Here is a 72,089-nt window from a genome sequence, read left to right as displayed (position 1 = left end):
GATGACATCTGTCCGCTAGACTAGTACACCTTACAATCATTCTATACAACAAATAAAGTACACATATTGCATAAAGTATGAGAAAAACAGACCAAAACACAAAATCTTAACTATAACCACTGAACCATGAAAATGAGGTCAAAGTCAGATGACACCTGTCAATTGGACATGTACACCTTACAGTCCTTCCATACACCGAATATACAAGACCTGTTGCTTATAGTATCTAAGATATGGACTTGACCACCAAAACTTAACCTTGTTCACTGATCCATGAAATAAGGTCGAGGTCAAGTGAAAACTGTCTGACGGGCATGAGGACCTTGCAAGGTACGCACATATTAAATATAGTTATCCTATTAATAATATTCAGAGAGAATTTAACATAAAAAAAATCTGAACTTTTTTCAAGTGGTCACTGAACCATGAAAATGAGGTCAAGGACATTGGACATGTGACTGAAAGAAAGTTCGTAACATGAGGCATCTATATACAAAGTATGAAGCGTTCAGGTATTCCACCTTCTAATATATAAAGCTTTTAAGAAGTTAGCTAACGCCGCCGACGGACGCCGCCGTAGCCGTCGCCGCCGGATCATTATCAATATGTCGAGCTTTCTGCAACAAAAGTTGAAGACTCGACAAAAATGCAGAATTTGTAAATATGGAAGAATTTCTAAATGCATTTGATGCAATAAAAGGAAAGAAACTGGTATAAACTACTAATTTATATTATCCATGCATTTTTTAAACTTTTCGTTCTTGATTGAATGTCAGAAATATATAAATAAAGTAATATCTTTAACCCAGGACTAAGATCTTGTTTTAATATATCAAAATGAAATTACAATAGAATAAGATATTGTCGGTTTAATATATCAAAACGATATTACATAACACATTAAGCCGGTTTCTTTCAGAATTAATTTCTTGTCATTCTCATTTTCGATAGCAAAATGAAAATCAAACGTTTTATCTGTTTAAGCTTTCCAAAAAAATGTAGTCTCGATTGTCCCTGATGACGTCATTATTTAGAATCACGTATTGTTGGATTTAAAATATTAAACTCAACTTAACACACGCACCACGTCAATTAATATTGTTTTTAAGTTAGATATCATATACATATGCATATTAATGTGTCTAAAGTTCAACTCGGTTGAAAGTAATATCTCGGTATAATCTGGGACTATTGTTAGTATAATAGTCCCAGGTAAAACCAATAATGCTGGAAATACTTACAATTAACAGTTATCATTGTTGGATCTGATGCTGTGGTTTTATGATCATCATCACTGTCATATTTTACAATACACCTATATGCCTTGTCATCTCTAGATTGAATTGAATTAAATAACATGGATGTGGCATTTTCTGAATTGATGAGGTTCGTTAGAGTTACATGATTTTGGAGATACTGCCCAGCACTGTTTAAATATGGGTCTTTGATAATACTTGGTGGATAAAATGCTGCTATGTTCTCATAATCATCGCTAGCTCTGGCTTGTAAATTAATCCGGGTAATGACGTCATCACCTTCTAACACAAAGTGGCACTTGAGTTCTACTTTGTCGCCAACGTTTGCTGTGATATTCGAATTCATATATACCTCTAATGCATCCAATCCTACAATTTTAAATATTCGAAATGTTACCACCTTTCTTTTCTATATGCGCAGTTTTTGGTTAAAACATATACAAATATTATAGTGCTTTAAACAAAGTCTGTTTATTGATACGTGTTTGATTATGATTGATATTTTTGAAAAGAATCAAACGTCCCTTCTCCTGAAAAGGGAACAAAACAAAACAAATGTGGAAAAAACGGAAGACTAGATTTTCATGTATTTTGTCTATTACAACGTATTGCCTAGATAAATACAAAGTTCGTAAGAATGTTTATTATCTGAAGATAAATCTTTTATAATCCTTTCCACGTGTAGTGGGACGTGTAGTGGGACCACTTTTCGTAGTAAGAACTTGGTTTTTTGAAAACATGCAAATTTATTTGTTTTCAAAATTGTTCGTTTTTTCTTTAAGATAAGGATGACTTAGAGCGAAGATGTCCGGAGACTCCATAATATGGCATTGGCATAAGAAATTTATTTTCCCTTATACATTTGATATAATGGATGTGCATTTGTTACTGGTTATCAATAGGTGATAGAGACCTAGGGTCATTTGATTTTAGGTTCATGGTTAAAAAAATGAAAATGAGATCAAGTTCAGAGGTAAAGGTCTCGTTCACAATTTTGATTTTGGCCTATTACTACTTCTTTTTAAAAACCGTATAAGATAGTGACAAAATATTTATTACATTTTGTTAGTTGCGACGTGTCGTAACAGATAAATTTTGATTGAAAGGATAAGTTGACATTTAATTGGAGTTTTGTCCCCTCTTATATTTAAGAATCTGCATATATTTACGGGGATATATCTCATTAACCATATTTAATAAAGATCTAGGGTCTTTTGATTATTTTTTGAATTATTTGCATGTAAAAAGCAATATAATTTATATTGGGAAACAGGGTGAAGTCGGGCTCAAATGAAAGCGGAAGTAAAATTGTAAACCGGATTTACCTTATTATCGTCCTAATATTTAGCAAAAAGATATAGAAATCATATTTTTAAATAAACCCGTAAATTAATTATTATCAGACACCAAAATTGACATTACTACCAAGTGTTAAGCCCGAGTCCCACTAGATCACGATTGCACCACGCTCACCGCGATCTAAAACAAATTTAGATCGTGCTGAGGTCGCGGTATGAGCGGCATGAAAATGTAAATTTTCGTTGCTTTCACGATGCTACTACGTCCTCATAACGCTTCTACAACGATTCCGCTACGAGTATACCATGTTCTCACCGCACTTATTCTGCGACCTCACTACGCTTATCAAGATCTTTCTATGCTCTTCACGTTCTCAATACGACCCTACCACGAGTTATCCGATTGCAAGAAGATCTCAACACGCTTCTACTGCGATTAGATCACTTCTTACCACGATTATACTACGTTCATACCGCGATCTTTCTATGTTGTCAGCACTAACGTCAACATCGTTTTCATATCAATACAGTTCCATTCTTACTATTTCTGATTAATACGCAGATTTTCTTGGAAACAATACAGTCATGCCACCAAAATCTACTAGAACACGTAGGCGTGGTGTTAGGGTTTGATGTTGAGGCAGAGGGAGCAAAGTAACGAATCGTGACCAAGACGAGATGTCGGACCGACCAATCCAACATTAATTACAACCTATTGCTGGTCCATCAAGCTCAAAAGACGATATTTTAGTGAACGATAGCAGAGATGACACAGATGTGTCAATAGATATAGGAAGATGTGGCATGGCTCACATCGAACAGCATGCCATAAAGGGCCTACAAAATTAAAAGTGTCAAACCATTTAAACGGGAAAACAAACGGTCTATTCAATATAAACACGAGAGGCATGGTTGAGCCGTTAGAGCAAATGAATAATTACATTCAGACAAACAAAATCTAGGGAGCTTTTATATATATTTTATGTGAAAATGACATTGAGAATGATGGTCGTAATGTAAACGTAGTCAGGTCATAAGAAGAGCGTGTTAGGACGACAAGGACGTGCTAGAATCGTACTATGGTCGTGAACGGCGTGGTATAGTCGTGGTGGAAGCGTAGTTGGGTCGCAGTGAGAACGTGATGGTCGTTGTGAGGTTGTGATAACGTCGCTGTGAGATCATAGCGCAATCTTTCCGAATAGAATCACGCTTTCGCCACGATTGTACAGCGACCTTTGCGATCTTACTACAATCTTAGTGAGCTCTCACTACGCTTCTACTACGGCCTGATTTCGCCACGACCGCACCACGATTGTTTTGAACATGTTCAAAGTTGGCCACGCTCTTCACGACCTTGAAGACCTCACCACGACGGTGATACGACCTTACTGCGATCTAAACGATCGTACTACGATCATCAAAATTTGCATTATTTTGATCTGAATATTGTTATTCGTCTTTCCTTTTTTTCGAGGAAAGACCTTTTGCTTTTGTTCTGTGTAGATGTTTTTCTTTCGCCTTAGTTATATCTTATGCAGTATTGATGCTATGGAAAAAATTAAGCTTTTAAACCCGACCCTGTTTAACCAAACACTGTTTTTTTTTTGTTACCAATACTCCTTCGTAACCGTAAAGGATTACAAAACAAATAATTTGATTGACATAAAATGGGATTTTTTCCCCTTTCTAATTTTAAACATCGCGTATGATGACAACAAATCATCAACATACTAAAGCCATTTGTTTTATATCAGGTTCTTATTTTATGACTTTAATCGAAATCAAGATCGAAGTTAATTTAATGTTATAAATTTTGATCTTTGCTGACAAATTTGGATGCAGACATCTGACCTTGAAGATGTTCAACTGGAAGTGAATTTTTGTAAACTGGGAATAGCAATTTTTGCATCATTTTCACGAAAAAGGACTAGTACTTATTTTTTTTAGGATCAGTGTGAAGTCAGCTCCAAACTAAACTGGAAGTATATTTTTTTTTAAAAATCGGCAGTGCCTTTTTATCTAACCTGTTTTAAGCAAATGTATACATAAATCCCATTATTTTTTCATCAGTGTGGATTATTTTATTATTTAACAATTTTTAACTTAAAAGGAACATGTACCTATCAAAACATGTGCATTTGGAGTGAAAAGACACCAAATTGTTTTTTGAACCAACTTGAAGAGAACAATTGTTTTTATTATTATGTTTAACTATGTGTTACCTTATTATGCCATCATGTCCGATAATAATGTACAACACTATTAAAGTGTCTATAATAAAAAATATCATAATAACATACAGCACGGGTTTCGTTCAGTATTTCGAAAAAAATTATCATGTGGAGCAGGATGTGCTTATCCTTCCAGAGCATCTGAGATCACTTATCCTCCCAGACCATCTGAGATCACTTATCCTTCCAGAGCATCTGAGATCACTTATCCTCCCAGACCATCTGAGATCAATTATACTTCCAGAGCATCTGAGATCATTTATCCTCCCAGAGCATCTGAAATCACTTATTCTTCCAGACAATCTGAGATCACTTATCCTTCCAGACCATCTGAGATCACCCCCAGTTTTGGTGCGGTTCTTGTTGCTCAGTCTTTAGTTGTCTATGCTGTTTCTTGTGAACTTTTATTTGTCGGTCTTTTTTAGTTTTAGCCATGGTGTTGTCAGTTATTTTGATTAATGAGTTTGACTGTTCCTCTGGTTTCTTTCATCCTTCTTTTATCGTGAAAGAATTACTAATTAAAATCGTATATTTGATACGTTTCTACATAAGAAAAAGAAGAATTAGGTCTGTCAAAAGGATTAAATTTACAGAGCACTACATGAATTAGCGTACCTATGTCCTTGCACGTGTTATTCTTTATTTACGTGTGACGCAATTTATTTTTACCTTGGGTTTTGACCAATCCACTAAATGAGTAACAATGCATGATGGACTACTAGTAGGGTGCCCAATCAACAAATTTGATCGATTTGCCTTAACGGAATAACACACGGCTATATTTTATATCATTCGAAAGAGGAGAACAAGTCTCATCGAAATAGCGTTGTCGTCGTTGTCTATCGTGTCACGATTTTTTAAAATCAGGGTCAAAGCAAAAAATCCAGAAAAATGCACTGTCACATTTAGATAGCTTGGTTCTCCTACAATTATGCATTTGGAGCAAGATAGAAACAAATAATTTGTAGAAAAATGTCTTTTGTATCTACATTTAGAACTTATTTCATATTTTTATCGCCAAAAATGACTTTAAATTGACTTTTTTGCATATAGGGTGCAAATTTGAAATTTTCAAACAGCTGTTAAATAACAGTGACCTTGACCTATTTCAATTTCTAAATTTCAAATTTTTGTATTCAATTCGTTACAAGTAAGATCTAAAGATGTTTTCTAGATCTTAACTTTAATCGTTTGTCGCAAACAAAATGTGTTTTTCACGTCTTTTGATAGTAAGGTGTTCGTCAATTTCTAAGTCAATATCAGATTTCTGTGTGGGTGTGAAAGAGTATATATAAATGTTTTGTTTTGAAATTAATGTCGAACTTGGTTGAATATAAAGCTCTGTGTATAGCTTTGGTTTACAAAAGCAAAATCTTCTGCAAACAGAGAAAAGGGGGGGGGGTAAAGTTATGAAAACAAAACGTCTATTAGAAACAGGTAAAACACCCAATCCTACATATATATAGATGACTAAATGAGCAACAATTTGCTTTAATGTCTACAAGTATTCCAAAAATATAATAAGGGAGAAGGTTACGTACAGCACCAATGTATTTTAAAAACAATTGCAAACAAAAAAGGCCTGAAAAACCAAAGGATCATTAAAAACTTATAAAATGAAGACAAGCTGACAACAGCATGACAAAAACACGAAAAAAAACAACAACAAATGCAAATAGAAAATTATGATCGAGGCTAGTATTACCTACTACGTTCTATGGTCTCCTGTAGTTTAAGCCCACCAACCACGCCAAGGTCAGAGAACATATCGCAGGGTCTTTTTTTTTTATTTATTTTATCTTTCGGAATCCCCAGTAGATAGATTAAAACTATAATTCCCACGATTTGAAAAATGAGTAATTGTTTTAATTTTTTTTTTATTGTTTCGGACTGCTTAATTTTCACTTTCATTCGATAGCTAAAGGTACATACAGAAAAATTAATTATTATACATCCTCATCTCCGTTGTCATCAATGTTTCTAACTGCAACCAGACGAGTATTTACACAGGTCGAGAACTCTAGATTTTATGACGTCAGAATATATTTGCATAGTAATTTCCAAAACACAAGGCCAATATGGCCTTGAAAAACTGACCAATCGACTCAATGAACTACAATGCATTGTGGGCTACTACGAGTAAACTACTACTTAAAACACGTGGAATTAGTGGGAAAACAGTCAATTAATATATTGTCTGGGACTCTCATTACCAAAGTTTTTATTCTGCAAATATATTTAATGTAAAATATATAACGTAATCTTCAATTTGCATGCTCAGATTAAAAAAATATTGTTTATTGGCTTCACGATTCGACTTTCTTTTTCGCCTTGCAAAAGTAGTTGAACCGGTTTTGTGCATTGTTATGAATTGAACCTGCATTAATTTCACGACATGACACAGTGAAATATCCAATGAAGTGACCACTGTCCAGTGAGAAAATCATTTGAGCTCTTTTAAACCTGTATAATGTCATTGCAAAATCATTTCTGCCTAGAAAAACACGAAACTTTCATTGAAACACTTCTTTCTGTACTGAATGTGTATTTTTTTTTATCAGGACCTGAACTATTAGTAAGAACATCATAATATTCAGTATGCTAAAAAGAAGTGTTATGAAAGCGGCAGGGGCGGGTCCAGCCATTTTAAAAAGGGAGGTCCTAACTCTGGACAAAAGGGGAGGGGGTTCCAACTACATGTCCCCATCCAAATGCACTGATCGTCCAAAAAAGGGGGTCCATCCCCCGGAACACCCGCCCTCCTGGATCCGCCACTGAGTGGGTACGGTATATAGATCAATACATTTTTTATAGTTTCATCCATCGATAATATCCGTTTGTTGCTAATTTTATCACAAAAAATACCTCAGAGGTTCTTTTATCGTTCGGCTGCTGTCCTGTCAAGACATATGTAAAATATCTCCAATATTAAAAGTCTCTGGATCATAGTGGGTGCCATATTACCTATTATTTTTTTTCTAAAACGTGCTTTGTATATAGAAATAAGAAGATGAGGTATGAGTGCCAAATGAGACATCTTTCCAACAAAGACATAATTTAGTAAAGTAAGCAGTCATAGGTCCAATGCTGAAAAGTAAGCTATTAATGACCCAAAAATTACTTGTGTAAAACAATCCAAACAAACAAAAAAAAAAAAAAAACCAAAAAAACGGCCCAATTAAATATATAAAAGGACAAGAAATCTATCCCATAAAAAAAAAGAATATTGTATAGGAGCCTGTATTTCAGTGGTTGTCGTTTGTTTATGTGTTACATATTTGTTTTTCGTTCATTTTTCTTTATATAGATAAGGCCGTTAGTTTTCTCGTTTGAATTGTTTTACATTGTCATATCGGGGACTTTTATAGCTGACTATGCGGTATGGGCTTTGTTCATTGTTGAAGGCCGTACGGTGATCTATAAAGTTAATTTCTGTGTCATTTTGGTCTCTTGTGGACAGCTGTCTCATTTGCAATCATACCACATCTTCTTTTTTTATTATAGATCCAACGCTGCAATTTTCACAAAACATATCAAATTTTCCACCTTGTCGCACATACATATGGATAAAATCATTACAGCTTATTTCCTAATGCATGTGGAGCAAAACTTTGCTTAGCTTGCTTGCTTTGTCTGTATATTGTACAAAATATAAAATATAAAATATATGGGTAATTGTGTTTTTTCGCTGTTGTTTCGTTGCTTCTGGTGGAAAAATACATGAAATCTCTGTGCCATCATCAAACATGTTAATGGCTATATATCGGGTAATTCAAACCCTTTTTTCTTCGCATAGAAACAACTCTTCGTTAATCTGAGCATGGAAGTAATACTTTATATCACGAACTATAAATGAGGATACACAAAATGAAAAACTAAGCGAAATTGTGAATCCCGCATTGCACGAAAAAATGTGTTGTCTATCAGTAAATAACACGTGTTCTTGGTTGATTGTAAACACGTAGTAGTCCATCATGCATTGTGACTCATTTAATGGATTGGTCAAAAACCCAGGTAAAAATAAATTGCGTCACATGTAAATAAACAATTACATGTGCGAGAACATAAGTATGCTAATTTATGCATTTCCATATAAGGTAGTGGTCCCGACCTGTTACATTTTGACATATGTCATTTGTCTGACATGATCATAAATCTGTACATGATAGATTTTGTTCGAAGCAAATGCAACCCTTTGAAAACACAGATTTTCCCCTACAAGTACAAACTAAATCTTGCAGAATTTCGGATGATACCTGTTCTTCGAGATAGCCAGGAACAAGTCATTCTTCTTTTCCCATTCGAACTGAAGAGGAGAATATTAGGATAGTTTTGCTATATGGGAAGACATGAAATTAACGTCTGGAGTGAAGCTCTTATCACATATTATTTTAAAAGTAGATTCATAGGGAGAAATTTTAAATTGTAGCCAATTTTACGCTCAATTTGTTTAGGTCACAATGATCTATTTTTGTTTTGACTTGAGACTATTCAACCTAGCAGTAAGCTTATATAGCTGCATCTATAGATTCATCGATGTCACAATAAGAAAGGTTTGACAGATCGGTAAAATCATCTGGGTTGTCCTTCAAGACTAAACAAAACAGTGCGCTTACCGAACAGGGCCGATTACGTTGTATTGCATCATGTTATAACATGTTGCAGCATGTGCGGCTGTTAGAATATTACTGATGGCATATTTCGTAGACAGGTATATAGCGGCGTAAATCTTTTTTGAAAGTTATAGTGCCTGTTTGAAACGATAGCTCATGCGTATGGTGCATAGAGTAATGAACACATAAGATCGGAACAGTTGTATATTGTGACTTTATCATTATCCTACATTGTACCATTGATTCCTTTCACAACGAACTCTTTGTCTACATGAATACATGTAAATTCATGTGCGTATCTACTTTATAGGGCGAACAAAATAATTCTTAAATAGTTATCAAAAGTACCAGGATTATAATTTTATACGCCAGACGCGCGTTTCGTCTACATAAGACTCATCAATGACGCTCAAATCAAAGTAGTTAAAAAGCCAAACAAATACAAAGTTGAAAAGCATTGAGGACCCAAAATTCCAAAAGGTTGTGCCAAATACGGCTAAGGTAATCTACTCCTGGGGTAAGAAAATCCTTATTTTTTCGAAGATTCAAAGTTTTGTAAACAGAAAATTTATAAAAATGACCATATAATTGATATTCATGTCAACACCGAAGTGCTGACTACTGGGCTGGTGATACCCTCGGGGACGAAACGTCCACCAATAGTTGCATCTTTCCAGTGGTGTAAATAGTTATCAAAAGTACCAGGATTATAATTTTATACGCCAGACGCGCGTTTCGTCTACATAAGACTCATCAGTGACGCTCAAATCAAAATAGTTAAAAAGCCAAACAAATACAAAGTTGAAGAGCATTGAGGACCCAAAATTCCAAAAGGTTGTGCCAAATACGGCTAAGGTAATCTACTCCTGGGGTAAGAAAATCCTTAGTTTTTCGAACCTGAATACCCCTCCTGAGCAGATTTAGGTTCCTTGATAGAATATGACTTCCTCATGTATCATAGTAACTGTTGATCTACCATATGTATGATGCTGAACATTCGATTCGCAAAGGAATCTGATTAAGGCCTGTTGGTTTTCACTGACTTAAAGAAGCTTTTTCCAGTCAGGAATTCGACGACCTTTTATATATGACCTGAAACACTTTTACAGACGAACAACAAACTTGATTCAGCTTTCAAATAACAACAGTTGTGTCTGCTAGTGTAAGATTAATAGCAAGAATGATGGTACAACATTTTGTAATCATGCAGTACGGAGATGGTCTAGGTCTGAAGCATCATGCAATAAACTAAAATCTTTCCGTGATCTCATAACCTCGTTAAAGCTTTTGTTTGTGCTAATTCCTCGTATATAACTAAGCAATTTAGTCGAAGAACCCTGACATATAACACATTTATTCCATTGTATTTCAGTCTTACTTCGTTTCGGGCTTGATGGGCATAGTTTAACCGGGATGTGAATGTGTGCCATATTCCGTAACTGAAACGTGACCGAAGGATTTGATTTGTATATTACAATTATAAAAAAAACAATTAAAGTTATAAAATCAACAAAAACAATGTTTTCAATTACAAAACAACGATCTTCAAACTAACTGGATTATTCCAAATATACAAATCGACCATATAAAAAGCAAAAAAAAAAAAAAAAAGAAGTTCGTGACAATTGTCCTATATAATGTCATATAGTGTAGGCTACAAAACGATTAACGTCAAGAGAAAAGACGTGTTTGAAACAAGGCAGAATTCTCACTAAATTTGTGTTTTAAATTGCTATTTTCTTCTCAACGATTAACATTACACGAAAGTTATTTGGCACACATATGAACCATGTCTTATTGATGCAATCAGAGTAAAAATCACATGAAGTAGGGGCGGATCCAGGATTTTGGAAAGGGGTGGCGAAGTTTGGAAAGATAGCCGAGCGGAGCGAGGGGAAATTTTTTTGCCTTTTTGGGGCTAAAAACATAAAATAAGTGTAATATGCACTTTTCAAACGGTTACTGGCGTGGTGTATATTTTGAAATTGCTGTAAAGTGTAAGGGTTGGATATTTTCGATGCTGTATTCTCTCTATTAATTGTCTATCATAAAATGATAATATGGATCTAAAGCTATGAACTGATAAATTTGATGTGGGACTTGTCAATAGAAAATAGACATGGAAAATTCTCGCTGCTTTGTTATAAGTTAAGTTATCATAACTTCACAGATTTCTTGTTGTAAACAAGATATAGGCCGGGGTATTCAATGAAATTTATAATACGGCCGGCACAAGTTAAAAAAGACAAGCAAGCAATTTCTTATCCAAATGTTTGGTAGATATAATTCACTCAACAACATTAAAGGACGTGAGGGGTTCCAAATCAACCAAAGGCTAAGAATTAGTCTGAAATGGCAACGAATTTATGAATGGCGGTTGACAAATGGAGACATAAAGACCACACCCATCAGACAGGTTGCAGTCTGGTCTTGAAAAAAGTATTTAATATATCAGTTCGGCGAAACAGACATTCCGTTCAGACATGCAAACCCCTGCCGACAAAAAAGGCCCGTTTTTATTCATCATGTTCATTTAATGCTAAATAATTCTGTTGGAAATTTTTGTTTCTAATAGCAAAAACAGTGGACATGATTATTGTTGTCAATCCAGATACAGCCAGAATTTTTGTTTAAGGCAAAAATCAGAGTTATTTTTTTTTTCTCTCAAATATCTCAAACTCTCTCCTCAAATCAAATGGTTCGTACCTTAGACTTTAAATATATCTAGAGCTTATACTAACTGGGGATCATTATTCAGCTACAATGTATGTTATTTTAAAATTGGCTGGGCGTTTGAGGTTAAACATGTTTTCGTAGGTAAATAATATTGCCGTGGAACTATTTTTCATGTAAGTGTACAAATGTAATAGTCTATAGATTGTTTGGGGGAATATTAAAATAGAAGTTAAAGTACATTCTTGCTCAATCCTGTGTCGCTTTGAAGATGTCATGATTGTCATCCTCAGCCTAAGCAATGTGTTACTGTAATTTGAATTTCAAAATGACTAAGCGACGTTTTTTTCGACGCACTGTTCAACTCCACTATAGAGAATGACATGACTCTGACATTCAGTAAATTCCAGCGAAAAATATCTTTATAAGTAAAGAATTGTCGCATAAAAATTAAACACTACAGTACATGGGAAATGGCAAAGTTCACGAAGTCTAGTCTGATTAATCATTTTACAAAAAAAAAAAAAAAAAAAAAAGCTCCAGCAAAAAGGGGGGCGCCACCCTCTGGATCCGCCATTGTGAAGTAACACGCAGTTAATTTTCTTTCGTTCAAAATGTGGTAAATTTCAGCTAAAAAAATAGTCTTACTAAAATCATGAAATACTTATACTTAAATATATACTAGTAAATCTTTTCGGCTTTCGTTATATGATAAATTTAATTTTTAAGCTAAATGATAAGTAACCTTTAAACAAATAACGCAGAAAGCAATAATCTTATTTTTCGTGTTGAAGATGGCCTGTATGATAAGGAATTTTTAGGTACCCTGAGAAACCACAAAATTTTGAAAAACGTGACCACGGGAGATTACGACGACATTCATGATTGAAACCTATACAAACACAAAACCTATATCATCCATCATATTTCATCGAAACTACACACGATCTTTTTTAATTCTTGTCTAACAGTGTTAACACAATATAACGGTACAATTGATTTTTGACATATTTCTGTATTTGGGACTGGTCATTTTGTTCTGAAGGTAGTAAAGCAGGAACTGTAGTTTCATTTCGTTTTTCGTCTTTGCAAAGTTCGATTTTTTTCTAATGGAGACATAGGATCTTTTTTTAACGGACTCGTACATTTACCAACCGTATTAAAACCTTTAATGATGTTATCCCGCATTTTCTGTGCGACAAGGTGGTAGCATTGATATATTTTGTGAAAATTGCAGCGTTGGAAAATAATAAAGCTAATATTATATTTCTTTTATTTTATACAAACAAGCCAAGTTTGTATTCTGTTGTCTCATATTGTTATTCTTTTCTGTAGTCTCATATTTATTTTTTCTCAGTGTAATGTTGTATATTTATTGAATCTCATAAAGTGGAATATTGTTTCTGTACTTAGTATGATGTTGTATATTTGTATAGTTGTTGTAGTGAGTGGTTTGCCAATACTCCTTGTCTATGCCTCTAGTGTCAGTGGTCAAAACATTCCAGGTCACCAGTGGCAGGCTTACTAAATTTCTACAGACATAATTTTTTAATACCTTTTCCAAAGATCAAGGCATCAATATGCAAGCCTTCCATTGATAAAATGAAATGTTTAATGATCACATCAACTTATATTTTAACAGGTGTAACTTTTCAGGTAAAATTTTTCTTCTGTTTGTATAAAATGAGCAAGTCTTGACCCTACACTTACTCAAAGTAAAACTATCATAATAGAGCAAATCTCAATTAAAGTCCAGATCTCATCCTTGTAATTGAGCAAATACAAGCTCCGAAAAAACAATACCAAATGTAACATAAGGGGTATCTGTGTGTAAACCAAAAACATGGTCTTAGCAAATCATACTGTCCGAAAGCAGAAAGATATATAAGAATGAATAATAATTTTATTATAAAAACAATTAATCAATCTGGTTTTGGTCTTAGGGAAACACTCAGCATACAAGACAATTTTGAGTTCCTGCCTGAGCAAATCAGCTTGCAACTTCCAGTGTAAGGAAGAACCTGCATGCACGACAATACGCAAGCCGGGGAATGTGAAGCGAGGGTTCTCCACTTAGGTGATGAGACTAGGCGTCTCATCTGCAGCCGGTGTGTGCAAGGTCTGCATGGGGATAGCCCATGTGCTAGTAGAGTAGCAGGGGTCTATCAAACTGGCGCTGGAATAAATTTGATAAAATTTCCCCCCGAAATGCTTGGGGATGAATGAAATTTTAGAAATAACCAGTGATAAAATGCTATCAAGGAATTGAAATTAATAAAATGAAATATATATCACTAGTAAAAACTGAGATGTTTCCCTTGTCATGAAACATTATTGAAGGTGTTAGGAAGGTGGATGGTGGGCGGTAAATTAAATAATAGCACTGTAAAACTATATCAACTAGTCAAGCCTGCTATGAACCAAGAAAGTGATTATACAAAGACCATGCATATGGCTTCACACACAAATAGGGTACATCAATCAACAGTGGGAGGAGTCTGGCCTCACTGACCTTTAGATAATATACTAATTGTTGTGTAATTAATTTTTATAAGATCTGGTATCATAATCTGCATTTCTTCACCAACAGTGATTGTTCATGACATGTATCTGATTAAGAAAAGATTAAAGTGTGCCCCTAGTGAGATTCCAGTTGTAGCTTCAAAGTGTCAAATGCCAGGGATTTAACCTCAAGATAAACCAAGTGGTCTGTGTATGTTAATTAAAAGTATCCATAATGTCAGCATCTTTATTATCACATTAATTATTAAGTGTAAGCTGGAAGTCTGTTTGTATAAACAGTAATTATATTATTATATATAAGTACCATATTATTAGATACATTTGTTCTTCTTTTGTATATTAAATAAAGCCGTCAAGTTTTTTTTTATTGTTTTATACATGTTATTTTTAGTCCTTTATAAAATCAATACCAATCAAATCAGAGACGCACTCTATTTCATTCTTTACGACTTGTTTCAAAGCGTCGTCAGAAGCAGAATCTGGGATGCTTACAACTTTACGTATTTGCTTAAAGTTAGGTAAATAGACATCACAGAAGCCGCAATCCTGATAGCACGTCTCTTGTGCTTCAAATGTTTCGGTCTGCAGCTCAGTACAGTTCTGTCCTGCTTCCAAACTTTCGTTGTATTTCACAACCAGAGCTTTTGTTATGCACGGTTTTATACAGTCAATCCATGCTTTTCCCCTCTTTGTAAATCTACTGTAGAATTGACCAAACCTTTTACAGGAGTTGTAGCCAAAGCCGAGAAGAATCCCATCAGAGCCACATTGTCTCTGCCCTTCGAAACATTTGTAAAATTTACAATCACCGTCATTCCCTTTTGCAACACAATCAGGATCTACCAATGCTACAATAATGAAATAAATTAGTGAATAATTCTTTTATTAGATGAAATAAAGTGTCGGTCAATGAAATTCATTTTCATTTTAATATATATATAAATATACAAGAGTGCACACGCTGAAATGTCTCGCCATCTTTACTAATCATTGATATTATTATAGCCGGGTGTAATGGCTATTCGACTATATGTAAATCAAAAAGGAAGATTCGCTCCTTAAACTTTTATTTCAGCAGTCCGGCAAGACCTAACAACAGACTCCAAACTTAATGTAATGTAACATACAAACAATAACAATATATATAAGCACAAGCAATTAAAGGATTAAGCAGATTAACAGATGACAAATTAGAAATAACAATAGATTAAAAGATTAAAAGAGTTATTAGTGTCCGACACGCATTTGCAAATTATAGTCTAAACTGTCACAGAGAATAAATAATGAGATAAATAGAGTAAATGCATTTAAGACTTTGTCCAAGATTATGACACATAATCCGTGTATATTTGTCTTCTAGGCGATTTTAATAGTAGAACAGCGAGTTTACAAGACTTTAATGATTTAGTAGACACAGATGATTTTTTAGCACAGAATTTAATTGATATTAAGAATTTAGTAATGTTGATATCTTAGATAAATTGGGTATTCAAAGAAAACGACACAGTATTGATTTAAATGTAAACACATATGGTAGAAAACTTATACAATTTTGTAAGAATAACAACATGTATATAATGAATGGTCGGATAGGAAATGATGAAGTAGGTAAACCTACGAGCAAGAATACAAGTGTTGTAGATTATGCAATAAGTACTGCAGATGTACTGTATCTAGTAGAAAATTTTGAGGTTCTACCATTTAGCAGTCTATATTCTGATATCCATTGTCCACTCGAATTAGTACTCAATTGTAGTAATACTAAGCAATCAAATGTAAATATAAATGTAGAAATGGGTGAAAATAATACATATATTGGAAAATAGAATCATGATCAAGTAAATGAATATAAAGAAAATATTGACAAAGAAAGTATATCTCGATTGTTATCTTTTATTATGACAAAAACTGAAAATGTTCAAAATGTTGATAAAAATACTATTGATGAAATTGTAAATGAAATAAGAGATGTTTTACTCAATTCTGCTAGAAATACATTTGGGAGTTCGTACAGAAAACTTATGGATTTGATTACACGGGAGGGAAACAAAATCACCGTGATTGGTTTAACACAGAATGCCGCCGGGAAAAGAGGGCGTTTAGAAAATCAAAAAGGTTATATAAACGATATGGTTCACGTATATTCAAGGAACGTTTGAGACGTAGTGAGACTCTATATAAAAAGACTATGGATAAAAGTATTAGATCATTTAACGTTGATTTACGTTCAAAAATGAAAAAGATGCGATCAAAAAAACCGAAAGAATTTTGGAAAATTATAAATCGAGGTAAACGAAAGAAAAAAAAAATGATATTAATATTGAAGATTTGTTTTCTTTTTTTAAGGATCTGAATAAAAATAACGAAACAGGAGATCGGTACATTTTAGAAAATGATGTTAAAGAAAATTCATCAAATGTATTTCTTAATGCTTGTATCACTAAAGATGAAATATTGAAGGCCATAAAAAGCCTGAAAAATAATAAGACACCTGGTGATGATCTTATTGTAAATGAGTATATATGCTCGTCTATTGAATTTTTTATTGATGTTTATGTGTGTTTATTTAATCTTATTTTTGACACAGGATTGTTGCCTGAGGCATGGTTAATAGGAAATGTAATTCCATTGTTTAAAAACAAAGGCTCTGAAAATTATCCACAAAACTATAGGCCTATAACGTTATTGTCTACTCTGGGTAAACTTTTTACCTCAATATTGAACACAAGATTATGTAATTATCTTGATGAATTATGTATACTAAATGAAAACCAAGCAGGTTTCAGAAGGGATTATTCTACGACTGAACATATTTTTACTATACATATTTTATTTGAATTATTAAAATTGGGAAAGAAAAAGTTACATTGTGCTTTTATCGACTTTGAAAAAGCGTTTGACTCTCTACAGCGAAATTTACTTCTGTTCAAATTATTGCAGAATGAAGTAAATGGGAAATTTTTTCATGTTATTCAGAGTATGTATGATTATGCCAAATCTCGTATTATACATCAGGGTAAGAAATCTGATTTCTTCCCTTGTGAGATGGGGGTTCGGCAAGAGGAAAACCTTTCACCTGCTTTGTTTTCTATTTTCTTAAATGATCTTCAAACTTTTTTTGAAAAGAAAAAGATAACAGGCTTAAAATCTATATCACAAGAAATCGAAAATGAGCTGACAGTATTTTTGAAATTATTTTTACTTTTATATGCAGATGATACTGTTTTATTAGCAGAAAATAGCACTGATCTACAATACATGTTAAATACATTTTACGAATATTGTGAAGAATGGAAAATGAAAATAAATACAAATAAAACTAAAGTTTTGATCTTTTCGAGTGGCAGAATGCCAACAAATCTCAAGTTCACAGTTAATTGTATCGACATTAAAAATTGTAAAAGAATACAAATATATATGCCTAAATTTACGACAAAGTCTAGAATGATAAAATAAATGCAAAACCTAAATATACATTAAAACAATTAAATTACTAAAATATTGTTTAAAAACAAATTTCATTGCACAGTCCAAATTGTCCGGTCATACATTCCAGCGGCCGATGAAGACACGTCCCGGGTCTTACTATTCATCTGAAATTGTTCCGAAAGTTTCTTCTATGGTTGTAACGTCCTCTGTATCGATAGTTTTGATTTGAATGATTATCTTCTCTTGTAATTTTCCGAATATTGTCCAATTCGTCTTCTAGTTTAATGATTCGATCCTGCATATGTTCTTTATCGCGTTGTAACTGGTATTGCTGGTCGATTGATTGCTTCACATCTTTGATCGTAAATCCGAAGATTAGCCCCTTTAAGATCAGTAATGCTTTCCTGTAATTTTTCCATTTCTGTTTTATTATCTGCACATTGTTTTTGAAGTTTTTCTAGATTGCGAACCACACTCTTATGCTCTTGTTTCAGCTCTTTAAATTTCTTTTCGTAATGAACACTTTTGATTTCAAATTTTACTCTTTCTGAATGCACTCGGTCGTACCTGAGTCTAACGTTATCTATAAATTCTCTATCATAATTTAAGGTTGGAAAGAAGTCGATCAGTTCTATTGTGTTCAGTTCCGCACATGGAAAAATTGACATAGCTTTTTGTTCTTTGAATGTCCTCATTCTTTCCCCGTCGCGCCTTAATTTCGATTTGAATTTAACATTAACAACTTTAACGTCCGGTCGTCTGTGAAAGTTACACATTCTGGCGAAATGTCCAAAATTTCTGCACATATAGCAAAATGGTCATTTTGCTATATATTGTCTAAAATGAAATTGATTGTTCACAGTATTTCCACAAAACTTACATAGGCAGTTGTCCATATGTTGAAAGTTTCTAGTCTGACAGGTAGTTCTATGATCAGGCATCTGGTATCTCCAGTTTTGGCCAAAATTTCTGGTTTTCTGCGTATCTATTTTCAGTTTGCTAGGGGTCAGCTTCACAGGTAGAACAAGGTATCCTATAGATGCGCTGCCCGGATGTCCTAACACCAGATATAGCCGGGTGAAATGGCTATTCGACTATATGTAAATCAAGAAGGAAGACTCGCTCCTTAAACTTTTGTTTCAGCAGTCCGGCAAGACCGAACAACAAACTCCAAACTAAATGTAATGTAACATACAAACAATAACAATATATATAAGCAAAAGCAATTAAAGGATTAAGCAGATTAACAGATGACAAATTAGAAATAACAATTAAAAGAGTAATTAGTGTCCAACAGGCTTTTGCAAATTATAGTCTAAACTGTCACAGAGAATAAATAATGAGATAAATAGAGTAAATGTATTTAAGACCTTTGTCCAAGATTATGACACATAATCCGTGTAAAAACACTTATGCCTAAATTTACGACAAAGTCTAGAATGATAAAATAAATGCAAAACCTAAATATACATTAAAACAATTGAATTAATAAAATGTTGTTTAAAAACAAATTTCATTGCACAGTCCAAATTGTCCGGTCATATTATGTTGATAGTCCTAAATATAAAGCTTCATTACAACTGTCTCATAAACTTAACATTAATCAAGATAACTAAACATTAACCAATGAACCATGAAAATGAGGTCAAGGTCAGATGAACCATGCCAGGTAGACATTTTAACAATTCGTTTATACAACAAATATAGTTGCCCTATTGCTCATAGTTTAAGAAAAATAGACCAAAACACAAACACTTAACACTGAGCAATGAACCGTGAAAATGAGGTCAAGGTCAAATAAAACCTACGCCACTGACATAAAGATCATAAAACATTTCTATACACCAAATATAGTTGACATATGGCATATAGTATTAGATAAATAGACCAAAACCCAAAAAACTTAACTTTGACCACTGAACCATGTAAATGGGGTCAAGTTCAGATGACATCTGTCCGCTAGACTAGTACACCTTACAATCATTCTATACAACAAATAAAGTACACATATTGCATAAAGTATGAGAAAAACAGACCAAAACACAAAATCTTAACTATAACCACTGAACCATGAAAATGAGGTCAAAGTCAGATGACACCTGTCAATTGGACATGTACACCTTACAGTCCTTCCATACACCGAATATACAAGACCTGTTGCTTATAGTATCTAAGATATGGACTTGACCACCAAAACTTAACCTTGTTCACTGATCCATGAAATAAGGTCGAGGTCAAGTGAAAACTGTCTGACGGGCATGAGGACCTTGCAAGGTACGCACATATTAAATATAGTTATCCTATTAATAATATTCAGAGAGAATTTAACATAAAAAAAATCTGAACTTTTTTCAAGTGGTCACTGAACCATGAAAATGAGGTCAAGGACATTGGACATGTGACTGAAAGAAAGTTCGTAACATGAGGCATCTATATACAAAGTATGAAGCGTTCAGGTATTCCACCTTCTAATATATAAAGCTTTTAAGAAGTTAGCTAACGCCGCCGACGGACGCCGCCGTAGCCGTCGCCGCCGGATCATTATCAATATGTCGAGCTTTCTGCAACAAAAGTTGAAGACTCGACAAAAATGCAGAATTTGTAAATATTGAAGAATTTCTAAATGCATTTGATGCAATAAAAGGAAAGAAACTGGTATAAACTACTAATTTATATTATCCATGCATTTTTTAAACTTTTCGTTCTTGATTGAATGTCAGAAATATATAAATAAAGTAATATCTTTAACCCAGGACTAAGATCTTGTTTTAATATATCAAAATGAAATTACAATAGAATAAGATATTGTCGGTTTAATATATCAAAACGATATTACATAACACATTAAGCCGGTTTCTTTCAGAATTAATTTCTTGTCATTCTCATTTTCGATAGCAAAATGAAAATCAAACGTTTTATCTGTTTAAGCTTTCCAAAAAAATGTAGTCTCGATTGTCCCTGATGACGTCATTATTTAGAATCACGTATTGTTGGATTTAAAATATTAAACTCAACTTAACACACGCACCACGTCAATTAATATTGTTTTTAAGTTAGATATCATATACATATGCATATTAATGTGTCTAAAGTTCAACTCGGTTGAAAGTAATATCTCGGTATAATCTGGGACTATTGTTAGTATAATAGTCCCAGGTAAAACCAATAATGCTGGAAATACTTACAATTAACAGTTATCATTGTTGGATCTGATGCTGTGGTTTTATGATCATCATCACTGTCATATTTTACAATACACCTATATGCCTTGTCATCTCTAGATTGAATTGAATTAAATAACATGGATGTGGCATTTTCTGAATTGATGAGGTTCGTTAGAGTTACATGATTTTGGAGATACTGCCCAGCACTGTTTAAATATGGGTCTTTGATAATACTTGGTGGATAAAATGCTGCTATGTTCTCATAATCATCGCTAGCTCTGGCTTGTAAATTAATCCGGGTAATGACGTCATCACCTTCTAACACAAAGTGGCACTTGAGTTCTACTTTGTCGCCAACGTTTGCTGTGATATTCGAATTCATATATACCTCTAATGCATCCAATCCTACAATTTTAAATATTCGAAATGTTACCACCTTTCTTTTCTATATGCGCAGTTTTTGGTTAAAACATATACAAATATTATAGTGCTTTAAACAAAGTCTGTTTATTGATACTTGTTTGATTATGATTGATATTTTTGAAAAGAATCAAACGTCCCTTCTCCTGAAAAGGGAACAAAACAAAACAAATGTGGAAAAAACGGAAGACTAGATTTTCATGTATTTTGTCTATTACAACGTATTGCCTAGATAAATACAAAGTTCGTAAGAATGTTTATTATCTGAAGATAAATCTTTTATAATCCTTTCCACGTGTAGTGGGACGTGTAGTGGGACCACTTTTCGTAGTAAGAACTTGGTTTTTTGAAAACATGCAAATTTATTTGTTTTCAAAATTGTTCGTTTTTTCTTTAAGATAAGGATGACTTAGAGCGAAGATGTCCGGAGACTCCATAATATGGCATTGGCATAAGAAATTTATTTTCCCTTATACATTTGATATAATGGATGTGCATTTGTTACTGGTTATCAATAGGTGATAGAGACCTAGGGTCATTTGATTTTAGGTTCATGGTTAAAAAAATGAAAATGAGATCAAGTTCAGAGGTAAAGGTCTCGTTCACAATTTTGATTTTGGCCTATTACTACTTCTTTTTAAAAACCGTATAAGATAGTGACAAAATATTTATTACATTTTGTTAGTTGCGACGTGTCGTAACAGATAAATTTTGATTGAAAGGATAAGTTGACATTTAATTGGAGTTTTGTCCCCTCTTATATTTAAGAATCTGCATATATTTACGGGGATATATCTCATTAACCATATTTAATAAAGATCTAGGGTCTTTTGATTATTTTTTGAATTATTTGCATGTAAAAAGCAATATAATTTATATTGGGAAACAGGGTGAAGTCGGGCTCAAATGAAAGCGGAAGTAAAATTGTAAACCGGATTTACCTTATTATCGTCCTAATATTTAGCAAAAAGATATAGAAATCATATTTTTAAATAAACCCGTAAATTAATTATTATCAGACACCAAAATTGACATTACTACCAAGTGTTAAGCCCGAGTCCCACTAGATCACGATTGCACCACGCTCACCGCGATCTAAAACAAATTTAGATCGTGCTGAGGTCGCGGTATGAGCGGCATGAAAATGTAAATTTTCGTTGCTTTCACGATGCTACTACGTCCTCATAACGCTTCTACAACGATTCCGCTACGAGTATACCATGTTCTCACCGCACTTATTCTGCGAACTCACTACGCTTATCAAGATCTTTCTATGCTCTTCACGTTCTCAATACGACCCTACCACGAGTTATCCGATTGCAAGAAGATCTCACCACGCTTCTACTGCGATTAGATCACTTCTTACCACGATTATACTACGTTCATACCGCGATCTTTCTATGTTGTCAGCACTAACGTCAACATCGTTTTCATATCAATACAGTTCCATTCTTTCTATTTCTGATTAATACGCAGATTTTCTTGGAAACAATACAGTCATGCCACCAAAATCTACTAGAACACGTAGGCGTGGTGTTAGGGGTTGATGTTGAGGCAGAGGGAGCAAAGTAACGAATCGTGACCAAGACGAGAAGTCGGACCGACCAATCCAACATTAATTACAACCTATTGCTGGTCCATCAAGCTCAAAAGACGATATTTTAGTGAACGATAGCAGAGATGACACAGATGTGTCAATAGATATAGGAAGATGTGGCATGGCTCACATCGAACAGCATGCCATAAAGGGCCTACAAAATTAAAAGTGTCAAACCATTTAAACGGGAAAACAAACGGTCTATTCAATATAAACACGAGAGGCATGGTTGAGCCGTTAGAGCAAATGAATAATTACATTCAGACAAACAAAATCTAGGGAGCTTTTATATATATTTTATGTGAAAATGACATTGAGAATGATGGTCGTAATGTAAACGTAGTCAGGTCATAAGAAGAGCGTGTTAGGACGACAAGGACGTGCTAGAATCGTACTATGGTCGTGAACGGCGTGGTATAGTCGTAGTGGAAGCGTAGTTGGGTCGCAGTGAGAACGTGATGGTCGTTGTGAGGTTGTGATAACATCGCTGTGAGATCATAGCGCAATCTTTCCGAATAGAATCACGCTTTCGCCACGATTGTACAGCGACCTTTGCGATCTTACTACAATCTTAGTGAGCTCTCACTACGCTTCTACTACGGCCTGATTTCGCCACGACCGCACCACGATTGTTTTGAACATGTTCAAAGTTGGCCACGCTCTTCACGACCTTGAAGACCTCACCACGACGGTGATACGACCTTACTGCGATCTAAACGATCGTACTACGATCATCAAAATTTGCATTATTTTGATCTGAATATTGTTATTCGTCTTTCCTTTTTTTTCGAGGAAAGACCTTTTGCTTTTGTTCTGTGTAGATGTTTTTCTTTCGCCTTAGTTATATCTTATGCAGTATTGATGCTATGGAAAAATTAAGCTTTTAAACCCGACCCTGTTTAACCAAACACTGTTTTTTTTGTTACCAATACTCCTTCGTAACCGTAAAGGATTACAAAACAAATAATTTGATTGACATAAAATGGGATTTTTTTCCCCTTTCAAATTTTAAACATCGCGTATGATGACACAAATCATTAACATACTAAAGCCATTTGTTTTATATCAGGTTCTTATTTTATGACTTTAATCGAAATCAAGATCGAAGTTAATCATTGTTAATTTAATGTTATAAATTTTGACCTTTGCTGACAAATTTGGATGCAGACATATGACCTTGAAGATGTTCAACTGGAAGTGAATTTTTGTAAACTGGGAATAGCAATTTTTGCATCATTTTCACGAAAAAGGACTAGTACTTATTTTTTTTAGGATCAGTGTAAAGTCAGCTCCAAACTAAACTGGAAGTATATTTTTTTTAAAAATCGGCAGTGCCTTTTTATCTAACCTGTTTTAAGCAAATGTATACATAAATCCCATTATTTTTTCATCAGTGTGGATTATTTTATTATTTAACAATTTTTAGCTTAAAAGGAACATGTACCTATCAAAACATGTGCATTTGGAGTGAAAAGAACAATTGTTTTTATCATTATGTTTAACTATGTGTTACCTTATTATGCCATCATGTCCGATAATAATGTACAACACTATTAAAGTGTCTATAATAAAAAATATCATAATAACATACAGCACGGGTTTCGTTCAGTATTTCGAAAAAAATTATCATGTGGAGCAGGATGTGCTTATCCTTCCAGACCATATGAGATCACTTATCCTCCCAGACCATCTGAGATCACTTATCCTTCCAGAGCATCTGAGATCACTTATCCTCCCAGAGCATCTGAGATCACTTATCCTTCCAGAGCATCTGAGATCACTTATCCTCCCAGAGCATCTGAGATCACTTATCCTTCCAGAGCATCTGAGATCACTTATCCTCCCAGACCATCTGAGATCACTTATCCTTCCAGAGCATCTGAGATCACTTATCCTCCCAGAGCATCTGAGATCACTTATCCTTCCAGACAATCTGAGATCACTTATCCTTCCAGACCATCTGAGATCACCCCCAGTTTTGGTGCGGTTCTTGTTGATCAGTCTTTAGTTGTCTATGCTGTTTCTTGTGAACTTTTATTTGTCGGTCTTTTTTAGTTTTAGCCATGGTGTTGTCAGTTATTTTGATTAATGAGTTTGACTGTTCCTCTGGTATCTTTCACCCTTCTTTTATCGTGAAAGAATTACTAATTAAAATCGTATATTTGATATGTTTCTACATAAGAAAAAGAAGAATTAGGTCTGTCAAAAGGATTAAATTTACAGAGCACTACGATAAAAACAAATGCAGCAACAGAAAAGGCGACAAATAATCATATGGGAATCACAAAGGACAAATCATGTTCTGTATCTAAAATGGTCAATTTGCCATAAATAATGAAATATTTGAAACTTGATCTTAGTATGTCAGATAGTTTAGTAAAATAAAAGTATATTGGTACTTGAAAAAAGTTCATATTATTTAAAAAAAGTGTAATTTTGATGATTTTTTCATCAAAATTTAAACGCATTGTACTTCTTTGAAAGACAAGGCATGACCTGACTTGATGACTGGACAACAGTTTTTTTACCAGGGTATATACATGTGATTCGGTGAAACGTTAAGTACTTAATAATAAAGTTAATTAGAAAATATAGTTGCCCTATTGCTTATAGTTTAAGAAATACAGACCAAAACACAAAAACTTAATACTGAGCAATGAACCGTGAAAATGAGGTCAAGGTCAAATAAAACCTACGCCACTGACATAAAGATCATAAAACATTTCCATACACCAAATATAGTTGACCTCTGGCATATAGTATTAGATAAATAGACCAAAACCAAAAAAGTTCAGATGACATCTGTCCGCTAGACTAGTACACCTTACAATCATTCCATACAACAAATAAAGTAGACCTATTGCATAAAGTATGAGAAAAAACAGACCAAAACACAAAATCTTAACTATAACCAATGAACCATGAAAATGAGGTCAAATAGTTATCAAAAGTACCAGGATTATAATTTTATACGCCAGACGCGCGTTTCGTCTACATAAGACTCATCAGTGACGCTCAGATCCAAATAGTTAAAAAGCCAAACAAATACAAAGTTGAAGAGCACTGAAGACCAAAGTCAGATGACACCTGTAAGTTGGACATGTACACCTTACAATCCTTCCATACACCGAATATACTAGACCTGCTGCTTATAGTATCTGAGATATGGACTTGACCACCAAAACTTAACCTTGTTCACTGATCCATGAAATGAGGTCGAGGTCAAGTGAAAACTGTCTGACGGGCATGAGGACCTTGCAAGGTACGCACATACCAAATATAGTAATCCTTTTACTAATATTCAGAGAGAACTTAACATTACAAAAAATCTGAAATTTTTTTCAAGTGGTCACTGAACCATGAAAATGAGGTCAAGGACATTGGACATGTGACTGACAGAAATTTCGTAACATGAGGCATCTATATACAAAGTATGAAGCATCCAGGTATTTCACCTTCTAAAATATAAAGCTTTTTAAGAAGTTAGCTATTGCCAACGCCGCCGCCGTACTCGCCGCCGCCGCCGGATCACTATCGCTATGTCGAGCTTTCTGCAACAAAACTGCAGGCTCGACAAAAATGCAGAATTTGTAAATATTGAAGAATTTCTAAATATTTGATGCAATATAAGGAAAGAAACTGGTATAAACTACTAATTTATATTATCCATACATCTTTTAAACTTTTCGTTCTTGATTGAATGTCAGAAATAAATTTAAAAAAAAGTAATATCTTTAACCCAAGACTAAGATATTGTCTTAATATATCAAAATGAAATTACAAAGGACTTAGATATTGTCGGCTTAATATATCAAAATGAAATAACAACACATTAAGCCGGTTTTCTTTCAGAATTAATTTCTTGTCATTCTCGTTTTCGATAGCAAAATGAAAATCAAACGTTTTATATGTTTAAGCTTTCCAAAAAATGTAGTCTCGATTGTCCCTGATGACGTCATTATTTAGACTCACGTATTGTTGGATTTAAAATATTAAACTCAACTTAACACACGCACCACGTCAATTAATATTGTTTTTAAGTAAGTTATCATATACATATGTTTATTTATTAGTACGTTGAAACAAGTGACAACTGTACTACAGATCAATCCATTTGATCACCAGTGAAGGTTTTACACTGTTGAAAACACGTATATTATTCAATATCACTCTTAATATCAGCACACCAATGTTAAATAGCTATTTTTTGTTATTCCCTCAACGGGATTAGAACCCTTGATTCTGTGACATCGTGGCAACACTGTCTGCACCGTGTTCACATGTCAAGCGCCCCTAGACCAGTCGACCAACAAGACTACATATTTTCAAGTGCATTTCGTCAAAAAAAGACCCTTGAATCAAAAATTAAAAGGCCAAATAAAGTACGAAATTAAAGAGCAATACGGAGCCAATATTCACAAAGAAAGGTTTTGACTAATGCTGACTAAAAAAAAGTAAAGACATTTGCACAATATCTCTGGATTCATCTTAGATTCTGAAAAATAAAGATTATCTGAATTTTCATTGTTGACTTTTCAAAAAATCTACATGTTTAACCCCAAAACGAAAAAATGTTTCAAATTGCGAAAACTTAAGTCGCAGGCTAGGTATCGTTTTTCAGGAAAACATGTAAATAACGAGCAGTTGTATTCAGTTTCTGAAACTATTTGTTTTCTAATAATATATGAGGGAAATGGGATGGAGGGAGGAATGTAGAATAACATATAGAATTAATCCTTTGCAAAAGTGTAGTTTATAAAAAAAAAAATAATATAATAAAAGTCCAGGGTCATGGAGCTTTGTCAAATTTCTACAGCATCTCTCTTTCGAAATAAGATTTTGATATTTTATAAAGATTGGTATGGAGCTTACATATTTAAAAACCAACTTATTTGTTTATAAGGGGAAAAAAAGAACGATGAAATTTAAAAATGAAATATAAAAAGTTCGCTCTTTGGTCATGTAAAATGCTGTCAGAATATATATATTAAAACTTTGGCCGCGTATACGCTCGCTTCAAAATCAAATTAGTGAATGCACCATACATTCTGTTTTGAATTTAAGTTGTTGGAGTTATTTTCTCTCAAATGGATATGTTTTGTAAATATATTGGAATTTAGTTATTGTTGCATATAAGATAAAATAAAACCAAAAACTTTAATCATAATACATGTATCAATTTTATATCTTATCAATTTATTCTTTTAATTCTGGGGGAAATCGTTAATATGTGATAGCGATTTTTCGTGGCGTTCGGATTTGCACCGAGGTCGAAAAGTTCCGTTTGTGATTAAGAACCAAAAGGCGGCATGCCAAAATCAGACTTTTAAATTATTTATTACAGACATATAGCCATATTCATAAGATATTTATCTATTATATTAAAAATTTAAAGCAATAAATTTACATTTTGATCAGAAAAATATCAAAAATTTACCTGTGGTACAAATTGCAAGAAGTACAAGAAAAACGAGTGAAATCTTCATCCTAACAAGATCCATGTCTCTCTATAATATGTGCGTGTGTGCGTAAAGTGTAAAAAAAAACTTCAGAGATTTTCTTTTTATTGCAGAGTAATGTTCTAATGATACAAGATCGTCTTTACGAAAGGATGTGACTGATACAGTAACAAATCCGAAATTAATATTTTAATCAGATAAAAAAAAAGATTAAAAATAAATCATTGTTTCGTAAGGAAATACATACAGCTTATATTGAATAATCAAATTATGACATTTGAAAACTTAACTTGCACAAAAACTCGACTTCCTAGATACCAGGTTAAGAATTATGTACGTCTGGGCGATTACGAAAGACTCATCAGTGACACTAAATTCAAACAAATTTAAAAGGCAAGATAAAGTACGATCGAAATGAAATAGCATAGTGCTGAAAGGTTTTGCCAAATACAGCTAAGGTATAAATCTGTTTCTTTGGTAGAAAATCCTTATTATTTCGAAAAATTCTAAATTTTGTTTAGTTAAAAAAGGGATGGGCACGGTGTCACGGTGCAATTTTAAACCATAAGTCTGATAAATACACATCCAACCATAAGTCCGATAAAAACAAACAAAACCATGAGTAAAAGAAAAACAACAAAATTAATGATAATTCAGCTGGGCCCTAAACAAAATTGTAATATATTATGTCCCTGGAAAATTTACCTCTTTCAACACCCCCTTTTTTCTGAAGTATCTAAAACAATCTACGTGGTTTTTTTTGTCAACATCTACACCATTAAAAAATCAATTTTACAATTTTAATTCTTGATAAAAAAATCTAGAACAAAAAAACCTATAATTATTATCTAGAAACAAAGGACTTATAATTATTATCTAGAAATACAGGACTTATAATTATTAGAAATACGCATGTTCGTCAATTTTTTGTACGTCCTTGAAGAAACCTAGCTTCATTTTTAGGAACTGCCCAAATTTGAAAACTGGATCACAATTTCTCACATTTCTGAATAAATCCTTAAAGTCATATGCAACTTCAAATTAAAAAAAAAATATGCTTATGCAGGAATTTCTCGCTACATTGAAGACCTGTTGGTGACCTTCTGCTGTTGTGTTTTTCTATGGTCGCGGGTTGTTGTCTCTTTGGCACATTCCCCATTTCCATTCTCAATTTTATTATGTTTCTTAAAACAAAATGGATAGTTTTCATTGTTAAACCTATGTTCTTTTTTCTGCAGAATATTATTTAATTTGTCCACATTTAAAAGAAGTTTACTCTTTTTTAGTTGCTTGCTACCAGGAAGCAACTCGCCGATATATTTTCCGTATGCAAGTGACCTAAGCGTGACCCTCTCGTAAAACTCCGTTGGTCGCAATACGGATGGATCTGTCATTTAGATAAAAAAAAAATCTAATTGTACATGTTATACACGTGCTCAATATCCTTGCTTCTTTGTTGATTATTTACTATAAGGTGACAATCGGTAAACTACGGCTTCAAAACACGGCAATTAATGAGCTGTCATATTTGTTAAATCATATCAGACCTGCGTCTTGCTTTTGCTCCAATTTTTTTCTTTCATTTGCGCCGATTTTTTAATTACATGTAAAATACAGGTAAAATACAGCATATTTTCCATTAAAGACCTTTTCCGTTAGCCAGTTGTACAAATTTTATGAATTGTCAATCAAAACATGTATACAACTGTTGTCCCCTGCTCACCATGGGGTGTGGGGGGGGGGGGGGGTGTGGAAGTAGTAAAAATTAAGGAGTAAAAGCACTCTGTTATCTTAAAATCATGAATTAAAATCCATAAAAACGGAAAACATTAAAATCATAAATCTGTTCTTGCAGAGTATTTGTAGGCAACATATCTAACTTGTATTCTTTTCTTGTTATTTCATCTCTTCTATATTTGGCATACCTGTCGATAGGTATAGTACATGTAAAAGTACTAACGTACAATGTACCTGTAACTTACCTGCAGAAAATATAAAATCGGCCCAAATGAAAAAATGAGATCGGCGCAAATGAAAGAATAAACATTTTCAAAATCGGCGCAAATGTCATACGCCCATAAAAGACAGACTAGAAAAAATAACAATTATACCAAATTTTTGCGTAAGAAATGATAAAATACACAGAAGACTAAGTTGATGATAAATACATGTATTTGTTTAAGAATTGGATATTATTTTTCACCTGTCACTCGTTTCATATGACTTTAATAATTTAAAAATGTCCTACATCAGACCCCAAGCAATCGCATCAAAATGATGTTAGATTGAAAATTAGCTTATCATTAAGAAAACACAAACTTTTCGAAAAAAAATATTGTCACTTTATATATATAATAGACGGTAATTTTTGACAAGATGGCGATGTGTCGAGAACTGATAGTGAATATTCAAAAATAAATTTTGATTTCTTTACATAGAGAATAAAAGTTTGTTTTAATTTAATATGTGTTTTTTTTTTTATCTTTAAAGAACAAGTTATCATTTTTTTTTCATTATTTTGCGGAGTTTCCCTTTAAGAAATATATAAAACTTATTTTTTTCTGTTTTGAATATCTATCCCTCGAGTCTGTCCCTTTATTACCATTTATTTATAATATGACATATTTAGAGCTCAAGTTACCCATTTTATAATAGTGAGAAGATATAAAATTTCACTATGAAGGGCTGAGATGTAAGACAGATTATGGCTTTAACCTCAAGTTAATGATTTACATTTTATCTAAAATAAAAAAGTTCATTTGCCTTTTAATATTTTAAATTTCCCACCTTCATTTCTGAAGTTTATTCACCTGTAAAATTATCGTTCTTTGGATTATCTGTTGACGTCCTAAATATTTATGCTAAAATTGAATCGTTTTCTTTACTGTTAGTATAATTTAAATACGAAGTCAACGTTTTGCAAACACTAATATAATTTGCACGCGATTATTCCTGTCAATACAATTACGATTACAGTTCAAACAGTATATTTAATCCTTGACTACACATAATTATTGTTAAAACACCGCTTTACATTTTACTACCAGCACATGTACTCTACACAGGTATAAACAGACGCATTCATCATATTTATATAGGCAAACTTTAACACACATATTTATAAACATTTATTACTATTAGCTATTGGGCATATTTTTCTATACATTGCATTACATGGATTGCACTGCCAGGTGTCGTGTTTTGTTGTAGGATGGGTGTTACACTAGTGGCGGATCAAGAGAGGGGTTCCGGGGTTGGAACCCCCTTTTTTGGACGATCAAACTCATTTGAATGGGGACATAATATGGTAGGAACCCCCCTTTTTCTCCTGGGTTTGGAACCCCCTCTTTAGATAATGGCTGGAATCGCCCCAGTGTGTATTTTTGTATATAAATGATCACAACTGTATGGAACGCTATTGGAGACTTCGATTTTAGCTTACCGTTCCGAAGGAACGGTGAGCTTTAGCCATCACTTGGCGTCCGTCGTCGTCGTCGTCCGTCTGGTGTAAACTATTTCAAACATCTTCTCCTCTGAAACTATTGAACCAATTCCAACCAAACTTAAGCTGAATGATCCTTAGGGTATCTAGAATAAAGTTTATGTTTTATTTTTTGTTTCGTCAAAAAACATGGCCGCCATGGCTAAAAATAGAACATAGGGGTAAAACACAGTTGTTGGCTTACATGTATGTCAAATCTGACAGGAGTTTAAATGTTCGTAAGGTAACATTCTATCAGCCCTGAAATTTTAGATGAATATAATAACCCATTGTTGGGTTGCTGCCACTAAATTGGTAATTTTGAGTAAATTTTGCAGTTTTTGGTTATTATCTTGAATAGTAATAATGATAAAGATAAACTGCAAACAGCTAATATGTTCAGCAAAGTAATATCTACAAATAAGTTCAATGACAAAAATTGTCAATTGACCCCTTAAAGAGTTATTGCCCTTTAAGGACAATTTTACACTATTTGTTTATCATGTTTTCTAACTTCAAAAAATCTTCTCCTCTTAAACTACTGAACCAATTTAAACCAAATTCAAGCTGAATGATCCTTAGGGTATCTAGAATAAAGTTTGTGTTTTATTTTCTGTTTCTTCAAAAAAACCATGGCCGCCATAGCTAAAAATACAACATAGGGGTAAAAAATCTCAAAAACCGAAGCATTTAGAGCAAATCTGAAAATGAATAAAAGTGTTCATTAGGTCATAAATTCTATCAGCCCTGAAATTTACAGATGAATCTAACAACCTATTGTTGGGTTGCTGCCACTAAATTGGTAATTTTAAGCAAATTTTTCAGTTTTTGGTTATCTTCAAGGTGAGCGATTTAGGCTCCTTAGAGCCTTTTGTTTACTATTTTAGTCACACGTAAAGTGTATTTGTTTCTGAAAAAAAAACTATATTATGTTAATGTATTAAAGGTATGTTATTTTTGTCGGTGAAAAATGACTGTTTTTTTATAGTGAGGATATAAAAAAGATAATATGTTATTGTCTTAAACGAAAGTTGAATTTTATATCTAAACATTGATTAAAAGAGGGACGAAAGATACCAAAGGGACAGTAAAACTCATAAATCCAAAACAAACTGACAACTAAAAATGAAAAGACAAACAAACAACAGCACACACGACACAACATAGAAAACTAAAGAATAAACAACACAAACCCCACCAAAAAACTACGGGTGATCTCAGGTGCTCCGGAAGGGTAAGCAGATCCTTCTCTACATGTGACACCCGTCGTGTTGCTTATGTGATATCAAATCCGGTAAATAGTCTAATTCGGTGGGTCACATTCATGAAAAGGAAGGGGATTATAGTTACGACGTAAGGAACATATCCTAGTTAACTTAGTGCGTACTTAATAACAATCTCGTCATACCAATGCAATATACATGGTTGATATCAAACTATTCTAAAATATTAATTTATTTTATTTACTTTCAGAGGAGAAACTTAGTATTTCATTGCCGTAATGGAGATTGCTCAAAACAGTGACGTAAACCAGTTCTCTTGTGGTTTGTGTGGTTTGAATTTTAGTCTCAGCTCTCTTTCACGTAAACATGTTAAAACTCATACTGTTGGAAAATATAAATGCGACCTATGTGATAAAGCTTTTCACGCAATCAAAGCTTTAAATGTACACACGAGAATGCACACTGGTGAGAGGCCTTATATATGTGACGTTTGTGGTCAAGGTTTCAATTCAAATGCATCTTTAAAATCTCACAAGAGAATTCATACGGGTGAGAAGCCGTTTAGATGTATAGTATGCGAAAGACGATTTAATCATAGTCCACATTTGTTAAGACACATAAAAAAAACACACTAATGACAGACCATACGTGAGTAATGAGTGTGGAAAACGATATATTGACAGTAGATTTAAAACGACACATGCTAAAACACACCGAGGACTCAGAGACCAAGGACAGCAGTAATGTGGGTGAAAAACCGTATAAGTGTGATGTGTGTGGTAAATGCTTTAGGTATGAAAAAATAATGATAAAGCATATGAAAGCACATGACTTTCTCAAAATAAAAACATCTGATAAAAGTCAAGAAATGCGTAAGAGTAAACCTTCTATTGACATTAAAATTATACTTCACAAATGCAATTTTTGTGATGAAGCATTTAGCCAAAAAGGAAATATGTATGCACACCAGAAAACACACAAGACTGACGATGAAGAATTTAAATGTGATGTGTGTGGTAATGGCTTTCCACAAAATATTGAGTTTGAATTGCACAGAGAAAAACACACTGGGGAAAAATTATAAATGTTATACTTGTGGCAACGAATTTATTTCTAATTCGAATGCGAAGTCTGTAGGAAAAGGTTCAAACATAGTCCACATTTGTCGCGTCATATGAAAATACATACTGGTGAAAGACCATATACGTGTGTAATAAGTGTGGGAAAGGATTTGGTGAGAAATTTGACTTAAAACGACATGATATGAAAACACATACTGTAAAACTCCAAAGCATCTCGGGTAACACATGTTCCGACGCTAAAAAGACTGTTCTCATATCTAAGGAGGAAAACTCTTCTAAATGTTTTGAAGATTGTAATTCACACGTGAATGAACATGCGGAAACACGAACCCAAAGGGACGTAGTTTAAGCGAGAAAACACAAACGTTTATTACAAATGACGAATCTTTTAAATGTAACAATATGAAATAAATAAGTTAGATGATGCATGTCAAACGTCAAAAAATCAAAGGGGAACAGCTTATGGTTACACACACACAACTGATGTTAAAGGTGAAGGACAAAATGAAAAGGAAAAGATACAGGCACACTTGAAATTGTATGCTAGTTTAAAACCTTTCAAGTGTAAGGATTGCGGGAAAGAGTTTTGGAAGGAGAGCAGTTTGCAGACACATATGATAAAGCACTCCGAAGAGAAAATTGTGAAATGCAATGAGAGGGGTAAAGGTTTTATGAGAGAATCCCATTTACAGTCACACTGTTTAGTACATTCTGGAGATAGACCGTTTAAGTGCGATGAGTGTGGTAGAGGATTCAAATCAAAAAGTTCTATAACGGCACACTTGATAACACATTCTAGTGAGAAACCGTTTTATTGTGTTGTAACAAAACATTTAAGCATTAAGCACACTTACAAAATCATGCAAGATTACATTCAACACGAGACCAGTTTGAATGTGATGTATGTAACAAACGCTTTTCTGAAATTTTCTTGAAAATACACAGGCGAATACAGATATACAGGAGAGAAACACACATGCAATATCTATGGAAAGGAGTTCACTTTTATTGTTAATATGAAGGCACATATGAGAATACATACGGGTGATAAACCATTCATATGTTCTCAATGTGGGAGACAATTCAATCAATCGCAACATTTGAATAAACATATGACAATCCATACGGGTGAAAAACCTCATATGTGTGATGAGTGTGGTAAACGGTTTATTGATGGAAGAGACATGAGGAGGCATAAAGAAATGCACACTAGGAAAAGAGTTAAACGTGCTTCATTTGAAAATACTAAGAGATTGTGAAATGGCAAACGACATTGAAAGAGGCGGGAAATTATCTTATGAAATTACTTCACAATCGTTTGCAAACATGTATTAGTTTGTCATTAGGTCAGATTACTACTAGAGGTTGGTTAATTACATTTAGTATACATTTGTATGAATATTTTCGCATTTTATTTCATTTCAATGGTTGTTATTTTGCCAGCTCCCTCAGTCATGTTCTACTTACTATAAATGTTTTGCATATATAGTTAACATGTTACAATAGTGTAACAAACCTAGGGTTACTATAAAACTGTTTAACTCATCATTCAGGAGGAGTGGAATAAACGGCATTGTGGAGAAACATATTTGTAATAAACATAACAATATTTATTTTAGTAGTATTTTGACTTCTTCTTTCAATATAATAAACATCAAATACACATTCATCCTTCAACAGATAAAGCAATAAATCGGGTGGTCAATATAAAAGGTAGTTGACGGTTCAAGAGATTGATTCAGAATGACATGTGTGTCTACAGGCTCCTATTTATGTCTTTTGGCACTTAAGTAATGACGTTAGAGTAAACATCTAATTATCCAATCAAAAGCAACGTTTCTTACGTCTTTTGGCTAGTAACGTTTAGAAAGACAAACAGATTTCGTTATTCTTAGATAAAGAAACATTATTAAGTTGTCCTCACTTTGTCCTTCTTGTCCGAATTATGTTTAAAGGCAAATGAAACTAAAAGAACATTTCTACATAATGCTATTTTTAAACGGACAGTAAATACCTTTCTCGGTACGGCGTATGAACTTGTGTAATTTACATAACCTTACGCATTAGATATAATGCTTAAATAAGATCAATGAAAACCCTCACGACAATATTTGTCAAAATAACTCACTATATGACGGGATAATCAAAGTATTTCATAGGTAAACATTACCAAGATATACATATAAAACTGGCCCTTATCGCTTGCAAAGTACAAATAGTTTAAATCATGAGTATGAAAGTCAATGCATTTATCAGTGTTTGTGCACTCCCGAGAAGTTGACCACCCGGCAATATTCAAATAAATATATGTAATATACAATAAATAATACGTTAAATAATAACAATAATCAGTCCAGATTTGTCACAATTTCCCCCACTCAAGTCTTAAAATACTCCTGTATTTTCTGGAGGTAACAGTATACCAGTACTTTTATTTTTTACTTATACTCTCTGTGCTCTTTAATCTTTAATGGAATATATTCACACTGTTTAATTATATCATCCACACTTCTGTGTCTTCTGGGAAATCATCTTTCTGTCATCTGTTGATAATTTTCACGATTACACTCAGCAATTTCTGATATGACATCGGACACATTTAAAAACCATAGAGAAACACTAGAGCCATTCACGAATTTCTTCCACTTATCTACAAAAACACAGTATCACTTTACCATCAAATAATAATTTCTGTTGACGCTGCAACTATAATTATTAACTTCCTTGAAATATCACAATATTCCACCAAATTTTCTAGAAAACCCCCTCTTTTCAACCAACTCTGGGGTGATCAGTCCCTATAGGCAAATCTGGGCTACGTTTCTAGAAATATCACATAACAACTAGATGCATTCACAACACTGCACCAATACTTCTTCATATACACTATTATATCTCAATACATGAATAATCTTATTCATAAAAAAATAAAGATAACGAGTGATACACATTTAAACACATAAGCACAATAAATTTTGAATGGCGTCTTGTCCTCTTCTTTGGTTTTAACTTTTAAATTACTTCTTGCTAGAATATGAGTCACTTTCTTTTGTCACTTTAAACTGTTTCCATTATATTCTGCGAGTCTATCTATGTGAAATACTTTTCCTGGTTTCTTAGTCACTTCAATATTCGATAATTTACTGGTACTGCACGAATTTAAATAATGAATCTTGTTCTGAAGTTTTATTAAGGTAATGTCACAAATAATCACATTATTTTCATAAAACATATTTTGCCAGAGTTCTCTTATGTTTGTCCATAAACTGAACCATGCATATAAAATCCATTATCTGTTATTTTTCTTGACCCCCTATTTGATTTATTCTGCTATTTATAATTTGAGTCTGAATTTCATTTCCAACATCTAAAAAATCATTTAATTAACATAAAATACGACTTCTGTAACCGTCAACTCCCGAGCTATTGAATAAACGGAAGGTTGTCTCCCTGAACCGTTTCCATAGTTGTATTTGGTCTGAAATTTCTAAAATTCTGTGAATTCGGGGGTTTATTCTCCCTACATTCATGATCATTAGACATACATAGAACATTGTCTATAAAAATGATCAGGCGAGTCACAAATGAAGCAGGTCCTTTGATTCTGTGTATTACTCCAGTTTTGGTAATTGTTGCGGCCAAATCTAAAGTTGGATCGGTTGTTCGTACATGTATTCCGAATCTGATTTTCTAACTTATCCATTCTACTTAAAAGCATTTGAATGGTACTGTCATTATTTAGCTGTTGGGAAATTAATCTGACATTTGGGTCACCATTATTTTGCCATTCCATATCTAATTTATTTTCACTATAATTTTCATAAGAAACAGACCGGACACTAGTTTTCTTTTGACTTGACTCCCCTAAAAGAGCCTCATATCTTTCAATTATATCTACAGCGTCAGCGACCGTTTTACATTCTCGATCTACGCATCGACATTTCATTTCTATAGGAATCGACTTGTATAACTGATTGAGCGCCAACACTTCTTGTGCCAATGAATCTAAATTACAATAAGCTTTTTGTACCATCTGGCGGAGATCATCACCGAGAGCAGCAACTGTTTCACCGGAATTTCCCTTTCTCATTTCAAAACGTGATAACCATCGGTTTTGTTGACGTGCACTTCCGAATCTTTCTTCTAAGCGTCGCACAAGTATACTATAAGGTCGGCGTTCATGGGAAGGAAGGCTCATATAAAAAGTTCGTGCAGGGCCCTTTAAACTTGCAGCAAGTGTCAATACTCTATCTTCCATACTCCATCTGCCTAGTTCTGCACAATCTTGAAAATGCGAAAAATATTCTTCCCAGTCATCTGATCCACTATAAGCATCTGGACGAATTGTAGCAGGATGTCCAGCAATCGGCAACTGTTCACGGCAAAATCGTGGTGCATTTCCCCATTTTTGTTCATGAACGCTATTATTTTCAAAAAATACGAAACACCTTGTTCACCTTCAAAATTCCGTTCCGTCTCTACTGTATTTCTCTGTCTAGCTATGTCGTCTCGTACGTTGTTATTAAATTCACTGTCAATATCACCTTGTCCCTGTTTTGTTGTATTTAATGCAGAGTCTTCATTATTTTTCTCGACTGTTTCACGTTTATCCATATTAAATTCGATTTCTGAATCAGATTCGTCAGACATTGAAAATTATTACTAGTTCGGGACTAGTTCACTATAAATATCGTTGAAAAATTAAGATTTCTATTCAAACTTAACAATCACAGGCGAGGTATTCGATCACTGGATGACAATTATTTTTGTCATCCCACTTCTGACACCAAACTGTAACAAACCTAGGGTTACTATAAAACTGTTTAACTCATCATTCAGGAGGAGTGGAATAAACGGCATTGTTGAGAAACATATTTGTAATAAACATAACAATATTTATTTTAGTAGTATTTTGACTTCTTCTTTCAATATAATAAACATCAAATACACATTCATCATTCAACAGATAAAGCAATAAATTGGGTGGTCAATATAAAAGGTACTTGACGGTTCAAGAGATTGATTCAGAATGACATGTGTGTCTACAGGCTCCTATTTATGTCTTTTGGCACTTACTATGACGTTAGAGTAAACATCTAATCATCCAATCAAAAGCAACGTTTCTTACGTCTTTTGGCTAGTAACGGTTAGAAAGACAAACAGATTTCGTTATTCTTAGATAAAGAAACATTATTAAGTTGTCCTTACTTTGTCCTTCTTGTCCGAATTATGTTTAAAAGCAAATGAAACTAAAAGGACATTTCTACATAATGCTATTTTTAAACGGACAGTAAATTCCTTTCTCGGTACGGCGTATGAACTTGGGTGTAATTTACATAACCTTACGCATTAATAGATATAATGCTTAAATAAGATCAATGAAAACCCTGTTCCACCATAAATAAACACAATGTTAATGAAAAGGGAGGCACAAACATAATAAATACGCAATTTATCTGCATTGATAAAGTTTTAACTTAAACAAATAATAATATGAGATCGCAAAGTGAAAGTGCAGAACGGTGTCATGGCAGATGTAAACAAGTTGAATCTCACGACAATATTTGTCAAAATAACTCACTATATGACGGGATAATCAAAGTATTTCATAGGTAAACATTACCAAGATATACATATAAAACTGGCCCTTATCGCTTGCAAAGCACAAATAGTTTAAATCATGAGTATGAAAGTCAATGCATTTATCAGTGTTTGTGCACTCCCGAGAAGTTGACCACCCGGCAATATTCAAATAAATATATGTAATATACAATAAATAATACGTTAAATAATAACAATAATCAGTCCAGATTTGTCACAATAGTATGAAAGCTTATTAGGGTCATTCTATGCTGTAGATAATTCGTGGCCTGGATTTACTAAGTTGTGGTCATGGACTACGCCACGAGTTACTTATTCGTGGCCACGACTCTTTTAATCGTGGCCAAGACTTATTTATCCGTGGCCACGAATTAATTATTCGTGACCTCGATTACTAAGTCGTGGCCACGAGTAACATATTCGTGGCCACGAGTAACTTATTCGTGGCCACGACTTTTTTATTCGTGGCCATGATTTACTAATTCGTGGCCAAGACTTATTTATCCGTGGCCACGATTTACTTATTAGTGGCCACGAGTTACAAACTTGTTGCCTGGAGTTGTTAAGTCATTTCATTCTCGGATAAATAAGTCGTGGCAAAGACTTACTTAAGCCTCGGTCACACCTCAACGGAAAGCTCGAACGGATGCCTAACGGATAACTTTTTATTCAATCCGTTCATGTCCGTTCTTATCCATTAGACATCCGTCCATATCCGTTGCATGTCCATTAAGCGTACGTTTTATCCGTCGACGTCCGTTCTGTCAGGTGGAAAGTTTTGAGCAGGTTCAAAACTTTGAACGGACGTCCAATTGAACGTCCGGTAGGCGTCCGTTTTGTACTGTACTCGTCCGTTTTGTTTCTGTTTTGTATCCATTACATGTCCGTTATACATCCGTTAGAGGTCTTGCAGATAAATTCACCCACGGACTTCAAACGGACGTCTAACGGATAAGACGGATGTTGAACGAATGTGAAACGGACTTCTGCCGGACGTATAACGGATAAAATGGATGATGAACGGATCTGAAACGGATAAATGCCAATTGAAAATTTCGCGTCGGAAATGCCAATTGAAACTTTCGCGTCAGAAATGCCAATTAGATTTCTTAAGGTTCATGAATTCTTATTATTCATAATCGATCTTAGAGTAAGAGCACGTCTTCACAATCAAGCAGCTCTTGTTTAGGCGAGACACTGCCCTTTGGTGGCATTTTGAAGAACAAACCAAAACCAGTTACACAGAAACATTTTGAATATTTATGCGATTTATATGTATTATTATTGTCGCCTTTAATTTTTCCGTATATCTTGTTCATCTGCTTTTCCGGTACGCTTCCGTTAGGTGTCCGTTTTATGCGGTACTCGTCCGTTGAATGTACATGTACGTTCGACATCCGTTCTGTCCGGTACGTTTCCGTTTCTCGTACGTTGCATATCCGTTGCATGTCCGTTATGCATTCGGCAAGCGTCCGTTTTATTTGGTCAGTACATCAACGGACTCCCAACAGATAACAATTTTGTCAACGGACAACTTTTATTTTCATCCGTTAGGCGTCCGTTCGTCTTATCCGGTAAGGTATGACCGAGGCTTAAATCATGGCCATGTATAAATAAGTCGTGGCCACGAATAAGTACTTTGTGGCCACGACTTACATTTTTTTTCTAGAGCATAGAATGACTCAAATCAGCTTTCATACAATGTTGCCGTTCAACTTGAATAGTTACTTATTACGTTAAGGTAATGAGGATGTTTTTATCTGACTTTTCAGTCTCGTTCAGTCTCGTTGAAATCTCGTTCTAGAATTATTTCAAAAAACATGTAAAACAAATGGAAAATATCAATGAATTTAAAAAATATTAAAATCAAACATAACATCTGTGAAAAATTAAGTATTAACAATGGATGGTTTTTGAATAGTTAAGTTTTCAAATTTTACGACAAATCAGTCTTTTTTGCAAAAATATAGAGAAAATGGGTGAGGGGTACAAAAAGTGATTTTACAAGAATCATGTACATCCCATATTATTTTTGTCTTTTTTAATGTCTAAGATATGTATTTTTTTAATCATTTATAACCAAAAAAAATTGAAATAATATGCATTTTGTTCTTAAAAAGGTGAAAAATCACAAATTTACAAAAATTGACAGCATGGTAAATTTGACACAAAAAAGCATCAAAATATGATAAAACTTTCTTATATTAACACCTACCTATAGTTTTTTATACGCCCGTCAAAATTTTGACAGGATGTATTATGGTATACAAATGTCCGGTGTCCGTCCGTCTGTCTGTCTTTCCGTCTGTCTGTCTGTTCGTCTGTCTGTCCGTCTGTTCGTCTGTCTGTCCGGCGTAAACATGTCGCACCGTAACTTGAGAACGACTCATCCAAATTTCACTATATTTAATACAGTTGTTTCTTATGATTGTCAAATGATCTGTATACTTTTTATTGAAAATAAGATTTAAACTTTTTGAGTTACGGCACTTTGTATCTAAAACAGGCGTGTGTTTTTTTCACATGTCGCGCTGTATCTCAAAAACAATTTAAGATTATTGCTTAAAACTTTACACACTTCTTTGTTATAATAATCTAAAGATCTGTATACTTTTTGGTGATGATTCAAAATTTCATTTTTGAGTTATTGAGTATTTCGTAAAAAAGGGGGAGGGGTTTTTTACATGTCGTGCCGTATCTCAAAAAACGATTTATAATTATTGCTTAAAACTTTACACACTTCTTTGTTATAACAATCTAAAGATCTGTATACTTTTTGGTGATGACTCAAAATTTTATTTTTGAGTTATTGAGTATTTTGTAAAAAAGGGGATTTTTTTTACATGTCACGCCGTATCTCAAAAACAATTTATGATTATTGCTTGAAACTGTACACTCTTCTTGGTTATATTAATCTAAAGATCTGTATACTTTTTGGTTTGATTCAAAATTTTATTTTAGTGATATTTAGTTTTTTGTAAAAAAAAAAAAAAACAGGGTTTGGGGGTGGGGGGTTCACACACCGTTTCCAAAAACAATAAATGGCTATTGCTTAAAACTTTCTCAGAAACTATTTATGATTATTGCATAAAACTTCCACACAAGACGTCGGGCGTATCATGCGCTCATGGCGCAGCTGTTTATTTAAGTTAAATTCATTCAGATTGGTCCAATACATCTTTATGGAAAGTATGAAAAAAAGTTTAATTGTGGAACTATAATTTTTTTTCGCAATAATAGCCCAATTATAGGTTAAAATTGATGAAAAATGGGACACAATCATCAAAATTGGATATTTTCAAAGGGCCGTAGCAAAAAATAAAAAGTGCACCACCATATGATTTTTTCTTCGCCAATTATTTTATTACAGTCATATAAACCCCAAAATCAGGTAAAGAAAAACAGTTTAGTTCTAGAAATGTTTGGCTCCTCAGAGGTGTATATCCTTAAGGTTAGACATATATCTGTCTCAAGTTTATTTTTATGTTGAAATTTTTAAAGGGAACCACTCTAGATAATTAAATGGTATTTGGCATGCATTTGTATATCAATTTTTCACGAAAGGTTATTTTCATGATTTTGGCCTGCACCTTTTCGTGCTTTGTCATGGTTCATTGACATTGCTTGATTGATTGATTGCTTGTTTGTTGCTTAGCGTCCAATGTAAAATATTTCATAAATGTTCAGGGCGAGAATAAATTAACTTTTGTGATTATTTGGTCCTGTTATAGAGGCTGTCCGGGATGAAGGTCTGTGGAAATCTGCCACTGGAATTAGAGTATATTGGATAGAGATAAAACTTTTGCATTGACATTGGATGTTTTATATAAAAAAAGAAGATGTGGTATGATTGCCAATAAGATATTACTCTCCACAAGAGACAAAATTACACAAAAATCAACAAAAAAAGACCGAATAAAGTGGCCTTTTTGGTTACTTTAGTTGAAAATTAGACCAATCCACTAAAACTTAACATTGTCCTACAGTTGTTGGCATGATACGGGGTAAGTTCTTCTATTCTGACATATTTATGATAATGATGGTCTGATACTAAACCCCTAGCGAGATGGATTGTACTTGATTTTCATATGATGAAGATATAAACTTTCAATCAGTTAAAATGATGTCTTGAACTGGTAGGTCAGTTACTGCTAGTAGTCCTTTGTAAATTTATTTATTCATTGTCATTTTTCTTAGGTTTGTTTGTTACCTATCCCCGACATCGGACTCGGACTTCTTTTGGACTGAGTTTGAATGTGCGTATAGCTATTCAATACATTGGCTAGAGGTATAGGGAGAAGATTGAGATCTCACAAAACATGTTAAATAAAATTAACGGTACCAATTTTCTTGCACCAGATGCGCATTTCGACAATACATGTCTCTTCAGTGGTGCTCGTGGCCAAAATATTTGAAATCCAAAGCTTATATAAAAGATGAAGAGCTATAACCCCGCCGATTGCTTGCGCCTGTCTCAAATCAGGAGTGTGTGGCCTTAGTTAGTCTTGTATGTGGTTTTTTAAATTTTAGTTCATTTATATGTTTTGGAGTTTAGTGTGACGTCCAGTTCCACTGAAGTAGTACACACTTCTATTTAGGGGCCAGCTGATGACCTCCTCCGAGTGCTGGATTTTCTCCCTGCGTTGAAGACCTTTTGGTGGCTATCAGCTGTTGACTGCTCTTTACTCGGGTTGTTGTCTCTTTGACATATTCCCAATTTCTATTCTCAATTTTATATACAGATTGCCTAACAATGTAATTTTAACACACTATTTAGTATGTAAATATAAGAATGTTTAGAATATTTACAAAATGATGAAAATAAACGCAATATTTCGCTAGACCAACTAGCTTTACCAAGCGTGCATCTATCCAGGTGAAATCGGATGTAGATGATAAGAAACTTTTGCAGCTCAACGTATATGTTGCACTTAGCTGCCTTGAAAATAAGAAAATTTTGCAGCTCAATGTCTATGTTGCATTGGATTTAGCTGCCTTGAAAATACATAATTGGAGTTGAAGTAAGCAACGTCCATTGGCCAATATTACGGGATAAAAAGGACGATGCTTTGTTTTAAATTATTCTTTATCTTTCCTGTATCATTTCTCGTCTTTTTCGTTAAGACCATCAGGTTCTAAAGTGTGGAGTTGGTGGATCCAAAAGTTTTCTCTTCTCCTTCTCGCCGTGGTGTCCCACTCGGTGTTGACTTCTATAATTTGGAAAGTAACATTATCAAAAGGATGTTTCGTTGAACGAATATGTCTTGTGAGAGGACAGTTTTTGTTGGTTTTGTACGATGAACGATGGTTATTGAGCCGAATATTAAATTTGTCCATTGTTTTTCCCACATACTGAATGCCACAAGTGTCACATGTTAATATATAAATTGAGTTCTCCTTTTTACAGTTGGAATTAGAGTAGATGGTATAATTTTGTTTAATAACGGAGCTGATGAAATAACTGCTTGTATTGGCAGCTTTACAACACAAACAATTCCTTCGACCACATTGTTTGTAGCAACCGGGCGATGGAGTAGGCTGCTTTGCTAATACAGATGTCACTTATTTGTCACGGATGTTTTTAGGTCTTCTGAAGGCCATGACTGGTGGTGATGAAAATACTTTTTTTTAGATTTAAATCATTTTCCATAATTTTCCAATGCTTCTGAACAATGGATGACACATTTTTAAAATCAGGATGGTAAGTATTTATAGGCACTTTTAAAACATTGATTAATGAACCATGAAATAGAGACCAATTTCAGATGATCTCTCAGATGAAAGCTGCCAGTCGGACATGCACGCCTTACAATCATTCCATATACCAAATATTGTTGACCTGTTACTTATAGTTTCTGAGATACGACTTGACCACAAAAACCTAGCCATATGAGATCAATAGCATTGGGCAATTGACAGACGAAAATTTACGTGAAATAAGACATCTGAATGAACATGATGAAGGAATGAAGCTTTTTATCAAATATAAAGCATCTTAAAAAAAAGTTTACGCAATCGCTGCCGCCGGATAGTAATCCCTATATATCATGTCTCGCATTTTGCGATAAAGAAAAAGTCGTAGGCGAATAGTTACAGTTTACATACATTCATGTACAAAGATCAAAGCACCAAAGGGTGCTATAGGCAGTTAATCAAAAACCCAAAGGCAAACTTGGCAAAGTTCAGATGAATAGTGTAAAGAATTAGTCAATTATTTATCTCAGGCATTGTTCTCAGCTATTTCTAAAGTATCAAATAATGCTTGTACAGTAATGTTTATGTTAATATGCAATCCTACCACTTTCAAAAGTTATTTCCAATTTACATTTATAAAGATTCAATGTTTGAGATTATACACATACACTGTCCTATGTTAGGGGAGAGTTTTGTGCCAGTTAAGATGTTTAAGCCGCCACATTCTGTATGCACCTGTCCATAGTGAGGACCCACTAATGCAGGGCTTTCCCATGAAATTGAAGTAGAAGGCTCAATTAAAATTATAGGCGGCTGTAACATGCGTTCAGCGAAGCCAGACGCCCACCAAGCTGTAAGCTTGGTGCCTTACGGCAGGGGGTCTGGGGGCCCCAGAAGCTCTGGCATAAATAGAGCATGAAATCCTGCATTCTCGAAATCTCCTGGCACCTAATTTCATCTTTCAACTGACCATTTTTTATGTATGAAATTTAAGAAAGAAATAATAATATCAAAGAAATTTCATTTTTTTTATGTTATAGTTTATTTTTATTACCTTATGCTTAAAACTCATTTACTTTTAAAGGAGTTTTATTTATATAATAATACGGTTTGTTATAAATCTTGATTTATTTTGCATAACTACGTGCATTTGTAAACAAATGACCCCCCTCTTCTCTCTAAAGACTGTTACGCGTATTTAAATCATACAATTATTTCTCAAGCATTGACAGAAAATTGATATATCCTCTGATTCAATAAGTCTGATACATAAATCATTTGGAAATGTTATTTATTTGAGGTCGAGTCGACAGTATTCTACTTTCGTTTTTGACCTTGATTCTCTGAACACCACGTGGGCTTTGAAAATGAACTTCAAAAGATACTGTTTTCCAGATTCTGAACAATAGGATCTACTACACTTTCTTTAATTTGACTGATATTATTCCATAACATAAGATTGTCATCCTATCTGATTGTCTTCACGTTTTAAAAGCCAAAAAAAAAAAAGCCAACGAGTTCATGCCCATTGGAACGTCTCTATTGTTATCGTTTAATGACCACCGGAACGTCTCTCTTGTTATCTTTGAAAAGAAACGATGCATTCTGACTTTAAATAGACAACCAATCAGTGACCTGAATTCATGTGAACTATATTTAGCCCACGGTAAACACTGACTTTTCACCCTTGTTTATCGTGACCGCGACTTTGCGACAATACGTCTCTCGGCTGCCTGTAAACATTTGAAAAAGTTATTTTTTATCTTTTTGAATTTATATTTTTGTCAGTGAAGTAGCCGGCACTTGAAGCCACCGAAAGCCCTGATCATCAGAATTCTCTCAATTTAAAAGGTACGTAAATTTCGTCTTCTATGTAATTTGAAATTACCGCCAACTTATTAATAGACTACTGACGTATGTAATACGTATCGATGACAAACAATATTCCTACGACTTTTGCCATTTGGGAAATGTAAACGACTCATCTTTATAGATTTTCGGCGACCAAATGTTTCATACAATTGTTCTTTGGCATCTTAGCCAACAGCACAGGGGATAGATAATAAACTATAGAAGGATTTCTATCGAGCACTACTACTTCCTATGTGCAACTTCAAAACTTTTGGGAAAATCGACGACCATTTAACGTTTTTATGATAATATTTTTTATATTCCAGAATAAAAAGTATGACAAAAGTGTCCAATTAGAAATAAATAACATGATAGCCAGCCAGATAATAAAAGTGGCACATATTTCAGCATTTATTGGGTAGAACATAAATCTAGGGTGCTCGCATAAAGCAGCTTAACTGCTTAATAAAAATTATATTCAAACACAAAATCTTGATCTATTCAATTGCTGTGACACAAAGCTTGGTGACGTCTCCCAAAAATTGGTCATTAACAAACTATTTATCACAAGAATTACTCTAATCACATACAACTTTCTTTTTGTGTGTTTTCATATGTTTTCTCATTTCCCTTCCACCAATAAACTGTTTACCACACTCATCGCACATGTATGGTTTTTCACCAGTGTGTATTTTAATGTGTCCTTTTAAATACCGACTGCGACTGAAATGTTTTCCACAATAAGAACACTTGTAGGGTTTTTCACCTGTATGTGTTCTCATGTGTAATTTTAAACTGCTATTAAACATGAATTCCTGCTCACAAATTTCACATGCTGTTTTTTCACCTGTGTGAACTCTCCTGTGAATTTTTAAACTTTTCTTCATAGCAAATCGTTTACTGCATAAATCGCATTCAAACTGGTCTTCGAATGAATGAGTTCGTACAAGATTTTCTAAGGGTGCCCATACCTTAAATGTTTTGCCACATATATTGCACTGAAAAGGTCTGCTGTTGGAATGTGTTATCATGTGTGACTTTAAAGAAGGCTTCGTCATAAATCCTTTACCACATTCGTCGCATTTAAAAGGTCTTTCACCAGAATGTTGTCCTAAATGTGACTGCAAATGTTTTTCTTTCATAAAACTTTTACCACATTCTTAGCACTCGAAAGGTTTCTCTTCTGAATGTTCTCTTAAGACATGTGTCTGAAATCTGCTTTCATGACAAAACTCTTTTCCACAATCCTTGCATTTGAAAGGTTTATATGTAGATTTTTTTGTTTGTCGGTATATGTTCTGTTTCGCCAATTCCTTTATCAACATCAGTTTTATGTGTTTCACTATTACATGTTCCCATATGTTCCAATTTGTCTTGACAATTATCTAACTTATTAACGACTTCGTCACATTTAACAGGTTCCTGATTTGTTATACACGTGTTTGTTTTCAAGTCCGTTTGGAAGTGTGACGTAGCATATTCATTATGTTTAGAGGATATTGCATCAGTCGGAACTGGTGAAGGCTCAAACTCTTGAGAACACATATTACCGGAGACAAAATCGGGTATGTGTTCCGTTTTACCCATTTCTTTACCATCATCATAACCATCATATCATAGGATTTTTTCTTGTGTTCCAATTTGTCTTCATCTAGTTTGTTAACAACTTCATCACATGTAAGAGATTCATGATTTGTAAAAAGTGTGTTCATTTCCGCGGGCATTTGGAAATGTGAATTTTTATTTTCTCTGCATTTAGAAGATTCGACATCAGTCGGAATTGGACCAGGTTTAACCTCGCGAGAACACATGTTACCCAAGACGAAATTAGGTATCTGTTCCGTTTGACCAACTTCTTTACCATCAACAATTTTATGTGTGTAACCATTAGAAACTTCCATTAGTTCCAATTTGTCTTCATGGTCATCTAGCTTACTACATGTCACAAATTCATCAGATATTAGAGCTACCTGATTTGAAATAAATGGGTTTGTTATTGCGTACGTTTGTAAGTTTGAAGTACCATTTTCGACACATCTAGACGATTTTTCATCAATTGGAATTGGTTCAATGTTATCCTCCTCAGAATATATGTTACTCGATACAACATGGAGTTTTTCATTTTCATGAATATGTACACCTTTCGCATGCCGTATTAGTTTATTTCTCTCAATAAACCCTTTCCCACACTTGTTACACACGTATGGTTTATCCCCGTTATTTTCATCAACCGGAATTGGTTCAGTTTTTATCTTATCAGAACACACGTTACTCGAGACAACATGGCGTTTTTTACTTTCACGATTGTGTACTCTCATGTGTCGTTTTGAGCTGCTTTTCTCGATAAACCCTTTCCCACACTTATTACACTCGTATGGTTTTTCACTAGTATGGATGTGCATGTGTCTTGACAAATGTGATTTTTTATTAAACTCTTTTCCACATTTTCCACATTTAAAAAGTTTTTCACCAGTATGTGTTATCATATGTGATTGCAATATGCTAAGATTACTAAACTCTTTTCCACTTTCATTCAATTTATCCTTTAAAAGTGCATTGGTAGTTTGAGATTCCATGTGATCCTGTATCTGTTCCAAATCACCTTCGCGATTAACAGTTTTAAGTGTTCCATCATTGGATGTTCCCATATGTTCCAATTTGTGTTGACAATCATCTAACTCATTTACGATTTCATCAGATTCCTGATTTGCAACAACTGTGTTTGTTGTCGTGTACGTTTGAATGTGTGAAGTACCATTTTTTGTACATTTAGAATGGTTTTTATCAATTGGAGTTTGTTTTGTTTTATTCTCTTCAGAGCAAATGATACTCGAGACGCAATTGAGTTTTTCAATATTATGTCTATGTTTCCTAATATTATGTTTTTTCAACTCGGATTTGTCAATAAAATCTTTTCCACACTTATTACACCCGTATGCTCTTTCACCAGTGTGTATTTTGATGTGTCGTGACAAATGTGGTTTATGATTAAATCTTTTATCACAAACTTCGCATTTAAACGGTTTTTCACCCGTATGTGTTTTCATGTGACCCTTTAATGTTGCACTAGTTTTAAACACTTTGTCACATATATTACATACAATATGGTTCTTAACAGAAGGTTTTACAAAATTACTCCCATGTGCGTTTATGTCTCGATGATAAGAAAACGTTTTATTTATATCTTCACATTTAGAAGATGTGTCACTTGTACAACTTGTAAGAGATATATGTGTTTTTAAATGCTTTTTCATATTTGTATCTTCACATTTAGAAGATGCTTCAATTGTACAAGTTGTAAGAGATATATGTGTTTTCAAATGCTTTTTCATGCATGTATTATATTTAAAACATAAACTACACACAGAACATTTGTAGCGGTATTGACCATTACCATTTTCAGTGGTGTGTTTTTTCATATAAATAAATTTTGTGTTTTTACTGTCTTCTGATTGGTTAAAATTATTAGTTTTATTTTCAATGTTGTCAATTTTGATGGCGACACGCCCAATTTGACGTTGTGTATTCATACGCCAACATGTGTGAACGTTGTTATTGTTAATATAAAAAATATAAAAAGTTCTTTGAGCCTTAGTTTTGATAGAAATTTATTTATAATGAATGGCAATAATCTATTTTGATTTTATTGAACCATAAAACTAATTTTTGACTCTTCACATTTTACATAATCCGCTTCGCGGATTATTCAATGTGAAGAGTCAAAAATTAGTTTTATGGTTCAATAAATTCAAAATAGATAATAGCCATTCATTAAATGTCGTTCCAAATCCCTTTTCTCAATATATCGATTCCCACACTCGCTGCACACGTAAGGTCTTTCACCAGTGCGTAATTTCATGTGTCTTGACAAAATTTTAGAACGATTAAAACCTCTTGCGCATACTTCACAATTAAACAATTTTTCTCCAGTGTGTATTCTCGCGTGAGCCTTTAGATTCCCATTTACATCAAACTCCTTTCCACATACGTCACATTTATAGGGTCTTTCGCCCTTGTGTGCTTGTGTGTGTACTTGTAATGTGGTATATCGATGAAAACAATCACCACAAATATCACATTTATATCTTCCAGTGTTATGAGTTTTCACGTGTTCCCGTAGATGTCTACTCTGACTAAATTTTTCACCGCACAAACCACAAGCGAAAAGTTTTTTTCCTCATTTTCCATCACCTCTATATTTATGTTATACTATTTTCGCCTCTGCTTAAGAGGTCCCCCAGGTTACTGTCGCTTCTGACATACGTAATTATAGTTCATTTGATCGTCCTGAAATGGGAGAAAAAAAATCACATAAATAATGATTCATTCAAAATCCGAACAAATCATAAATAACTTCGTATTGATAAAAAAGTAAAATTAGTACCCGAAATGAATTAAATTAGTATGGGTGTCTGCTGCCATCTTGGACTGTAAAAAGCAGCGAAACTAATGTCTAGATTTTCAATCGAGCTAGCAAAATTTAATGCAGGAATGCAGATAACTAATGCCAACTAATGCCAACTAATGCCAGGTGAATTTGCATTTAAAAGAACAAATTTATAAGATTGTAACTTCTAAATTATAATATTTTTACAATTGTATATTATTTTTGCTTGTTTTTTAAAGTTTTCAATTGATATTTTGAGTGGAGGTAACACTTAAATAGTGCATTCAATTTCTGAAAAAATCTACATGGAATTTTGCGATGCTACATGTGTTTCGGTCAGAAGAAACGTACGGTGACCATATCTTTTCTTTTGATATTCTCAAAGCATATTTCTAAAAGCTATCTAATATTCTTATTTTATTTTACAGTTCTATCATTTGGTTTAAATTCTAAGCACATAACGTGTTTTTTTCCTGTATAATCCATACAAAATGTGTCTTTTTTCACAAACTGTAGCTGGAGAAAATGCGCGGTGAGTGACCTATCATTTTCATTATATTTTTGAACATATATCAATAACAAGAGTGCACACGCTGAAATGCCTCGCCTTCTTTACAAATCATTGATATCATGTTGATTGTCCTAAATATATAGCCTTACTACAACTATCCAATAAAATTAACATTTTCCAAGAAAATGAGGCCAAGGTCATATAAACCCAACAAGAAATACATATACACCTTACAATCATTCAATAAACTAAATATAGTTGACCTATTGCTTATAGTTTCTAAGAAACAGACCTAAAGTCATATGAAACCGCAAATTAAAAAAAATGATGCATATGTTAAATGGATAGTTTTCATTATTAAACTTATGTACATATGTTTATACTTTTTTTGAAGAAAATTCTTTAATTTCTTACATTTAGGAGAAGTTTACATTTTTTAATTGCTTGCTTCCAGGAAGCAATTCGCCGAAATATTTTCCGTATGCAAGTGACCTAAGCGTGACCCTTCTCGTAAAAATCTGGTGATCGCAATACGCATGGATCTGTCATTGAAATAAACTATTATCTGATTGTACATGTTATACACGTGCTCAATATCCATGCTTCTTTGTTGATTGTTTACTATAAGGTGACACACGGTAAACTACGGCTTAAAAACATGGCAATTAATCAGCTGCTATATTTGTTAAAAAAAATGACGATTATACGATATGTATGCATAAGAAATGATTAAGTCGTGCACAGACGACTAAGTTTATGATATATACATGCATTGGTTTAAGAATGAGATACACATTATTTTTCAGTAACTCGTTTCATATGACTTTAACCAAGAAAACAAAAAATTGACCATTGAAACATGAAAATGAGGTCAAGGTCAGATGAACCATGCCAGGTAGACATGTACAGCTTACAATACTTCCATACAACAAATATAGTTGACCGATTGCTTTTAGTTTAAGAAAAACAGACCAAAACACAAAACCTGAGCACTGAGCAATGAACCATGAAAATGAAGTCAAAGTCAAATAAAACCTGCAAGACCCGCATGTACATCATAAAATATTTATATACACCAAATATAGTTGACATATTGAATAAAGTATTAGAAAAAAAAGACCAAATCTCAAAAACATTGACCTCTGAACCTTGAAAAAGAGGTCAAGGTCAGATGACACATGCCAGCTATACATGTACAGCTTTCAATCATTCCATACATAACATTTAGTAGACCTATTGCATACAGTATAAGAAAAACAGACCAATACACAAAAACTAAACTATAACCACTGAACCACGAACATGAGGTCAAGGTCAGATGAACCTGCCAGTTGGACATATATTCCTTACAGTTCTTCCATACACCGAATATATTAGACCTATTGCTTGTAGTATTTGCGATATGGACTTGACCACCAAATCTTAACCTTGTTCACTGATCCATGAAATGAGGTCGAGGTCAAGTGAAAACTGTCTGACGGGCATTAGGACCTTGCACATAACAAATATAGTTATTCTATAATTACTCATTATAAGAGAGAAATTAACATTTAATACAAAAAAATCTCAACTTTTTTTTAAAGTAGCCACTGAACCATGAAAATGAGGTCAAGGACAATGAACATGTGACAGGCAGAAACTTCATACCATGAGGCATCTATATACAAAGTATGAAGCATCCTGTTCTTCCACCTTCTAAAATATAAAGCTTTTAAGAAGTTAGCTAACGCCGCCGCCGTATCACTACCCCTATGTCGTGCTTTTTGCGACAGAAGTCGCAGACTCGACAAAATCTACATTTGGCAAATATAAAAAAAAATCTATCATTATTAATTTAGACACCCCACCTTAAAAACAGAAAGTTGCCAAAATCTTTGATATTTACTGACGGACTTAAACGCAACACAAATTTTGGTGATTTTTTTTTACAAAAAAGTCCAAATCATGATTGTTCTTCCTATATATATTTTATTAATTGCCTATATGATACCGTACTTTTTTTTAAAAAACAAATTCAGTTCCTGATTTACCTGAGGCTGACTTACCTGAGGTATTTGAACACACCGGATTATTGACGTCGCGAAAACTTTTTAAACGAAAATTCGAAACCCATGCATGATTTGTTTTGAGTTTTTCTTGGTTTTAAATGTTTCTTTGAGTCCATACAATACTTAATCAGTAAAACCATATTCATTTCATATAAGCGGGACTAAGCAATACAAATGTTAATCAGGCCATACGGAACGTGCTTGGTAAGCATGAACTCGGAAACGTGCTGTTGCTAGATAGTTTCACGTCAATAAGTATTCTTACAGTCCTTTCAATAGGAGAATGGGATTTGTTAATGGCCCGGCACCTATTACAAGATCAATCTATAGTGACATTATGCATCACACAGTGCATTGAAGATCAATGAAGAATAAGTGGGGATGATGGATTGCTGCTGGACGTCCAGCGGCAAATTAATATGCATATTTAGGGCGCGAACAATGGTATGTTAGTGTAATATGATCAGAATATTACAGTCGATTGCATTGAGTGTGTAGGAAAATGTAATATATTTGAATAACTTGCTTGCTAGCTGAACAGTGAAGTCATTATTCTGTAAGGTATACTAGTCTACCCTCATTTCGAAGTAGCCTGGTCCTACAGACAGATAGATTAGTTATCTGTCGGACTAGTATACTCCTAAAATAGAGTAGTTTACCTAACCAAACCTAAAAATGATTTCGCGGTTCAGCTATCAAGCAAGCTTACCAACTATATTACCTTTGCCTACACACTCAATGCAATCGGCTGTAACATGGCTTTGGACTAGATCAATATGCTGAGTCGGCTTTTAAAAAATTGGGGTAGTGGTCCAACAGTACAACATAAGAACACACTTTAGAAAACAAAAAACGAAAAACAAATATGATAAACATGAAGATTCAACAGCTATACCACTCAATTACAGGCTTCTGATCTGAGACAGGCACATAGTAGAATGTGACGGAGTTAGATTAGTTTAAAGGCGCCAACCATCTCCTTTTTTGCGCTGCTTTAAACAAGGAAAAGGTAGGCTAGCGTTCAGGTAGAAAACTTAATAAAATATGACTTAGTGGAAAGATTTTCTGTTTGTGGTCTGATATTTTCTTTCTGTAAAAAACAAAGGATAATGTGGTATCTATCGATTTTAAAGAAGTACGTTGCTATTTGTTCTAATTTTGAATTGTCTATTTATTTTATCTTACTCATTACTATTTCTTAATTCTTTATATATTCTAGCATCCCAATATATTTTACTTACTGATGTTTAGTTACATTTAAGAAATAATTGATGCCAGCTATACTTGATTGTAGTTTTAACATGGTAGGCATTATATTCGTGATTATTTTTGCCAGAGCGATAGCGAGGGCTAAAATAACACGAATATAATGCCTACCCATGTTAAAACTACAATAAAGTATAGCTGGCATCAATTATTTCGATTCTGATTAGGACAATTACGGTAATTTCTATGTTCGCTGTGTATAAGTGTACGATCTTCGTGTAGGCTCTTCCATCAACCTCGCTGTCGATTTTTATCCAACTAGTTCAAACCAGTTTAATTTCGCAAAGTTGTAGGTTTCTAAAATTCAAAATTGAAACAGAAATTAACAAATTAATTTATCAGCCTAACTAAAACAATATTTGAGTCACAATATAACAGAAAATTTATATTACAACAGTCTTTTCCTTTGAGGTCAATTTCTGACACGCACATTTTCAAGTCAGTTGTCAATGGCGGTGGACGCACAAGGAGAATCGGGTAGGTCTTTATTTTACTAAATTAATCGTAAATATTTCGCCGGTTAATAGTGTAGCATTGGTAAATATGTTTATATTTGATAGAGGATTCCTTGATAAAGTTGTGCTGACATTTGAGACTTGGAAGGAGGGGCCCTTTGACAGAGATCCATTTATACTTGCGGTGGCTACACCTTGTAAAGTTGATCAAAGGGCACGCCTTTGTGCATCTGACGATTTCAAATGCTGTATTACATGATGATTAAAATTAATACTGGGTGACAATCTTGTTGCATTTGTAAAATGGATTGGAAACCTTGGTGGTATATTGGTAATTACGCCTATTTTTTTTTATAGGAGAATGGGGTTCGATTCCCTGCTAGGGTCAATCCATTTTATCAGAAATATATGAAACAATTTTGTCATTTCAGTACAACAGTAATAATAACCTATACTTGATTTTATATTTTATCATCGGAACATATGTTTCAATGAAATTATTCTATACAATGACATGCCTTTTTAAAAGGAGAGATGAAACGTGTTTTTCAGAGGGAGGGGTTTTGAAGTTAGAACAGCCAACATGAACGATGCGGTATCTAGGTCAAATATGTCAATTACGAATTGTAACACATTGTTGTCATTGTAAAAGTATAAGTGACAAAATGTGTATCATTTTAGTTTGAAAGTGGTTTAATTTAAGGAAATACATTAAATGCATATCAATTTGACGAAATTCATTTTTCTGCCGTAGTCAATATACGCATGTGCAAACTAATTTTATTGGATAATAAAGTATGGTTTCTTTACAAAGCTTAAGAAGCACGTCATATTAGAATTTTGAATTGTCTATTTGCTGTTTATACCTTCAATGTTTGAATTCGAAAAAAAAAGAGGAAAATATTATAAAATGGAAAGAATTCAGAACGCACAGTCATTATATACTATTTGAAAAAATGCTTTTGAAATGTACCTAAGAAAAATAACTGGACAACAGACTACATGTACACAAAAAATTAACCTAGTACACTAGTACATTGCTGTAAATCGACGAGTAGTGTGTCCGTACAGGATGTACAGTGCGACATGAATTAAATCGTATTTTAATCAACTCCATAAAGGCTTTCCATACTTTATTATATCGGACATTCACTTCTACACACTTAATTGGAAGTTGTAAACACTATTATATTACTTTTATCACGGGGGGGGGGGGGGGGGGGTAACTTCCTATTATTGGGTATACGGGGATGTGCCAAAAATATGGGTCATAATTTTGCGAGATTTTATATAAAAATGACCCTCCTTTTTAATGACATCCTTTATTAAAATGCAATTTCGTTTGATAACTGTATATTGATTTGGGGTATGATCTACATATAATCCAACAATCCATGCATTGCGTATATATAACGATAAAATATATGTGCACCAAACGATGTCAATACTTATATAAAAACTTAAGAGTAGCTGGTATATTTATGAATTATGAGTGATGATGAGTTAGTGCTTATATAAGCATGGGTGACGGTCATATTTTAAATATTTATATAACTATAGGTACTGAATTTCAGTGAATGTTATATTAAAATGGGTATGTTTTTTGAGGCAAAAATGGCACACCCCTACCAAAAACATATCGAAGTTAGCCCCCCCCCCCCCCCCCCCACGCGTGACTTTTGTTAGCTTTGTACTGATCTTAATATACACTTGTATTGACTTTATCGTAATACTATGTTTATGAAAATAAAGAAATATAATCGTATATATTATATTATAAAAATCAACAAACACACACACACACACCAATAGCTTGAATCTATCAATAAACCTATAAAACTACAGATTTATGCACGTTAGTCCTTAATATATGTTTGTTTGTATGTACAAAATGTACAGGTACACCTGTAACAAATTATGTGAAAGTGTTTTAAACTGTACAAATAACGTCAATATTATTCTTTCAAATGTTGATCGGTGAAACTATCATAAACTTAACTTGAAATATTAATCGCCAGTGTTTTGAAAAGTAAAAATGCAAACTTACAATCAACAATGTATTTTGTTAGGAAAATTATCTAGGACATCAACATACATCGGGACCTCCTTTTCTTGCAAGAACGATAATTTTACAGGGGAATGATCTTCAGAAAGTTAAAGGCGGGATATTTAAAATATGAATAAAGGAAAATAAGAAAAACCCTCCTTTCACAAGTTTTATATTAATAAATCTTTATTAAAAAAAACTGTACGTCCATATCGGCAAATGACTTAAAACATTTTACGTGGTACAACATGTATCGGGAACATATATATATTTACAGATGGTATACAGTATAAATATATAAAACAATTAAAATAAACATAGTTACAAGGATATAAAATTAGGAAGAGATTTGTATTTTTTTATTTGAATAGATTAACAAATCTCCAAAACACCGTTTGCATGGTGGAGCGCCCGACCGATTATTTAGTCCAGTTAAAAAAGTAAAAAAAATATTATATTATATAGAGGTGGTATACTTTTCTATAGTTTTAATATAATTTGTCCCCAAATAGGTACATGTACCACACTGTTTAAATCTTATAAGATAGGTTAGATGCGATTTGTATGCTCCCGCCATAGGCATCGATGGCTTGTAGTGTTACCCTTGTGGCAGTCTGTCCTTCCATCCGTCGCTTTTTCGTGCCCGCACTCTAACATAAGTTTGTCAAATCCAGATTTTGTGAACGTCATACACAATGCTAAGTATCAAAACTTTCAGAGTTCTTTTTTAGACAGCGAGTCACTTACACATGTACTGTTTTATAGAATTTTTAAAATTACTTTTGGTTTTTGTTTTCACACTTTTAACTTAATAAGTTGCCTCATCCAAATATTATGGAACTCAATGCTAAAAGCCACAACACACAGACATGATTCGGATTTTTGCAGTGTGTCATTTTCCGTTCTATGTCCCTTTTTAACATGGAAAATTGCAAAGCGTGAGGACATTTATTCCACATTTAATTCTGCATTTATTTTATTTTTGATTTATTGTTCTTAAAAGTAATCCACTACGAAATAACTATTTTCTAGGGACAAAAACAGATGATAATTTGTGTTTTCTCTCAATAAGTTTTAATGCAGTACTGCCTTACTAATTTTCAACCACTGTAAAAATGTGTCGAAGGAAAACATGACAAAAACTAAGTAACTTTTGTACTTAGTATAGAAAGACGAACAGAGTGGGTCCAGGAACGGTCATACTTGGTCAGGCACGATCTTGCTTATGGCGATGCAGGTCAAAATAATAGGCATCCTTGCAAACGTAATATCTGTTTTAACAAACAAGTGTATAAAATGTTTGATGTCAAATTTATAGTCCAAATTGTAAAAGAGATGCTAAATTAGTCAGAAAAAATGTAGAATTAATTAGTTGCTGCCGTTTTGTTAACTTTTGGTATATCTAATAAAGGTTTTAATTTGACATTTGTTCCGTAACATGATAACAACAACTGTTTCATAATTTTAGAAATAAATGTCATATAAAACGTAGATCATTTATGTATTCATTAGAAGCAAAATTTAAGTGAAATGAACTTATTAAAATTCATATTTAATTTGAAATTCTTGATTATTCTTTGCGATGTAAAAATTATTGCAAAGAAATTAGTTTGGAACGAAGCATGCAATGTATTAAATTACTCGCATTTTTGTTAATTTTCAATGTAACTTTACTATATAAAATTATATTGTATCTAAAACATTAAAATTTATTATCGCTATTTTGTGCATTTTTCTTTTGATCTTTTTTTGTTATAATTTTCATATCATGTTTCTCGCTTGAGATGAAAAATTATCGCTAGAAACTAAGGAAGCCACGTGGCGTTGCTAACGAAATTGACATGAAATTGACAACGTCGTCATAGGTAAAATAGCGATAAACAGATTATCATTGGTCATCTCAACTCGATTGCTTTTCTCACTTTCGCTGTACCAGCTCAAGCGAAAAAATCAATCTCGTGGAGATGATCAACGATAATCTATAAATATCTGACAAACAACATCCTTGATAATTATAAACATGTAACCCGATTAATAGCTTTATTTTAGATTCATCCTTATGTACATTAACTACCTCAGATATACTGCACAGTTCAAATGTACTTTTACCTTTAGGGGCTGATCCTAGACTTTAAAAGGGGTGTAATTCCATAAAATAAAAATTAACAGCTGCGCCATGAGCGCATGTTACACCCGTCGCTTTTTCAAAGAATAAAGTTTAATAACTTCTCAATGTCATATCACAAATTCATGAAAAACTAAAGGGAGGTTACAATGTATGTTAATAGATATAAAATCGTCACCAAAAGTTTCATAACTGCTCAAAGCATTGTCTGACAACTGGAATATCCCCCTTTTTTATGAATAAAATCACATTTCTTCGTATACGTATACAAATTTAAAGTGAGCTCCTGTCAATAAATATAAACAATTCACCAAAGTTTTATGAAAACTGCTAAAAGCATTTTTGAGTTGTTGAACGAAAAACGGAAAAAATAGGGAGAGTTTAAGATTGGAAAGTGAAACCTTTTTTTCTGTTTATTTACCTTTCTAAATTGAGGTACATTTCTCCTTGGTTCATCTTTCTCTAAGCATATTATTGAGGGAAAGACAAAACAAATCTATATTCAGTTATGATTTTTCATACACCTATTTGAAAGTACACCATAACGGAACTAAAACTGTAGGAGATGTAGGTTATACGTCAATAACACAGCAATCAAACGACAAAAACAACTAATGGCATTTAGCAGGCAACATACAGATTTCAACAATACTAGTAGTTATAGGGGTCTACACAATATGTCAAATTCTTAATCATTACTAATTTATCTATATAAAGATTTACTTGAGAATGAATTGATACATAGTTGGGATCCTGCTAACATATTTAACCCCGCCACACTCTCTATGTATGTGTCTGTCCCAAGTCAGGAGCCTGTAATTCAGTGGTTGTCGTCTGTTTATGTGTTACATATTTGTTTTTCGTTCACTTTTTGTACATAAATTAGGCCGCTAGGTTTTCTTGTTTGAATTGTTTTACATCGTCATTTCGGGATCTTTTACAGCTGACTATGCGGCATGGGCTTTGCTCATTGTTGAAGGACGTATGATACTCTATATATCTGTGTCATGTTGGTCTCTTGTGAAGAGTTGTCTCATTGGCAATTATACCACATCTTCTTTTTTATATTAACAGAAATGATAAAAAAAAAATCTACATGAAAGTCGAAAAATATTATATGGTATGTATGACAGAAAAAAAGGACTCCAGAAGGTTTTCCTAAGATCAAATGTTCACTTTAAGAGATTTCTTCAGTTAACCAGGCCATTTAAGGCAAACTATACAGTTCTAAACTAATCTGGTTCTCGGTTTTAACCATTTTTAAAGTATCAAACGAAGACAAGTAAAGCAAAACGGGCATTACTTTGGAACAGTTAAAGTGACGCCAACAAAATTCAAACTTGATCTCTGTTTTGTGGTAATAAGCATTGTGTATATGTTTCATAACATTTGGTTGAGGCAAACTAAAATTAGAAAATGGAAACAAACTTCGTGACGACCAATGTACTGCGGATATGAGTGAAACTTGATCCCCCACCAAAGACTTTGAGTTGGGCAGATCAACAGTAAAATAACAATGTATATCAATAGATGTGTCACTGGAAAATTGTTTCTCAATTATACTGTAAATTCAGAAATTAGAAAATTTCAAACAACACGTTTAACAAGTTTTAGCTTTCTAAAAAGCTATGGACTGCTTCGCTCTACACTAATTTAAGGTTATATGTGTGCATGTGGTTGTTAATTTAGTATTGGAAATGTGGTATATTTAGATATTGATTGATATAAAATGGATGTACTTTTAGAGTGTGCGTTATACACAACCATGCTTTAAAAAAAATTCTTGTTGAAAATTAAAACAATTATAACATTTAGACACGACTCTTGATGTGTGCCTTTCTGGAGGTGTGCCTATATTGTCAGAAGTTATAAAATACAGATAATGCATATTTGTAAACATTGTATAGGAACATTGTTTAGCAAAGCAAAGCGTGCAAATTGCAGCGTTACAAAACAATTAAACACGTATTAATAATTGATATTTCAATATTGAATTTATCTGTGAAATGTATGCATAATAAAACGAACATGAATTAATGACAGTTGATTAGAACTGAAATACACGTAGTTAACTTTCCGGCAATTGATGTCTTATCCTGGACGAGAAAAGTCTGTTATTCTTTATCTCATTTAAGCCAATAGCTGTTGCTTTATTTCAGCCTCATTTTAATGCAACCAATCAGAATCTATATAGATAAGTAATTTATTCAAGATCGCGTGTATTTCGACTGAAACTAATAGTTCCGCACCGTGATGCGGAGCAATAATTTCTTGCGTCGGAAGCGCCTTTCTGGATTTACCTTCATCAGGAACGCTCAAAGCCAAACATTTGAAATCCAAAGATGTACAAGTACCACATGCATTTACTTTACGATTCTAGACCAAAATACAATTTGAGTTTTGAGATATTGAGAAAAATACAGGAATACAAATTTTTGAGGAACCACCAAATTCAGCAGTCCTACATTATTAACTCTGTCGCTCCATCTAAAACTCCTATGCCATACATTGTTATTACAATAACCAAATGACCCTTTCATGAAATTAAGAGATATGAGTTGTAAATATAGAGAAATATAATTGCTTGTTGATTATGATTGAAAGAAGTCCATTTACAGTGCTGCAAAACAGATATTATAAGGTACATAATGGTATGTATCAAATCTGATCTGTTTTGTTCTTCTCACTAAAGATTTTTGAACGCGTATGCATAAAATTACTAACGTTAAGATATCCAATCGGAGTACTAATTTATCGTAGGACATGTAGAAAAATCTGTCCGTTCGGAACAAATCTTAACTTAAAAGTAGCGGGCCAGAATTGTTATATTCCATATGATATTAATGAGCCACCGGATCACTATCTCTACGTCTCGCTTTCTGGGACAAAAGTAGCAGGCGAGACAATAATGCACGTCTCATCAGTATTACTCTTTTTAAATTATATATAATTATATGTATTTCAAAACTTTTCGAACTTTTGCTTTCGTACGATCTTCCGACCTTTTTTTAAGTAGCATGATTGGGTACATATTTGAATTCGACATCACGCTGCGATTAAAAGTCAAAATGAAAGGAATAAGACGTAGCAATCTAATGACAGTATTAACCAAAATACAAAGTTCTAAAATCAAAATATACACAAACGAATATGTGGTCAATGAAACTTTAGTAAAAATCGATCTGCTTAAATCATGTAAATACGACCCTATTGTGAAGTTAATTCAGAAGATGTTTCCCGCCTTTTTCAATGTCGTCAGCCATTTAACAAAAACTTAGTCTTCTTAACATTTTTTCTAGTGTGTGTTTCCAAATGTCTCCTCATGTCTCTTCCATCAATAAACCGTTTACCACACTCATCACACATATGAGGTTTTTCACCCGTATGGATTTTCATGTGTCTATTCAAATGTTGTCGTTGACCGAATCGCTTCCCGCATTCCGAACACATGTATGGTTTTTCACCAGTATGCGTTCTCATATGTGCCTTCATGCTTTCAATAAAAGTAAACTCCTTCCCACAGATATTGCATGTGTGTTTCTCTCCTGTATGTATTCTTCTGTGCCTTTTTAAGCCTTTTATTTCAGCAAAGCGTTTGTTGCATACATCGCATTCAAACTGGTCTTCGGTCGAATGTATTCTTGCATGATTTTGTAAGTGTGCCCACTTCTTAAATGTTTTGTTACATATAACACACTTAAAAGGTCTCTCACTAGAATGCGTTATCAAGTGTGCCTTTAAAGAACTTTTTGTTATGAATCTTTTACCACATTCATCGCACTTAAATGGTCTATCTCCTGAATGTACTAAATAGTGTGACTGCAATGGTTTTTCTCCCATAAAACCTTTGCCACACTCTTTGCACTTAAAAGGTTTCTCTTCTGAATGCTGAATCATATGTGTCTGCAAACTGTTCTCCTTCCAAAACTCTTTCCCGCAATCCTTACACTTGAAAGGTTTTAAACTAGCATATATTTTCAAGTGTTCCTGTATCTTTTCCTTTCCATTTTGTTCTTCACCTTTAACATCAGTTGTGTGTGTGTAGCCATTAACTGTTCCCGTATGATTGTTTGAAGTTGGACACGAATCGTCTAATTTATTGATTTCATTGTTACATTTAAAAGATTCGTCATTTGTAATAAGCGTTTGTGTTTTCTCATGTTCTTTCAGGTGTGAATTACCAGCATCTTCATATTTAGAAGAGTTTTCCTCCTTAGATATTAGAACAGCCTTATTCTCTTCGGAATGCATGTTACTAGAGACACTTTGAAGTTTTTCAGTATGTGTTTTCATATCATGTCGTTTTAAGTCAGATTTCTCAATAAATCCTTTCCCACACTTATTACACACGTATGGTCTTTCACCAGTATGTATTTTCATATGTCGTGACAAATGTGGACTATGATTAAACCTTTTTCCACAGACTTCGCATTCGAACGGTTTTTCGCCAGTATGTGTTCTCATGTGAACCTTTAAATTCGAATTAGAAATATACTCCTGGCCACACGTATAACATTTATAAAGTTTTTCACTAGTGTGTATTTCTATGTGCGTTTGTAACTCAATATTTTGAGGAAAGCCATTACCACACACATCACATTTTAATTCTTCATCGTCATTCTTGTGTGTTTTCTGGTGTGCATACATATTTCCTTTTTGGCTAAATGCTTCATCACAAAAATTACATTTGTGAAGTATAATTTTAATGTCAATAGAAGGTTTACTCTTACGCATTTCTTGACTTTTATCAGATGTTTTTATTTTGAGAAATTCATGTGCTTTCATATGCTTTATCTTTATTTTTTCATACCTAAAGCATTTACCACACACATCACACTTATACGGTTTTTCACCCACATTGCTGCTGTCCTTGGTCTCTGAGTGCTCGGTGTGTTTTATCATGTGTCGTTTTAAATCTGCTCTCTCAATATATCGTTTTCCACACTCATTACACACGTACGATCTGTCATTAGTGTGTATTTTTATGTGTCTTAACAAATGTGAACTATGATTAAATCGTCTTTCGCATACTATACATCTAAACGGCTTCTCACCCGTATGAATTCTCTTGTGAGATTTTAAAGATTCATTTGAATTTAAACCTTGACCACACACGTCACATATATAAGGCCTCTCACCAGTGTGCATTCTCGTGTGTACATTTAAAGCTTTGATTGCGTGAAAAGCTTTATCACATAGGTCGCATTTATATTTTCCAACAGCATGAGTTTTAACATGTTTACGTAAAAGAGAGCTGAGACTAAAATTCAAACCACACAAACCACAAGAGAACTGGTTTACTTCACTGTTTTGAGCAATCTCCATTACGGCCATGAAATACGAAGTTTCTCCTCTGAAAGTAAATAAAATAAATACATATTTTAGAATAATTTGATATCAACCATGCATATTGCATTGCTATGACGAGATTGTAATTGTTATTAAGTACACACTAAGTTAACTTAATCAATGTTTAGATATAATAAAATTCAACTTTAGTTTAAGACAATAACATATTATCTTTTGTATATCCTCACTAAAAAAAGCAGGCATTCATCACCGACAAAAATAACATTACTTAAATACATTAAAAGAATATGATTTTTTTTTTCAAAAACAAATACACTGTACGTTTGACTAAAATAGTAAACAAGAGGCTCTCAAAAGCCTGAATCGCTCGCCTTGAAGATAACCAAAAACTGCAAAATTTGCTTAAAATTACCAATTTAGTGGCAGCAACCCCACAATGGGTTGTTAGATTCATATGTAAATTTCAGAACTGATAGAACTTATGACCTAATGAACACTTTTATTCATTGTCAGATTTGCTCTAAATGCTTCTGTTTTTGAGATTTAAGTCAAAAACTGCATTTTACCCCTATGTTCTATTTTCGGTCATGGCGGCCATGTTTTTTGAAGAAACAAAAAATAAAACACTAACTTTATTCTAGATACCCTAAGGATCATTCAGCTTGAATTTGGTTTGAACTGGTTCAGTAGTTTTAGAGAAGAAGATTTTTTGAAGTTAGAAAACATGATAAACAAATAGTGTAAAATTGTCCTTAAAGGGCAATAACTCTTTAAGGGGTCAATTGACAATTTTTGTCATTGAACTTATTTGTAGATCTTACTTTGCTGAACTTATTTGCTGTTTACAGTTTATCTTTATCATTATTACTATTCAAGATAATAACAAAAAACTGCAAAATTTACTCAAAATTACCAATTTAGTGGCAGCAACCCAACAATGGGTTATTATATTCATCTGAAAATTTCAGGGCTGATAGAATGTTACCTTATGAATATTTAAACTTCCTGTCAGATTTGCTCTGACTGCTTTGGTTTTTGAGATATAAGCCAAAAACTGTGTTTTACCCCAATGTTCTATTTTTAGCCATGGCGGCCATGTTTTTTTACGAAACAAAAAATAAAACACAAACTTTATTTAAGATAGGATCATTCAGCTTAAGTTTGGTTGGAATTGGTTCAGTAGTTTTAGAGGAGAAGATGTTTGAAATAGTTTACAACAGACGGACGACGACGACGACGGACGACGACGGACGCCAAGTGATGGCTAAAGCTCACAGTTTAATCGGAACGGTGATCTAAAAACGAAGTCTCCAATAGCGTTCCATACATGATCAATACAGTTGTGATCATTTATATACAACAATAAACACTGGGGCGAATCCAGCCATTATCTAAAGAGGGCCGGGGTTCCCAACCCAGGAGAAAAAGGGGGGTTCCTACCATATGTCCCCATTCAAATGAGTTTGATCGTCCAAAAAAAACGGGTGTTCCAACCCCCGGAATCCTTCTCTGGATCCACCACTAGTGCAACACCCATCCTACAACAAAACACGACGCCTGGCAGTGCAATCCGTGTGATGCAATGTATAGAAAAATATGCCCAATAGCTAATAGTAATAAATGTTTATAAATATGTGTGTTTGCCTATATAAATATGATGAATGCGTCTGTGCTGGTAGTAAAATGTAAAGCGGTGTTTTGACAATAATTATGTGTAGTCAAGGATTAAATATACTGTTTGAATTATAATCGTAGTTGTATTGACAGGAATCATCGCGTGCAAATTGTATTAGTGTTTGCAAAACGTTCGTATTTAAATTATACTTACAATAAAGAAAACGATTCAATTTTAGCATAAATATTGAGGACGTCAACAGATCAGGTAATCCAAAGAACGATAATTTTTCAGGTGAATAAACTTCAGAAATGAAGGCGGGAAATTTAAAATTGTAAAATGTATCGGGAACATATATATATATTTGCAGATCATTGCAGATGGTATACAGTATAAATATATAAAACAATTAAAATAAACATAGTTACAAGAATATAAAATTAGGAAGAGATTTGTATTTTTTTATTTGAATAGATTAAATGTGATAAGGGAACGACCATTTAACTTCACCAAAAAAGGGAGGGTATGTTTTTTGCTCGAAAAAAAAAATCTGATCTACAATCAGATGATGATTTTTTTAAATTTTGGTCAGGCAGGTGACAAATAAAAACATTCTGTATCAAGATTTTCCAAAATAATTTGATGATATAGCGCCGAAGAACTAAATACAAAAAACATCTGACACAGAAAAATAAAGACCCTCTCTTTTTTAACTTGCAAGTTTTTTTAACTCCCTAATATTAATAATTATATATATATATCTTTTCTTCTAAAATAACGCGGTCTAATTTAAATTGTTAGCCAATCGGTCAATACTACTCAAATAACGAGGTCCAATTTGTTACCTGGTATGACATAAAAACTACAAATCAAATCATTGGTACTTTATATATATAATACACCCACAAAAATATCCAATAATTAACAAAGTTTGGGTAGAATCCGATACCGATACCAATAGTACCTACTAGAACCTTAATTATAACCACATCGCCAGTCCGCGACAGAAATTAAGTAACTACTCCTTATTTTTACCCTGGATCTTTAGTGTTCGTATTGTCCTCTGATAAAGTTAATATGCTGGTTAAAAGGAGCACAGTTTTCTCAGCTTTCAAAAGTTTCTATTTGACCCCGTCCTGGTTTATTTACTACACGTAAAACCGCAAACGAATGAATTTAGTAGTGTCAATCCCTGAATAATAACAAAGTTAAGTAGTGATATAATGACCCGTATATAACAAATCTCCAAAACACCGTTTGCATGGTGGAGCGCCCGACCGATTATTTAGTCCAGTTTAAAAAGTAAAAAAAATATTATATTATATAGAGGTGGTAAACTTTTCTATAGTTTTAATATAATTTGTCCCCAAATAGGTACATGTACCACACTGTTTAAATCTTATAAGATAGGTTAGATGCGATTTGTATGCTCCAGCCGTAGGCATCGATGGCTTGTAGTGTTACCCTTGACTGGCAGTCTGTCCTTCCATCCGTCGCTTTTTCGTGCCCGCACTCTATCATAAGTTTGTCAAATCCAGATTTTGTGAAAGTCATACACAATACTAATTATCAAAACTTTCAGAGTTCTTATTTAGACAGCGAGTCACTTACACATGTACTGTTTTATAGATTTTTGTTTTTGTTTTTGTTTTCACACTTTTAACTTAAGTTGCCTCATCCAGATATTATGGAACTCAATGCTAAAAAACCACAACACACAAACATGATTCGGATTTTTGCAGTGCGTCATTTTCCGTTATATGTCCCTTTTTAACATGGAAAATTGCAAAGCTTGAGTGGGGACATTTATTCCACATTTAATTCTGCATTTATTTTATTTTTGATTTATTGTTTTTAAAAGTAATCCACTACGAAATAACTATTTTCTCGGGACAAAACAGTTACTGCTCGTAGTCAGGATGATAATTTGTGTTTTCTCTCAATAAGTTTCAATGCAGTACTGCATTACTAATTTTCAACCACTGTATAATTGTGTCGAAGGAAAACTGTTGAAGTTTAACATGACAAAAACTAAGTAACTTTTGTACTTAGTATAGAAAGACGAACAGAGTGGGAACGGTCATACTTGGTCAGGCACGATCTTGCTAAATGGCGATGCAGGTCAAAATAATAGGCATCCTTGCAAACGTAATATCTGTTTTAACAAACAAGTGTATAAAATGTTTGATGTCAAATTTATAGTCCAAATTGGAAAGGAGATGCTAGATTAGTCAGAAAAAATATAGAATTAATTAGTTGCTGCCGTTTTGTTAACTTTTATTATATCTAATAAAGGTTTTAATTTGACATTTGTTCCGTAACATGATAACAACAACTGTTTCATAATTTTAGAAATAAATGTCATATAAAACGTAGATCATTTATGTATTCATTAGAAGCAAAATTTAAGTGAAATGAACCTATTAAAATTCATATTTAATTTGAAATTCTTGATTATTCTTTGCGATGTAATAATTATTGCAAAGTAATTAGTTTGGAACGAAGCATGCAATGTATTAAATTACTCGCTTTTTGTTAATTTTCAATGTAACTTTACTATATAAAATTATATTGTATCTAAAACATTAAAATTCAATATCTGACAAACAACATCCTTGATAATAATGAACATGCAACCCGATTAGTAGCTGTATTATAGATTCATCCTTATATAATTATAAAAACCCCACAGTGTTGTATCCGGTGTTGTAAAAACCAAAGGGGAGGTAATGTATTAAAGATCAAATTGTATTTCGATTGTGTAATCAAAAACATGCTTCAAATTGTAATTTTACATGTCCTGTTTATCAGTAATTTGTATGAAAATGATACTGTTTAAAACTGAAATGAAATAAAAAAAATTGAAAGAAAGTATGCATTGAATGATATATAATACTTATTGGCTTATACTAACATTACGTGTAATTTTCATCAGAATCATCCGTAATTTTGATTGGCTGACAACCGACGTGATTCACTCTTAATATAATATTTCATTTCCGTATAAAATACAACAACTATGACTTCACGTGCTATCCGTGACAACTCGCTTTTCCACCTTAAGTCTTTAATTTACTTCCATCTGCATAGGTTTGAATTTGAAATATGTATAAGCAACAACCCTTTTACACCATTCTGACTTAAAACTCTTAACACTTTTTTCTCAATTTGATGAAAAGTATGCTTGATTAAAATAATTTACACAGAATTACAATTTACATTGCTCATAATTATACATTTTAGCATGTTTCTAACTTTAAAACTTCAATATCAAGTAATACGATATTGGATGGACCAATTTGAAAACTAAGATAAAACATCAACGCCGGTCCATCATGTAGCACCTTGCTGAATGTTTGGAACGCCATACATTTTAGCTCTCTTATGTGGCATTTGCTATTGTACATGTATGCTGTGGATATTTCATTATATGATGGTTGGTGCTTCTTTATTATATGATGGTGCTTTTTTATTATGTGATGATGTCATCGTATTACATACAATGGTGCTCTTTTATTATAGGATGGTGTTTTTTTTATTATATGATGGTGCTTTTTTTATCATATTGTAGTGCTTTTTTTATTATAAGATGGTGCTTTCTTATCATATGGTGGTGCTTTTGTATTATGTGATGGTGCTTTTGTATTATAAGATGGTGCTTTTTTATTATGTGATGGTGCTTTAAATTCATATTCCAGTAACATATTCTCGACTTTTATATAACTGTAATATATGCCACTCGACGTTGAACACCAATCCATCCCATTATCATTATTATCTTTCGATAAAAAACGCTACTAGAAACTACCAGACTGTACTCTCCGATTATAATAAAGCACAAACTATTACATTTACCTTTGCAGTTCTACTCGACTAACTCACCCCGTGAATTTCTCAAATACTATGTAAACTTCAGTCATTAGATTTATGAAAAAAAAAAAAAGAACGAATGCACGTCTTCATGGTATTGAGTATGTATAGATAGAAAAAAAAAGATGTCGATACTATAAAGTAACTTGCCAAGAAACGCTTGAGTTATCTATTGCATTTTTTTTATTTGCTAGCCAATAAATAAATTGGTTTTAGCTATAATACTTTTAGAATACCACCATAAATCACTCTTTCGACAGTTATCATCTCTTTTAAAATTATATGGGAACTATTCTTCCATGCGCATACACTGATAAAAGAATCAAATTAAACTGAGAAACATTGATGATGAATTACATGTATTCACTTGCAAGTGAATATTTCGACCTCATTGAATCCGTACGTATTCATGTGAAATTCAATTTAACCCCTAACACAGAGAGGAATTATGCATGCAGAGTGAGTTTTAGGTTATTTAAAGGAAAAGAATGTCAACATTGAAAGTGAAACAAAGGTAAATTATTTGATTGACGGAATCGATCCACACACAAAATAATTTAATCTATAATATGAAATTAAACAGACTTAGAAAAATCCAATTGCACGAGTTCACTTTGTATTTATATCTTTATTTATGTTTATATCGCTAATATGACCACCGGGTGTCAACTCGATAGTTTTAAATTAGATGTCGTGAAGACCTAAATACACACGAAACGATGCTACATATTATCGAGTCCATGTCCTGTAAATTGTTTATTTTAGACTTTTTATAATTTGGATAAATGTTTTACATGGTTATAAATCAAATATGAGAATTTGGGTTCGATCAGTGAACATGAATTTGACAGCTAGTGCCC

At 33.4% G+C, this 72,089-nt stretch overlaps 3 protein-coding genes and 1 long non-coding RNA gene across 4 annotated transcripts in view; all 4 read right to left on the bottom strand.

Moving 5' to 3' along the window:
• LOC143044580 (uncharacterized) overlaps positions 1-1,747 on the bottom strand; it is a 7,756-nt gene extending 6,009 nt beyond the window's left edge. Inside the window, exon 1 of the long non-coding RNA XR_012968721.1 lies at positions 1,242-1,747. This is a non-coding gene — a long non-coding RNA (uncharacterized LOC143044580). The remainder of the gene's footprint in view (positions 1-1,241) is intronic.
• A 13,057-nt stretch (positions 1,748-14,804) lies between these two features.
• LOC143044579 (uncharacterized) lies at positions 14,805-28,750 on the bottom strand. The gene is made up of 3 exons (XM_076216639.1): positions 28,642-28,750; positions 21,209-21,592; positions 14,805-15,442 (listed from the first exon to the last, which is right to left on the bottom strand). The coding sequence occupies exons 1-3, from the start codon at positions 28,703-28,705 to the stop codon at positions 14,982-14,984; spliced, it is 909 nt and encodes a 302-aa protein (XP_076072754.1). The 5' UTR covers positions 28,706-28,750; the 3' UTR covers positions 14,805-14,981.
• A 19,986-nt stretch (positions 28,751-48,736) lies between these two features.
• LOC143044567 (uncharacterized) lies at positions 48,737-58,429 on the bottom strand. Its single transcript, XM_076216627.1, has 2 exons — positions 58,310-58,429; positions 48,737-51,882 (listed from the first exon to the last, which is right to left on the bottom strand). Exon 2 carries the CDS (start codon positions 51,123-51,125, stop codon positions 49,044-49,046), a length of 2,082 nt encoding a protein of 693 aa, XP_076072742.1. The 5' UTR covers positions 51,126-51,882; positions 58,310-58,429; the 3' UTR covers positions 48,737-49,043.
• A 5,093-nt stretch (positions 58,430-63,522) lies between these two features.
• Positions 63,523-67,643, bottom strand: LOC143044568 (uncharacterized). Its single transcript, XM_076216628.1, has 2 exons — positions 67,573-67,643; positions 63,523-65,787 (listed from the first exon to the last, which is right to left on the bottom strand). Exon 2 carries the CDS (start codon positions 65,766-65,768, stop codon positions 63,690-63,692), a length of 2,079 nt encoding a protein of 692 aa, XP_076072743.1. The 5' UTR covers positions 65,769-65,787; positions 67,573-67,643; the 3' UTR covers positions 63,523-63,689.
• Positions 67,644-72,089: the final 4,446 nt, after the last annotated feature.

Source organism: Mytilus galloprovincialis, chromosome 9 (assembly GCF_965363235.1).
Source record: "Mytilus galloprovincialis chromosome 9, xbMytGall1.hap1.1, whole genome shotgun sequence".
In the NCBI taxonomy this organism is placed as follows: domain Eukaryota; kingdom Metazoa; phylum Mollusca; class Bivalvia; order Mytilida; family Mytilidae; genus Mytilus; species Mytilus galloprovincialis.
This window is presented reverse-complemented; position numbering and strand designations above follow the sequence as displayed.

Bases quoted from the DNA above. Each gene is read 5' to 3' on its own strand.
- LOC143044579 (XM_076216639.1), bottom strand. From the start codon at position 28,705: ATGGATCTTGTTAGGATGAAGATTTCACTCGTTTTTCTTGTACTTCTT. The intron at 21,593-28,641 runs GTAAATTTTTGA...TTAAAATTGTAG, and splicing joins TCTTGCAATTTGTACCACAG to GATTGGATGCATTAGAGGTA. The intron at 15,443-21,208 runs GTAAGTATTTCC...TCATTATTGTAG, and splicing joins AACAATGATAACTGTTAATT to CATTGGTAGATCCTGATTGT.
- LOC143044568 (XM_076216628.1), bottom strand. From the start codon at position 65,768: ATGGCCGTAATGGAGATTGCTCAAAACAGTGAAGTAAACCAGTTCTCT.
- LOC143044567 (XM_076216627.1), bottom strand. From the start codon at position 51,125: ATGAATACACAACGTCAAATTGGGCGTGTCGCCATCAAAATTGACAAC.